The sequence below is a fragment of the Azolla caroliniana genome, unplaced genomic scaffold (genome assembly GCF_043228905.1).
Source record: "Azolla caroliniana isolate FFs.n. ecotype wild unplaced genomic scaffold, voAzoCaro1.0.p SCAF_4, whole genome shotgun sequence".
Taxonomy (NCBI): Eukaryota; Viridiplantae; Streptophyta; class Polypodiopsida; order Salviniales; family Salviniaceae; genus Azolla; species Azolla caroliniana.
In genome coordinates, this window is record NW_028230439.1 from 22,231,685 (window position 1) to 22,303,773 (window position 72,089).

Sequence of the window (72,089 nt, forward strand, 5' to 3'; positions counted from 1 at the left end):
TTTATGCTATTGACACCTACATTCCTTCAAAGCATTTTTGCTAACTGCTTTAAATTTTCAATTGATGCAGTCTTCGGCTTGTTCTATCATAGTTCCTTGGGGAGAGGAAGTGAATGCTCACCATCTACTTGATGAACTGAACTTAAAGTATGGCATATACAAGGAAAGTCAATATCAAACGTGGATCGATCGTCTTCGAATACGCAACATAGGTGGTGCCAATTGGCTCGTCAGATTCGATGTCTGGAAACGAACAAGTGAGTTCCGTATATTGTCAGCAATATGTAACGAAAAGTAACTGTTACTTTGCATGTTGCATGTGCATAGCTTAATTAAATGGATGGATGACCTTAATTAATGACATTGAATGCATATGCATGCATGTATAGATTCCTTGAAGGTCGTTAAATTCAATGTATGGATGGCTTCAAGGAAATTAACTATATGGATCGTTTGGTTTTTAAATATATGGACGAAGCTAATTATGGTATGAATATATTGTAAGTAACCCTAAAGGGTTGTTAAATGGATGTATGCATGCTGCCTTAAGCTGATTGAATATGCATGTATGGATGGGCCTAATAATGCACATGGATGTGCCTAACAATGTTAAGATGCATATGCAAGTATGGAGGATTGTAAGATGCATATGCATATCTGGATATGCCGTTAATGTGGTTAAATTGCATATGAATGCATGCATGTATGGCTTTAAAGATGTTATCATTGAATCAATTTTGATGACAAAGTTCATTTGTTTATGCAGCGAAGCAACTCACCTGCTGCATGACTACTGCATCGGTAGAATCAGAGGTGAAGAAAATATTCTTAATTATATATTTGTTGCAACTAATTCATGGGGTTACCTTTCTGTATGAAACTGAAACAACTTATCCTTCTCTTTTCCAGAAAGGTTCAAACCGTTTGTTATGGACCAACATACATGAAACATGGCTCAAAGGGTTTGGTTCGGGATTGAATTCATTACCTTGACATGAATTAGTTCTGTAAATTACCCAGTGTAAAGATACTTCAAAGAATAAAATGCGGAAAATGCCTCCTTTGTATTGATTCTGAACCTTTGGAAGGGAAAAACAAAAAAACTGGCATTCCATAGGACAGGATTCAATCCACAAATTCATAATATTTATTGGATGTATTTATTGTATTTTGAACATTTCCAGGATCACAGTTATGGAAGGGGTTTACTTATCTATTAAAGATAGCCACATTTTTAACATAGTAAAAAGTTTAACAGTATAGGATTTAGTACTTTCTACTAGGCAAAGAGTTTCAGTGTCCAAACTTCATTATCTCCACTTTGTGGTAAGACTGGCATCAATTAATCTTAAATGATTATCAATTAATTTTGATTCATTGATCCTGATTATGTATACTGAAAAATGTGCATATTAATGTTTCCATGCTTCAGAACATCACACACAGACACACAAGTTTTCGTTGCATATTAGGGTTTTTTGCTTGGTTTTAGGGGTGTTGCATTTTGAAGCTTCTTGCTGTGTTTTAGGATTCCATATTTAGGGTTGCCTCTGGATATGTTTTAGGATTTCTGTTGTGTTTTTAGGCTTTCGTTCATGTTTTGTTTTTTGAATGTATATTTTTCCTTGCATTTTAGTCAATTTAGGGTTTGTTGCCCCTTTTGGGTTGGTTCCTTTTCTCTTCTTTCTCTAATCCATACATAGGTAACCATATCTCTCCCTTCCAATGACCACCCATCTGGCCTCAACACATGCTATCAAACCCATGACAAACCTCAAGAAGATGAATGGAAGTTTAATGAAACCATAGCAACAAACACCTTCTGGTTGAATATGAGGTAGCGAAAGGAAGTTGCTAATGACAAAGAGGGTTAGGTTTACCCTACATTTGAGAACATCAAAGTCAAGTTTAAAAAGGGGGTGAGCAAAATTTGCTTAAGAGGAGATAAAAGCAGATATGTTAGATGATAGACAAAAGTCAACCCAAATTGTCAAGGAAGCAAAATGAAAATCTAGGCAAAGGATTCTATATAGATACAACAATAAGAAATTGACCTTGTGCAGTCTACAATTGAAAAACATGCGAGATGAATCAATTTGTGAGCCACAATTGTTCCTAATTCACCAAATGTCACCCCCAATCTAGGATGGCAAACCCCATTCACCAAATCCTAGTGTGCAAGAGAAGACAACAATAAAGCTTGAGCCTCACCAAAGCCAAGGTCTACCTTGAGTGAAGAACTTTCAATGTGAGTCTACACACATGCAAATCAGCAAAGAAAGTATATGATGAGAGTTGGATGAATTCACACTTCTCTTTCAACAAGCATTACATCTACACGTATTGGTAATCGAATGGGATGTGAAGGCTATATACATTTGGATTAAAACTCAAGCTCTCAAAGGTGGTAGTCTACATTGAAATTTGTTACTTCCCTCCTCAAGGATCATAATATGTCGAAGCAAAAGACGTCAATTGCTAACTAAGAGAGACTACGAAATTGTTCAACCAAGTAGTGTCCTATTGGAGAGCATTATGTGATACCCAAGTTTAGGGGAAGCTTGGAAGATTTCAATGATAAAATGCAAATTTTATAAACACCTTACTAGCACTCTTACATGTGAAGGCAAATTTGATTACTTACCTTATGTTGGGCCATGTAGATTCTCTAATCATTTTGCGACTTTTGTTGGGGATGGTACAAATTGGGTAGGCTCTAGTTGCCTCACCTCCTATCACATGAGGGGGTTTTGGTTTGTCCTCTCCACATGGCCTTCCCAAAGTTGATTGTGCTAAGGATTCCACACTAATTCTATAATTTTGCTTGTGTCTCAACACTCATCATGGTTTTAGAGTTGCTTGCTCCTCTAGCCTTGTGTTAGGTTCTATAGTAATTCTAAAGTGGTCCTTGTCAAGCCTCTAGGATGTTTCTTCATGCTCTATTTTAGGAAACAATTTTTTGATGTTGACAATTTCTGCTTTGCTCCCTCTTTGTGTGATTCTCCTTGTTCACTTACTAGTATTTGTTCCTCTAGACATCATTGTCCCTCTCTTAGTGTTAGTTTGTGTGGAGATTGCGACAACTATCAAGGAAACATCATTCAATTAGGAGAGGTCAGGAAATGTATCTTTGGTGCCTTAGTCTTGTGTGGCCTCTTGTACGGGGTCAAAGTGTGGGCACTAGGGTTTTACCATGTTTACATCTAGGTTGACAAATTGTTGGGCATACATAAGGGTTGAGTTGTGTTGAGAATCAAACCCACCATCCCCAATGCAATGCCTTTCACACTAGCAACAGACACTCTAGGTTCAAACTAGTTTTGTAAATAGTAAAAAGGGCAGTTGCCCTAAGTTAGTTCGTACTTAAACCAACCCTTTTGTAACTAAGTTACTGTTGGATGTATTTCTATCTTTTGCTAATATAGTTTTTTGTTCTCTGTCTCTCTAAGCTTTTTCTCTCTTTCTGTTTATATCTCACACACACACACACACAATTCCTTCCGTTGCACAAGATCACCTACTCTCCATTTCTTTATATGGTATTAGAGCGTGTGGTAGTGTGATTCGCTCAATTGTGTTGTATTGTTCGCTGATGATCAAACATGATCGGCTTAACAACAGAGGAGAAAAATGAGCACTCAGATGGGAAGCACTCTTCCCATTTCGAAACTCAACAGATCAAACTTTGCCTTTTGGGAATACAATATGCACCAATACCTTTGTCGCTCAAGGCTATTGGAGTTACGTCGAAGGGGCTCAAGTAAATCAATCCAACCCAACACATGTTGACTACACAACTTGGGAGCAAGACACGAGTCACGTGTTGTAGTGCCTAGCATCATGTGTTCATGATCACATGTTTGGCTACATTCGAGAGGCAAAAACGTCGAAAGAAGCCTGAGGCAATCTCAAGAAGATCTTCAACTCCCTCACCAGCTACACCTTGAAGATCAAGGAGTTGTGTGATGCCCTTGGATCAACAATGACGAAATGGTCTAGATATGCCTCAATGGTTTAGCACCACGATTCATCATGATTAGATCGGTACCACTTCATCCGAGAGTGCGTTCATGCTGGAGATGTCAACATGCAACATATCAACATGAACCTTCAGGTAGCCGACATCTTAACAAAAGCCTTAGGAATCGACAAGCTCGGGCAATTCATGTCAGACCTTGGCCTAACGATAGCCGCATTGCCGAGCTTGAGGGGGAGTACAACAACCAACGAGTACAACGATGCAGCTGATCAGTCGATCGGAGCCGACCAAAGGAGTAGTCGAAGTAGTAGCACAACCAACAAAGGGGAGTCGAAGCACGAAGCTGACAGTCTAATCAAACAGGGAGCACGAAGTAGCCAAACAAAGGAGAACATATACCAGTCGATCAGTCGAAGCCGATCTGACCGACCATCCAAACATAGAGTCGAGGAATCCAGAAAGCCGAAATGAACCAAATAGCAAGATGACTCTTTGGCGATTGGAAGTTCAGTTTGAAGGGGCATGTTGAGAATCAAACCCAACTTCCCCAATGCAATGGCTTTCACACTAGCAATGAACACTCTAGGTTCAAGCTAATTTTGTAAATAGTAGAAAAGGCAGTTACCCTAAGTTAGTTGGTACTTAAACCAACCCTTTTGTAACTAAGTTATTGTTCGTGATGTATTTCTATCTTTTGCTAGTATAGCTTCTTGTTCTCTGTCTCTCTGAGCTTTTTCTCTCTTTCTGTTTGTCTTACACACACACACACACACACACACACAATTCCTTCCGTTGCACAAGATCACCTACACTCTCCATTTCTTTACAAGTTGTTACCTCCTCAAGATGAAGAACCAAAAGAGAAATCAATTACTATTGCTTATGAGCATGAATTTGTATATTGGCATTATCAAGAGCATGAAAAATGTAGTTGAATGTGTCCTTGAATTGAAAGCATATGCTCCTTGTAAACTCCCTCAAAATAATGGCAAACAAGTTTGGGAATCTAAAGATCCCCCGTAAGAAAGCCGCAAACACAAGGTGGATGGTTGACATTTTTAAAACAAGACAAGAAATAGGATGAAATCACGTTCCTCAAAATGTATAAAAATACCTCATCATCATCGAAGATTTTAGGATATTGTTTCACATATTATAGGACTCGTATCACCTCAAAATACACAAGAAATACTATGGTTGGTGGCAAGGATCCATCTTTTAGATCATCTTGTTAAGGCACAATCTAATAACATTTGTAGCGATGTTCACTTGTGCTCAAATTATTCTGAAGACGTAGCCACACATTATGGTGTGCATAAAAGTGCATTTGGTTTGTACATGACCTAAGTTTCAAGGTTGAGAAGTCACCAACAAAACATTTATGACTTGCAAGCATAGGTACATGGGTTAAACAAGGTTGAACATATGGTTACTCACTAACCTGTACTAACATCCAATGATGTATCATGTCTCTATGTTCAACCATCCACAAAAGTTTATTGGATGGTTATGACTCCCTATTTTGTATTCTTTATGAGTAGTCTATACACAAAATGGGCTAAGACTTCTCCGATTCTTGGGAATTCAACGCTTTGATGAGCAATATTTACTAGTCAAGGTAAGGTTGAAATTATGTAAATAATTTAATTTGTTCCTTTCGAGAAGAGGAGAACCCCATAATTAGGTCGGCCAAATTCCCACATTTCCTTCTTTTCCACGATTTTGCCTTGATGAGCAATCTAGTTCCATATCAGTACAATGTGCAAATGTTTATCTATGTATTAGATCCATAATTTGATTCAAAATAGCCCTTACTTGCAATCGATGAACACAATATTCAAAAAGTATTTGATGTACATGCCTTTTCCTATGTACTTCTTATTGTGCATGTAATTCTTATAGATTTTAGAATGCCAAATGAGAAACTTAATACAATATGATTTACATATGCACTTGATGAGTAGTCTTGTTCAAAATAACTATGATATGCATCCATTTTCAAATGTATTGATGATGTTTATTGTATGTACACATTTTTTCATGTGTGGTTCTTGGTGTGAATGTAATTTTTGTAGGGTTTCAAAACAACAATAACATTATGTTGATGTGCATGATAAAATGCTTCGTGAAATAGTGTCCTCCTAATCACAAGGGTCTTCTCAATCAGGTAGAATTTTGATGTGTGTGTATATAGAGAGATGGATTAGTATGTTATTAACCGCATTCTTATTGCTTTGATGTAGGGTCACATAATTCAATCTGTACATAGTTTGAATTCTTCCATGTAGAGCATGAATATATTGTAACATTTTTAAAAACATATTACCTTCAAAGTTATGACATGTTTCTAGCATTTTGTTGTTGGGTGTGAGTTTCTCGAATAAAAAATTGGTGTGATTGAATACATGAATATGGATCGAACACCTGAAATCAATGGAGAGTTGGTAACATGAACTACTCATTTTGATCTATCAACAAATTGATGTGCATGTGTGTAGTGGTCATGTCATGTGAATGATGCACCTACATCATATGTTCCGACTATCAGGAAAATGAAATTGAACCACAAAATGCCCAACTACTTAGGAAGTTGGTCTCAATTTCATATTTGATGTCTAACTTACAAAGAATTTATATATCATGACATCCACCAAAACTCTCGCCACAATGAGAGCAATAATATCATACACGTGCTTATTAGTTACATTGGATAAATTAAAGACTATCGATAAATCTATCGCAATTTCATATTCTATGTCTAGCTTATAAAGAACATATAAATTAATGATCGTGACATGCAACCTCCACAGAAAATCTCTCCAAAATGAGACCCATAACATCCTACACATGTGTATTAATTAACTCGGATCAATTAAGGATTAGCAATAATTAGTATGCCCTATCTTTGATAACATATTGGAAAACCTTTGAAATGCCCTTGTGTTTCTCATTATTTCTACAAATGCCCATAGATTTCTATTATTCCACCAAACATGCTTGACCAACTCCCAAAAGGCACAAATGTGGATGGGTTGATTGTTCAAATAACAAACATAGTTGGTTTTATTTGCATTCACCAAGAGCGTTGTTTGAGGCAAACAACAAAAGCTTGAGGGCTTTTGGAGGGTTAAAGGAAACCTCAAGGGTATGAGTCGTAGTTTTCCCCTAAATTAAAAATGAATTCGCAATAAGGACACAAGGTTTGGTGTTGAACATGTCAGTACTAGATGTACCTATGAGGATAACGAGGGTGGTCATGAAGGTAGCGTAGTGACAACAATCAAGAACATCAATTACTTTTATGCATAATGTAAGTTTATTGTAAGGTCATATATTCATGCAATAGAATCATTACCTGCACAAGTAAACTTTGAGTTGTCCGAAATTTTATACTAAAATATAGTTTCCTTTTTTTATGCAAAAATATGGTTTCTCTTATGAATGAATGGAATTAAAGCAAGTTCTTGGTGTAGTTTTTGGAACACCTTTTCAGTAATCAACTCAATATTTCGTCAACTAGAAAAGAAGAAGATAGAAGTAACTATTTGTATTTCACTTGAATAACATTCATTATCTAGAGCAGTTAGCATCGGATCGTGCTCAAAAATCGTACATGGTGCTCAATTAAGCAAATATTTTCTCTCAATGAAGACTCGAGAATTTTAAGTTGTTGGTTGATTGCATATTTTATTTGTTAACTATAAGGGAACTGATGTCCCATTCCATGTTCCCTAGGAAAGGGTGACAGCTGCACATGTAAAATTTACCCGAGTACAACGTAAAATGCACACAAAACCTATTGATGATGCCAACATTTAACTTTTGATTTGGACGAGACAACCACAAGACCTTTGACTTTAGTACCTCATCCATCTCATCAATGCACCTAGTGGAACAAACACTAATATGTACAAATGGACATCTTAATGCACTCAAAACAATGTCCATGACGTTCACTTGGCCGATATCCAAACCACGTGTCTTCTTTCAAAAAGTTGTGCCTTTTAAAAAAAAGATGATGCACTCATGGCTGAATTATTGTGTGTTCCTTTACGAAGTCTCCACTACAACTCGGTTAAAAGGGTTAGTGAAGCAATGTTGCCACATGATTACCCCCTCTTGCACCCACTCACAAAAGTGTGAAATGCCGCTTGCACATGAGCATCCCAAGATTTGTAAGTGCTGAACAACGTAAAAGAAAGGTAAGAGCATCCCAATACATTGCAAGTGTAAAACAACGTAAAAGAAAGGTTTTGTTTCCTTCATTATGTGGATCATTTCAACAAATATAAGCTATAAAGTATAATTCACGTGTAGCTACACCTACAGAAAATGTGCACGTCATTGATAGTAATTGATCCAAAAGATTAAGATGTTTTATTATTATTATTTGAGGTCAATTTATGCTCTACAAGGAATCACCTTACTCAGTTAAACATTGATGACATCGATTAGTTTTGTATTTGTCTCATTAACATGTCAATTAATCAATAAGTTCCATCATTGTAATACAATCTGGCTATACATGCTACTTATTGGAATAAGAAATACCTGCGAGTCATTTGATCAATGAAATGAGTGGTCAATCGTTTATCAAATGCTCATTGATAATCATTCAAGCAAGCAGTCCACCACTGATGCATTTAATTGTTTATAATGCTTGGAGAATTTAGACAATATTCCCTCACTAAATATCCTTCCAACAAGTAGGGTTGGGATCAAAATTATCTAGACTAGAGAGTCGGGACTTTTGATCTTTAGTGCATAGCTATAATTAAGGCATTTATTTCTCTATCGAACAAAACATTTGAAACACATCTTCCATCCATTTAAATGCAACTAAACATGAGATTATGATTCATGGAATTTCATGTTATCAATCAAATAATAAATAACACTTTTGGTGCAGTATCATTTATAAAGTATTTTAAAACATTAGATTGTTTCAATATTCTAATATATAGAAAATGTATTTATCGAATGATTAGTTATTACTCGAGAGTCGACACACTCCTGATAGTCTATAAATTAAAAACACTCTCACCGCTAAATGTACACTGTATTGAAAGTGCACCTAATTGGAGGCTGACTATCTACACACCCTAGTCATAGCTTTTGTTTGGCAATTATAATGGTCTGTAACAACATACATATGTCACAATCATACATGAAGCTATATAACATGTGACCCACTAATCTACCTAAAAGTGTTGTAATTCCGGAAACAATGTCAAAGAAGAAGGCAAACAAACAATCCACGTGTGCACACAAACTTTCATGCACACACTAAGTATAATCCCGCGCATACACACACACACACACAATCTTATCTTCATATTTGTATCACATTTTATATATTCCCTCCACTTTGCTTAAAGAGGTATTTTGGTGTCACTAAAGTTCCTAACAATAAATTCCGACATACTTTCTAGATTGAATTGTTTGATAGCTATATTTTTTATTCTCTTGTCATTAACAATCAAGACCATGTCAAGGGTGTTATAATGCGGACATCCAATCATGAGCATTCGAGTGATGATGATGATGTAAGAAGAGAAAGCATGAGAAGTTGCAAGACACACAACTCAACAATGCTAACATCAGAAACAACGAGAACTGATGATAAGTATCATCCAATCACTTTCATCCCTTGCAATGTTTTGATGTCATGGTTTAGATGTTGAGTACATAAATTGTTATGTGGATGAGACATTTATGGTGGAAGAACATGACTCAATTGCAACATTACTGAAACTCTTTGCATGGTTGAGAATAATCTCCAAGACCATTTCAACTTTATTAAGCTTCGATAATTTGTTATGTCATTTTTGTTGTTTGAAAGGAAGAGGTATCTTCGAAACAATCCATTCTCTTGCCTAGGAGGTGGCGATGGGAAAGCTGTAAGGATGGAGACAAAATCCAATGCATTAGTATAGGAATCACAACACATGTGCAAGTATGCGATGAATGATTAGAGGGCGAGTCTGAGGACGTTCATCAAAGTTGGATGTGGGTCGAAGAGCTCTCGACTTTGGCCCAAATAGATATTCCATGTGAGCTATATATAGTATACGGGATGTGGTGTGGCCCAAGCAACTTGGCATAAAAGGACATTCCTGTAAACCTACCTAGAGTGAACCTATAGTGAAAGAGCACTATACATGAAACCACTTCAACCCTTGTATTCTCGAAAGCCTCCAGAAGGGAGAAGGCGGGTAGGTGGAAAGGCGAGAAGGGGGGGGGGGGGTGCTGGAACGAACAATGATCGGGGTGCAAATGCTGGAGCTAGTGATCGGGGGTGTAAAATCCTGGAATGAGAGATCGGGCCGGACAGCTCGAGATCGAATCGATGACGCGATCATGGTGATTCCTCGGCCAATTCCCCCACTACACAAACACACATTCATTGCCTGCCTTTTGATTCAAAAAACAAAAATATAACCCAACCCCAACACACACACACAAAAAAAACACAGAAGAAAGAAAGGCAGAAAGTTCCCTCCCAAATCCTTCCCTTTCCATACATATATGTATGTACATACATACATAAATAAATAAATAAATAAATAAATAAATAAAATTAGAAAAAGTTCATGCGATCTGCTTTTTTTGTCCCCCGCCATCGCCATCGCCATCGCCATCGCCATCATCTCTGCTTTCCTTCTGCACACATCAACAGTCTCTCTCTCTCTCTCTCTCTCTCTCTCTCTCTCTCTCTCTAAAACACACACACAGACAGAGACAGAGACAGAGACTGACAAGAGACAGAGACAGATGCAAACTCTCCATCGCACTCTTTCACTCCCTCGAGCTTTCCCATTCTCTCTCTCTCTCTCTCTCTCTCTCCCCCCGTCTGCTAATTTCTGTCTCCTGTTCCTTCTTTGCTTTAACGAGGATGCTTCTTCCTTCTCCTTCCTTCTCCTTCAAGCACGCCATGCCATGCCATGCTCTCTCTCTCTCTCTCTCTCTCTCTCTCTCTCTCTCTCTCTCTCTCTCTCAAGTGTTTGATCTGATGACCACGTCAAGTGAATCCTCCCATGGAAGTACTCGCATCATCTCTTGAAAAGAAGAACGGCTTGCTTTGCCCGTGTTTGGTTTTTCCTTTACCTAAGAATAAAGCTTCGATTTCCCATAGCTTCTGACGTCGCTTGTGAACCGGAAGGACCATGCAATTCCACGCTTTTATGGCGACAATGTGTCGATTGAAGAGAAACAGCCTTTCTGTGCCAAGATTTTGAACCTTACTATCCAGCCAAGTTTCGTTCATTCAGTTTTCTACGGAGGAAAGCATACATCCTCCGAACAATTAGAATCAATCGTCTGTGCTAGACACTGACGTTTTTGGCCCTAGAAGGTTAATTAAAAAGCTTCAATTTCAATGGAAACGAATGTTTCCAAAATGGATGATATACTCATGTTGATGTTGATATTGACCTGACCATTAAGCAGAACGATAACAACAAAGCATTCCATGGCTACTTCTCGCGCTTCCATCCTACACAAATGTATCTCCAACCCCCCATCTTCTTCGTCATACAACCGTACTCCTGCCAAACGTTCTGTCACCAAATCAGAGGACGGCACAGGTGAGAAGAGCATTCCATCATTTCTCTTTCTCTCTTTACTGCACGGTCACATGTTTTCATTAACCATTCCGAACTCAAATCCTTCAGGATGGATTTATGATGTTTGCACCAGAAATATTCTTCTGCCTCTGTATTATTTTAGTTTTTTTTTCTGTATCTCCAATTGGTCATTATGATTCTCTTACTATATACCAATTAAAAATCGCTGTCAAATTCTAGTTTCAGGAGATGCTGCAAATGTAGTGTCTTTGATCAGGATAATATGATGTTTTTATTTGTAATTCTGCACTTAAATATTTGAAGATTATTATAAAATTCGTTCTACCTATGTTTTTAAATCTATCATTGAGGAAGAAAGCTAGGCAAGATGTTTTCACTCGCCGTTTACTTAATTCTACATATTCTCCAAATCTGTCTTTAGAGTACTTCAAGATGTGGTGTTTTGGTCTAGATAATAAGATGTTATCGTTTATAATTCTGTGACTCGAATCCTCCAGTGCTCACAATTTTGTAACAAAAGCTATCATTGTGCATTTGGCTTCAATTGATTTCTGAGGAAGAATGGATGGTCTGATTTGGTCTTTCAGTCAATCATTGAAGAAGGAAGTATGTCCTGATTTTTTTAGCTATCTAACTACTCCCTTCTTCGTCTCACTACAAAATTCAGTGGTTAGTCTTTGTGGTTTCTTGTCCACTGTGGCTTAATCCTGCATGATGATCATGCAATACTTGCGTAAAAACATCTCTGAATTGCGGAAGCGCAGAAATATGATTCTCACATCGTATATGTCATGGTTCTAATGCCAGAAAATGTCTGGTGTGATATTCACAAAAATGCTTTTCAGTTTACAATGCCTGAAATGGCTACCCGTTCTGTATTTACCGTTCTTTAATAGTGGTTACCAGCGCCCCCTTGTATTCGATGACATGATCATGCCTCTCTTTTTTAAGTACATTGCATAGTGCTCAGCTGGGGGTTGGTTGAACATCTTAGAAACACTTCCAAGTTCTAACTGGTTGATTCTATGCACAAAATTTGTGTGGTTTATTGTAAATTATCTTTAAGAATGACACTGGATAAAGAATAGAGCCCTCAAGTTGATGCAACAACTATATATTAATTAAATCATGTGCCTAAACAGGCAGAATTATTGTTGCATTTTTGGCTCCAGTTTCGTAGCTGAGATATCTTCTTGATATTGCAAGTTATAAAGGTGAGTATGCCCAACAATTAGATCTAGGATTGATTGAGTTGCTCAGGTAGGTAGGTGGTTGTGTCTTGGAAATATTATTTGAACCTCAAACGTATTATTTTCAACATCTTGTGATCCATATTGTGCTTGTTCTAAGGCTAATGCATGTTTTCCATTTTAAGGTTATGAAGTGCGACAGGCTCATCAGCTTGTAGATCATTTACCTATGCATCTTATGATGACAATGCCTCGTACACATAATTATGGTCTCTATGATTTCTCTAAAATTTAAGAATGCTTTGAAATTCAACATTTTGGGGGCTATTTAGATGCTGTGAGAACTAACAGGAGGTATACAAGTATATTTGCTCCTCAGAGGACATACATTTGACTTGCACAATTGTTATCTCTGCAATTTGATAGTTGAAATATTTGAAACTCTCAGTCACTCTATACATAGTCTTATTTGAATATTGCATTCTTCAGTTCCACGAGGTCAGATGAAGAACTTTAACATGCGAAACCATTTGAAATAGCCTTGTTGGGCCTCATATTTCATGAATCCCATCCAACAAACAGCAGATATTTAGACTCTCCCATTGAAATTTCTTGGAAAAATGTGATTTTTTCTCCCCTTTCTCCTGTTCTGTTTATTAATTTCATATTCTTTCTAGTTTGATTTTGTTATCTGGTTACTGGTTGGGACAACTCTAAATCAAGTGTTTGACACAAAAATTATTTGAATATTGTGTCTCACTGTGTGTTTTCTTTGATCTCAGTATCTGGAAGGGTTCGGGTAGCAGTTAGGCTTCGTCCTAGGAATGCAGAAGAGTTGAAGACAGATCTCGATTTTGCAGATTGTGTGGAGCTTGAACCAGAGGTCATATCTAACTTTCATTTTGATTGCTTTGTGCGATCTTCATTATTGATATCAGTGCCTGCCAGTAAAATAATGGAAATCAGTTCTTTTGTTTGCGTGTTGGACGTCTCGAAAGTTAAGATTATATTTAATTGTGTGTTTTTCAGGCAAAGCTTATTACTATCGCTATTGATTTCATAAGAATTTGAATATAATTACTATTGAAGCTTGACTATGCTTAGTAACAAAGTCAGGTAGATACGATATCCATCATGTAGAGTTATTAATGTTTTTTAAATTGCTTTTGGCTTTGGCAGTTGCACCGATTGAAGCTTCGGAAGAATAATTGGGAGTCTGATACTTTCCAATTTGATCAAGTTTTTACAGAACATGCATCACAAAAGCGGGTGTACGAAGTTGTGGCAAAACCTGTTGTAGAGGTATTTTCAAACACTCTTAACCTGTTAATGATATGTCTACTCAATTCTTTGATCATATAACAAGGAGATTATAGATTATGCACATTTGTATGCTTCTCCAAACGGGATGAAATATAAGATCTGTAGATTCTTACAAGTCAAGAGGTGTGATGAGGGCAAACCATATAAATCTGGCTTATACTCTTGAATAACAACTCAAATATAAATACTGAATATGACAACTCCTAAAGCATACACCATGTTATGGGAAAAGAGAGAAGATACGTTATGGGACAACTTCTGCGTAGGAAAGCATTGCAGATGCTGGTGGCATCTTATGGGAAAAGAGAGAAGATACGTTATGTGTGCTTGTGTTTCTGTTTTGATATCCTCTTATATCTTTTCATCAAGTGATTTCATGAATAGGCACACATACACATGCACAAAAAACGGGGTAGTTACTAGTTCATGAACTCATAACAGAAGTTGAATGGCCAATGGGCATCCTGGCATCCATATCTTCATGATACCATAGGCTCTCTCAATATTGACATTATTATCTGCTGAGATTAGATTGTAGCCTACAAGATAGCTCATAGATACAAATTTACAATTGCTTTGCCCTTTCATGGGGTAGTGATACATATCTTGAGGATGTCTATTCCAGGTAGCAGGGATCCAGCTTTTAGTACAGCATCTGAATGGTAATATAATAATCCTTGAGAGTTATGAGCCCCAAAGCAAACTTCCATCTTGTTACCTAAACGAGGACTAAGAAAAAGAAGAAGTGCTCTTCATCCAGTAAAGCAAAAGAGTAGACAGAATCAATATTTTTGAATATGTAAGTCAGCTTATACCCCTGATGTAAACATAGATGGGGTTTGCCTACTTGTGGGAACTAGTAGTGTAATTAGAGATGGTATGGCATCTAGTCCACATAAGGCATAAAATGATTTGCAGCATCCATGCCCTCGGAAGTTTTCTTCTGCCAGATGCAATACATATTTCTAGCTATTAAAATAATATCCATTTCTAGCTTTATCTCACCAAGTTCTAATTAGAAGGGAAGTAATTACCATACATAAGGTCTCAATTGTTTACTCATGTTTCTATTTTGTTGCACTGAGTCCATAAGCTGTCAGACCCATTTCATGTTTTCTTCCTTGTAATCATCATGCGTTCTTATTTGATAATTTTCAGAGTGTGTTGGAGGGGTACAATGGGACTTTAATGGCGTATGGCCAAACAGGAACAGGTAAGACGTACACTTTGGGTCAGCTGGGTGATGAAGATGATTCAAGTCGAGGAATAATGGTCAGAGCAGTAGAGGACATTCTAGCAGCAGTTTCATCAAAAGAGGATTCTGTTACAGTTTCATACCTGCAGGTAAATTGCTTCTGTGCTGATTAATTTCAAAATGAAAAGTTTCTATTGTTTGCATGCATGCTGATCTATTTTTGGAATCTGCTAATAATCACAATATCATTTCAGCTATATATGGAGATGATCCAAGACCTCCTTGCTCCTGAGAAAGAAAATATTCCAATTGTTGAGGATCCAAAGATGAGAGATGTATGTGTCCCTGGGGCAACTGTTATTGATTTGAAAGACTATAAAAGCTTTATAGATTTGCTGAAAGTTGGAGAAGCGAACAGAGCTGTTGCAAATACAAAGCTCAATGCCGAATCGTCTCGGAGCCATGCTATTCTTGTTGTAAGAATGTTGTGGTGGTTTTGTACTATGTAGAGGTCTTTGTACTCATAAGAATGGATGCGCTAAAACTTTCCGGAGATATTAGCTGGACAATTGTTTCCTAACAAAACATCAGTTTATGATATGTATTAAGGGATGCAGTTTCCTAGAGAGTTTGAGGACAGATTAGACTTGTGCTATTGTTGCTTTTACTAGGTAGCTTAATTTTGAGAGGGATTTTATTTTTACTGTATGGATATTTTAATACTTTAGTATATGAAATGTTTTTAATTTTGGGCGGTTTACTACAGGTGACGGTGAAGAAGCTTGTTAAGGAGAGTTCAGAAGAGTTACTAGTATCAGACAGTGTTGATAATCTGTTTTGTGGAAGAGACTTTTCAGTCCCAACTGTTCGAAGAAGCAAATTAGTGGTTGTTGATCTAGCTGGTTCTGAGCGAATCGATAAGTCTGGTCTGTTTTAATTTAGTGTACTGCTCAATTGAAACCCCAAATGCCCATGTATCAACAAAATTGGGCCTTTTTTCAGGAGTTGGCGGATCTTCTCTAGATGAAGCTAAATCTATCAATCTGTCGCTGACGGCACTTGGAAAATGCATTAATGCACTTGCGGAAGGAAGTTCACATGTTCCAGTAAGAGACTCCAAGCTGACGAGACTACTTCGTGATTCATTTGGAGGTGGTTCTTTACTTTCTATTTTTATGCAAATTTAAAAGGTTGACATTCTTGTGTTCACTGCTTTTCTTGCTGTTATGATTGTTGTTTTCATTTGCTTACATTGCAGAACATCAGTGTCTAGAGTATATTCATATGAATGGTCTGCTGACTCTAGATACTTCAAAGTAATAGTAATATAGAGTCGTAAATGATGCAAAGCTTTATGAGGGGATTGGTTATTTTTTGCATCTGTTTTATATTCCAGGAGTTAGTTTCATGAATTATATTCTACTTTCTTTGTTTTTCCTTTTAAATATGCATATTTTTAATTGGCATTGTGTTATGAGCTATAAGACTTGAACTTATGGTGTTAGATAGATATATATTTGTGTAAGAGCACATAAACTCTGAACCATCAGCTTTTTCTTTAACATCTGCAATGGACATATTATGCTTGTATCTTTGAAGGGCATCTTAGAAGAAAACTTTTCATGTTTATAATTAATTGTGGAGAAGCAAGGTTTGATGTAATATTGTGGAGAGAGCAACCATAATAAGATATACTACACAATGTGTCATGGTATATTATCATGCATTTATGGAGATGTACACCCCTTTTGCAAGTGCATTAGGTAATAGCAATCTAACATTGTGTCCATTATGTTGCTTTGTTGATGGGATAAGCGTAATCAAATCCCCATCTCTGGGTAAAAGAAGTGTACTAGATCTGATTTTTTTGCTTGTGTACTTTTGGAATTTGATGTATATATTCATATTGGTTGTGCTGTGGATGAGAGGTTCAAGTGTTGTAGCATGTGAATGAGAACTTAAATATGTTGCTTTGATTTTCCATTGAAGCAAAATAAGTTCTGTGATTTGAGCAAATGAACTGTTCTTTACAAATGGAATTCATACACTTATCTTGATGTCGTCAGGAATTTGGCTATTCCAAACTACAAGACACTTAAACTGTTTTGTAATGTTGTGGTAGGGTCTGCTAGGACCTCGCTAGTCATCACTATTGGGCCATCTCCCCGCCATCGAGGCGAAACTCTGAGCACTATCATGTTTGGGCAAAGAGTAAGTTTATGAATTTTTCTTGAAGGATACAGGTCTTAATCATGCAATCACTCGCAAAATGTACTGTTCTTATGAGATATACTCATCTTCTTCTCATCACTCTCATATCTTGTAAAGGCAATGAAGGTTGAGAATATGGTGAAGCTGAAGGAGGAATATGATTACAAGAGCCTTAGCCGGAGGCTTGAGAAGGAGATCGACAGATTGGTTATAGAAAATGAAAGACAAACAAAGGCAATGCTAGGTGCAGAGGGCTTGGAAAAAGCATATGAAGAGGTAAATTATTTCTCCGTTGTCTTTCTTATGCAGAAGGTAATACAAACAAGTGTAGCAACATCTGCCAGCCATTACTGTTTATGTCCAAATGTTTGGTGTGGATTGTTTGTTTAATTGGAACTCTTTTCAGTTCTAGTATTTTAAATAATGCTAGAACCATAATTAAAAGAATAGAAATGGTCCAAACTTTGATAAAGTCATCTTGTTGCTTCTGTATAGTCTTGGAATATCCAGAGGTAACATTTCACCAGCTTGCATTTTAAGTGCTTGGATGAACTGTGTCTCTATGATGCCAGTATGCAGTGAGCTACGGTATCATACATAACAAATGTAGGGTTCCCTTGGAAGATTCCATTAGCATGGACATAAATAATTCTTGGGGAATGAAGATGCATCTGTCATCATATCCATTTTTCTGAGCTCTGATAATAACTGGAGATTATAAATATTTATGCCATCTACAAGAATACAGCAACTCAGAGAAAACTGTAAATCCATAAATGTTCCCAATGCATGTGACTAGTCAAGGATTCTTACAGAGATGCTGGCATGTGCAATATAATCCTAACAAAGTTTTTGAAAAAGGAGGCCAACAATTGCATGAAGGTTTTGAAAAGCCAGATTTATTGAAGAATAAGCTTTGACTTTAAGATGAGTTCATAAAATCCTTAATGCTAGAATACAGCTTATTATGAAGTTGAGACTTAGATTCTAGGATATCTGGGGGGGATAAATACTTTAAGTAAAAAATCTCTGTAGAAAATAACGTGTGCACATTGTAAATCGTCAGAACAATGTGCCGAACCTTCTAGGCAGTGCTTTGAGTATATCACAGCCACTTAGCAAATCGTCATAATTTTCACAAATCACATTATATGCTGAACATATGAGAAGTGAGAGTCGTGCACCACTAACTCTTCATTAAGCTATAAAGCTACCTCAACACCCAATTTGTGCACCTGAGTTAAAATAAGTGTAAGGGTTCTGTGTGAACTGAGGCTTATCGGGTTGGTGAGATGTGGCTGGAATGTCCTGGCATTCTTGCCTTGTACGGGTTGGGTTGCTATTTCCAATGGTATAGCATAATGTGATGGTGCTTTAAAGAAGCTTGCCAAACAGAGCACTTGTAGAACAAACATTTATTGAACTATCCCCAAATTGCATTTGATTGATCTCATACTGCAGCTTGAAAATGAACGATACATCTCTTGATTGGCATTCTCAATCTCTGTGGTGACCGTTACTCTGTGTAATGTGTAACGTCTTATTCCAAAGGCATCTACATAAAGGAATCTGGCAACCATTCCATACAAGGATAATTGACTCTCTAGGTGATATTGGAAATTGTCTTCTCTTTAGTGATGTCATTCTAATTTCTTTGCTGCCACCTTGTGCATGTAGTGTAGATTTGTAACTTTCTTTGTTTTAATTATTATAAAAATGTTTATAAGAACTTCTCTGGAGGATAATTTGGGTATTTAACAATGAAGACATATATTTTTATGCTAAAAGTTATGAATGAGCTGCCTATGCAGAGTTTTGTGCAAGTCCCCACGTTTATATTATGTTTTACATTGCTTTGATGCAATCTTGGAGGTACTAGTGATCTTCAGGTAGTTTGTACCAATACTTTCTGTTAGTTCTATGGTAGGAACGGTATGTGATGACATGGTGGTCTGCCTGCACATTGTGCTTGAAATACCTATAGTTGAAATGTACCTTAATATCCTGTCCTTCAGTAATTTAGTTAGGATTTGCTGAAGTATGGGTGGTTATTGTTCTTTATGTGAAAAGCATCTCATTTTAAGCATTCTACAGCATAATCTTTCTTCTTTCTAAATGTCTTACAAATCCAATAATGTAATCTTTATAGATGGCAACTGGTCTAAAACTGAAGCATGAAAAAGAACTCATTGAATTAACAGAGAATTTGCATTTAGCACAAGATCAAAGAATGAAGCTAGAAAGTGACCTCAAAGCATGTCAGGAAGAGCTTCAGCTACAGAAAGAGGTATGTGATCTGAATAAAATTACTTGTAGAGGTTTCTGTTTAAATGAACCAGATTAACATAGAGCTTTATCATCAACAAACATTTTTTACTCATAACAAGTTATCATGTAACAAACTCTTTTTACCAATAACAAACTGTTTTTTTGTAGAACTTAATGTAACAAGCTAGATAATCTTTACATCTCTTTTTGATGTAAAAGGTTTGGTCACTAGAAATGTAACAAGTTCTTGGAGTTATCTAAACATTGCTCTATGAAGGTATTTGTGATATGTCAAAAATTGGATGTTATCTATATAACTTATTGGTTAATTTTTCCAGAAATTAAATGAAGAGTTAACCAGGAGCCTAAATTTGGAACAAGAAAATAATTGTTTGAATGAGAAGTTGCACAAATTGCAGACTGAAATGGATGAGGTTGGGTTCTCAAAGTTTCATGGACTTCCGTATATGAGAGCCATTGGAATTTCAGACATCATTTCTAATTAATTATGTTTAATGTTTCATGTAGATGCAAAGAATAATAAAGCTAGTAAGAACAGGAAATTATATGAAACAAGATAGAACCCAGAGTGTACAAAAACTTAATCAAAATAGAGATGGAGTCCGAGGACAAAAGTCCACAATTGTGAAATTGTTTGAGCAAGGTAAGAACATATATTGGTAATATAGTAACAGTGGATAACTCAGAAGATCTTCAGCTTACATTAAATCTGTGTTTCAGTGGGCCTGGAAAATGTTTTGAGGCTTTTAGAGTCTCCAGATGATGATGTTCAAATTCAAGCTTTGAAAGTGGTTGCAAATCTAGCAGCAGATGGTATGTGGGTGCTTAGAAAACGTAGAAATTTGCGTAAAGAGGCTCAGGGCATTTCTAGAGGACTTAACCTGATTTTTCTTTCTCTTAAATATAGAAGCAAGCCAGGAAAAGATTGTTGAAGCTGGAGGACTATGCACATTGCTGCAAATTCTGCAACGCACAAAAGATGAAACCACCCGTCGAGTTACTGCTGGTGCAATTGCGAATCTGGCCATGAATGGTAATTGTGATGGAATGATTGTTCGCATAATGCTGTGTGAAAAATTGACAACTTCTCTAAACAATTAGATATTGCATGTGTTTACTGCTAGATTTTGTGTAGTAGTATGTTTATAACAGAGCCAAAATGCATTTGAATGGGCTATCAATGTGTGGCTTCAGGAAGGCCGATTCATTTACAGTCAATCCTCGTTTCTCAGAAGAAAAAGCAAATATGGCAGTTCATTATTTTTCCCTTTGTGCAGAGAGGAATCAGATTATAATTGCTGAGAATGGAGCAGTGAAACTACTAGCTAATACAGCTAAGGATGCAGTAGACCCACAAACACTGTGTATGGTGGCTGGAGCACTAGCAAATCTTTGTGGGAATGGTAAAATTGTGTCTTGAAAATAGTAAGCTTTCAATGTTTGGAATTCCTATTGCGAACTGACGCTCTTTGATATTATCATGCAGCTGAATTGCAATCGAAATTGAGACATGAAGGTACTATTAAAACACTCTTGGGGATGGCAAGGTTAGGACACTCAGATGTACAAGCTCAGGTTGCTCGTGGAATTGCAAATTTTGCTAAATGTGAATCGCAGCAAGCTGTACAAGGTGAGACTCATTTTATTTTTTCTAGAAACTAGCTCTCAAGGTTTGTTGAAATATGGCAGTTCATCCATTACTAAGTTTTCCATGAAAGGGGATGAATCATGTTCATTTGAATACAAAGGTAGCAACTTAGTTGCAAAGTGAGGAACTTATAAATAGATATTTTTGGAAAAAGTAATAAGGCTGGGGCTTCATTTCTGTGGTTTATTTATTCTGGAGTTTTCCATGAAAGAGAATTGAATTATGTTTATTTGAATAGGAACGTAGCAACTCATTTATCAAATGAGGAGCTTATAAATGTTTCGAGAAAAGTAACAAAGCTCGGGCTTCTGATTTCACCCACAATTGTGAACTAGTCGTGAAGAGAAAAATTAATTAATTTGATGTCTCTGTTTTATATATCAAGCAATCTGTTAAATATGTCATTCATAATGAATGGACAAAGAAGTTTTGATTGGATTCTAATAAAAACACTGGAGGAATATAAAATAAAAACCACTTTTATGCTTCAGAGGGCAAGCTAAGGTCATCGCTTATTGAAGATGGAGTCCTGCCATGGGTTGTTTACAATGCAAGCAATGAGCTGGCTGCTATCAGAAGACACATTGAATTTACACTTTGTCACTTGGCCCAAAATGGTAAATTGTGTTTTTAAACATCAATTCTACTTATTCTAATTTATAATATCATGTCCATGTCTGTAAGTTTATTATCTAATTGAAGGAAAAGGATATCATTTTCTTCTAAATTCTGTCTTTGAGATTCATTATGATCATCATTTCTGTTTATTGATTTGGTCATTTTTATAGAATCTAACACAGAAGACCTCATTAAGGCTGGGGCCTTCAAAGAGCTAGTCCGCATATCGACAGAGAGTGATCGTGAGGACATTCGTGATTGTACATATCGAGCTATTTGTGCCAGTCCAACACTACAAGCAGAGCTTACGAAATTGAGAACCCCATCTTAAACATATTTTTTTGTTCATAGGACATAAACGTAGATCTTATCATGTCAAAACTGTAGATAATGATCCAATGATCTTGTAATATTCAAAACTATATTCAAATTATATAAGCCCCCATTTTTATTCTGGATGTATGATCCCACATGCAAAGCTTTCAGTCATCTACAAGGTAGAAAGAAGAAAGAAAGAAAGAAATATTACTACATTGAGCTAGTATAACGGAGAACCTAAAAAAGCAAAATTCGTATGTACATTACTTTCAGTTATGAGATACATTTTTGCTCAAAAGAACGTTTTCCAATTTTTGTGTAAATGTTGGGGAAGTTTGTTTTAGGCCTTTGATTGAGTTTTGTACCATTCTTTACCTTGCAACAATTATATGGTTAACTACACCAGTCCACCATGTAATAAGCACACATTTACCTATTTATTTGGAACGGCATGATTAAAGACTTGCCCTTATATTGGGTCACACTATCTCAATATAATTGGGGATTTAGTCATCTTCTTTTGAAGGGAAGTTTGACGCCATAGATGGGAGACTTGTGAGTAAAGATAAATGAGACAAATTTTACTATTCATCTGGTGATTACTAGCTATTCCGGCTTCATGCAGGTAATGGAGAGAACTTGACACATTTAATATTCATGCTCTGCCTTGACGGATTTGGGATCATTGCTGAAATTGATGGGGGCTACACACATTCACAACCCATCTCTAGATAAAACCATGAACCTCAAGCCTCAGTTCACAAAAGTCCAATAAAGCATAAATCAAGAAGCAAAATTGCACAAGGTTGTGATTAAACTGTGTCTAGGTGCAATTAATGTTCCAGTAATGCTTGACATACACTTTTATGTCTACCAACATTCACTGTTAGGTTGAACTAGAGGCTCAAACTCATCAAATAGATACACCCTTTATATGTCACATGGTTTCATACTCCCATGCACCTCATACTGCTGACACTAAACAGTGGAATAAAATAGAAAAACACTGCATCTGAAACAATGGTTTCTATAATTGTTCGCACAATATTTCACATTGGCTGAAAAAGCAAAAACTCATGAAGTTTATTTAATAATATGAAGTGGATACTATCTTTCATGCAAACTTTTGCAAAATACCTTGACATTTGTTGTAACTCTTCATTGTCAACCACTATTTGTAGCAATGCCAAAAGGTCATGATAAATTATACCCTGATACTAAGCAGTTCTATAGCATAGCATCTTTGAGATCTCACTTTTGTGCTTCCAATTTATCAGACTACGCTTCATACTAGACTTCATTTCAAGCATGTGATGTCTCACAATTTTAGATTTGGTCCATAAAGGAAAACTCACAGATGAACTTGATCAACAATGAACCCCAAAATAAAAGAGTATTGAAAAGCTTTGCAAAAAAAACACAATAGAGACATTGAGAGTTATACCACATGACTGCTCCAATAAATTGTTTATGAAGCAGATAATTTACAGTGGAAGCAGAAGTAAAAAATCCTAGTTCAAAATCAGTGTGCTCGTGCTTCTTTACAACAAGAGCAACATCATCTAATAAAAATAAATAATAAACGAAAGAACAAAGCAACGAGGTGCTCATAATTGCATTCTAGAACACAAACTTGAAGTTACATAAATCAATTGTTAATATTTATTAGGTAAAAATACTTCAATGGTGCAGGACCGCAACCAAAGCATTGGTATTGCTCATAACCCACTTCCATGCTATAACATCATAGTTCAGATTTTGGTGGAAGGCTTTCCAAGCAGATCGTCTTTTGATCATGTCCTGGAAAATATTGAAATAAACACGGGTTTTTTGAGCTCCACCCACAAACACTCCCTATGTGAACACGCTCCTGTTCCACCAATTGTTACAAAATCACACAATTCTTGTGATGTGACTTCTTCTTTTTCCGCTTTGGCTTGGGTGGTTGTAGCACCACCTTTATTGCAGCATCAAAAACAGCTTTCACATTCTGCCCAAATAAAAGGAAGAGAGACAAAACAAAAGTTATGAGCCTTCCCATATGACTACCCTGTTAGAATACGTTCGTTCATTAGGAAAGAAACTTGTACAAATTTACGTCATCTTATTGAACAAGTGCATTTAGCTACTGAATAACTATTAGCTATTTATACTATCATGTTCTATCTGGATAAAATGTCAAGCCTTGATTTTGTGGAAGTATTTGGGTTTGAATCCTCATGTGGATGGTAGAGTTGCTTCTGGGGTACGTTTGCAAAACTTTCTATTCTCGGAGAACCCTTATTCTAACTTGGGTGGTTGATCTTGCTACCTTATGACAGGGCATATCACATGAAATGATAGTTCCTCAAATATAAGAAGAGTTCATTCTCTCATTTGGGAGGAGAGAATGATACTTATGAGAAATAGGCATGTATCTAGTTGATTACAGGATGTTTCCAGTTAGAGATGCTACAAGAAGCTTTTATTTTATTTATCATGTTTATTTGGTTAATCATGTAATTAACAAAAAATCATGCTAATGTTTTATAAGTTAAGACATTAAACATTTATCACCAGTAGAGCGAAAGGGTTGCCTCACTTGTTGTGTTTTAGAACTACACTCGATATATGCAGAAGCCCCAATATGCTTCTTTAACTGCTCACCCTGAAAATAACAGAAGTAAAAACAATTATCAATGATTTGTGAGCTACATGCATGCAATTTCCACAGTAAACTAATCCAATATTATGTGAACTTTACGAAGAGGTAGAAAAATTTCCCTGTTTTGTAAATGGTTGAAAAAAAGAGAAAATGTGGTAAAAAAGGTCAATTTGCCATCAGTTTCCCAGGTCCAGTATATGATAATAAAAAACGGGAAAGGTCTTTTGATTATTGACCAACAAATCCAACAAGCCTCCCGTGATTAGTGAATGATGAGAACATGAAACTTGAAAATTCAATTTATTTCCCTTCAAAGCACCTGTTATTTTCCCACATCTCATACAGGAAGTTCTATTTCCCATTGAACTAATAAAACCTTAAGCATTTGTATGTATGGGAAAAAAAAGCACACCATGTTGCACAATAATTCCATGTGAACAATAAGTAGTAAACAATAATCAAGGCAAATTACGCAAGTCTTCTTACTTGAGCATTTGATATAGGTGTGGCACCTGGATGATCTTGGAAAAATTGTTTATCATCTCGAAGGTCTAAAAAAACTCCAAATTTATCTATGGTTAATTTGACAACCAATAGTAAGAAGCATTGCAGTGGTGAAAAAAGAAATCTTCACCTAATTTTGTCCCAACAAGGATGATTGGCACACCAGGAGCATAATGCCTCAACTCAGGTATCCACTAGAATAAAGAAATGAACAATACAACAAATAAGTGTATATTCCTATGAAAGATGTATGTGAGACAAATTGCCAAACATGATAATGTGATTTGAGGGACTCTCCAAACCTAATCTGAATAACCGATTACATACCTTCTTCGCAATATTTTCATAGCTGGCTTTGCTGATAAGTGAAAAAGCAAGGAGGAAAACATCTGCACCCCGATAGCTAAGAGGGCGCAAGCGGTTGTAGTCCTCTTGGCCTGATAGAAAATAGAAAGGGAAACATAGTTAACAAATGATGTCTCTTGGCAATACCATAACAATGAGAAAGAGAGGTCAATTTGTTTATTTGCATACTTATATACAGACTAAAGAAACATATTGAACAAAAATGTGTCCCTTGGAAATGTATAGAAGAAAGATAAGATAGTTTTAACAGTATATGACCTGCAGTATCCCACAACCCAAGGTTGACCGTGTTACCATCAACCACAACATTGGCACTGAAGTTGTCGAATACAGTAGGTACATAATCCTGCATAAATAAAATATACCAAATAAGTTTCATGACTTGGCTTCGTCCATGTTAGGTACCTAGACATATGTGGCTAAGGATATTCAGAAAGCATGCACTTGGAGTATATATATACAGATTGCATTGTAAATGTTTGTTTGCATGTAAAAATAATTTAGGTATTGACATATTGATATATCCGAGGCTGTGCATTCCATATATGTGTGGATGCATATGGGTTCAATATATTGTATTAAAGCAACACAAAGTAGAGATGCTAAGTAGATATACATTCCAATTACATTGAAGAAATCGTGTATATTAGGATATGCATTAAAACATGTGCCGTATAATAAAGGCCGGCAATACAAGCACGCATGTTACAGGTTTATCAATTAGCAAGAATTGGATTGAACCTTAATTCCTATCCTTCACATGAAATGAATCCATAGTTTAAATTATTTTTTTGAACCGCATTCATTAACAAGAATGCAAAATATTTTTTTACCAAGAATTGAACTGAAATTTGTTAAACAAGAATGGAACGATCTCTCTCAAGTAGAGGAGCAGCTCATACTTTACAACCTCAATAATAGGGAAGACATAAGGGTTGTTTTACTTTGTCTGATTCAAGTTGGCAGTCAGAAAGAGTTCTTATTTATAAATGGTGGATCCGTCACGTAAGTTTTCTTTTGCTCCTCTAATAAATAAATAAATGAACAATTTGCCCAAGAAGAGGTCCAATATAATGACAATGTTCTAGCCTGATCCTCCCTAATTTGGGGCATCTCTTTCTTTCCACATGGAAAACAAAATGGCAACAGGAAGAGCTCTAAATTTTAACAGTAAACCCAATGTTTTTTTCATATACAACAGAAAGGAGATAGACAACACAAAAGAGTAAACAAAATCCAAAGGAGAAAGGTATATATTATGGATATAAGCATACACATTAAATGTATGGTATGTGCGTATGTAAAGAGAGTGACTTACAATTGGGAAGGTGTTGCAGGCGTTAGAGATGAGCATACATACACATGCATATACATGTAGGATATATGTGGGTGTATGTAGAGAGAGTGATTTACAGTTGGGAAGGTGCTGCTGGTGTTAGGGATGAGCATATATACACACATTCATACATATACATGTATAATATGTGGGCATGTATGTAGAGAGAATGACTTACAGTTGGGAAGGTGTTGCTGGTGTAAGAGATGAGCATACAGGTCTTTCCAACTGCCCCATCCCCAACTGTCACACACTTGATGAACCTGGAAGACCTACTCATGGAGGCTTTCTTATATCAGAGCATCACCAAATCCTACAAATCTAACACCACACACACACACACACACACACACACACACACACACACACACACTCCCTTCCTTTCTTCTTCTTTACCTCTCCTCTGTTCTTGGCTATGGCCTTCTAATGCTTCTCAAACACAACATACACTCTCTGATCGCTCTAACTTTCCCTTTCTGCCTTCAGGAAGACCCACTAATATGAGAGAATACAAAAAAAAAAAGGAAAGAAAGAAGGAAGAAGGGGAAAAGGGGAAAACTATATGTATATTCATTCTGCTGTATTTCTCTCTCTTCTCCTAAGTTTTTTTTTGTTTCCTACACTTTCTCCTTTACCCTGCTTTTCATTGCCCAACAAGAAGGACCCCATTTTCCCTTTTCTTCTCTTCCTTCCTTCACCTTACCTGGAATTGGAAGTTGAATTACAGGTGGAATTGGAATGCATATGCATCATAACATCATGAGAATGAGACAGAGAGAGAGAGAGAGGGGGGGGGGAAGAGGAAGCCTATAAGTAGTGTAAATGACTTACCACTCGGGTAAGCTAATTACAATAAAAGAAAGAGATAGAGAGAATATAGACCAGACTTTGCTTAGACCCCATCCCATATCCTTCCATCTATGCCTTCCTTAGTAAGTCCTTGTCACCTCTCTCTCTCTCTCTCTCTCTCTCTCTCTCTCTCTCTCAGGCCATGCACTATACTTTTGATTCAAGTGTCGGCTTTAACCATCAATCTCCGATAGAGCTCTCTCCGCCCCTTTGGTCCCCATGCACTATACTTTTGATTCGAGTGTCGGCTTTAACAATCAATCTCCGATAGAGAGCTCCCTCCGGCCATTTGGTCCCCTGATGACCTCGACAAGTCTCGTGAAAGTAGTGATGGGTCTCCCTTTTTTTTCCTTTTAAGTAATCATGAGTTCGCCCACTACTTCCGATGACTTTCTAAACATGTATGGTGGCTTGTCGCCCCCTACCCCATCAATATATTTCATCTCATGTTGCTTCGTTGTGTATGCTTGTCTATACGTGTGCACACAAGCGCGTTATTGTTATATGTTGCCAGTGATACCATGTAGATGTGGTCCACCACATGATGAATAAGTATTAAAATTCAGGCACTTTTATCACAAAACACACTCTATTGGAGATCTCGATACCTACTCTTTTTATACACAATTTGTGAGAATTTCACGTTAAGGCCAAGATGCAATAAATTCTAGAGTCCTCGAATTGCACCATCCCCCCCCACCCCCCACAAGAAAAAAAACAAACGTGGCAGTGTTTGATTATGTCTTAATGAGTGAACATTACGATAAAACCATGAATGTTTGGAGGCTTCGAAAACCAGAGGTTAGAAGAGAGAGGCATATCAATATATCTATTCCATATGTAAAGTAATTGCACGAAAGTTGAGATTATATTTCTATGTTGGATCAAGCACGGCTGATTGTGACCCAATACTAAGCTTGCAAGATTAAAGGTGTAGTATAAAAGTAGCCACATAAAAGTTAAATTTCAAAGATCAAGTTTACCTTATGCGCACATGTTAGTGAAGAGACTCGGCGACATCTATGTTTGTGGCACTTCACTGTGTGAAAAAATATGACATTTGATTGCATGGGCAAGAAACATGTTGATACGTTCTCTCACTGAATCAACATCCATACACTTCAAATGGACCTTGATGGGTGTGCATAGCATATTGTTGCATCCATATCTATGGATAAACCATGCCATAAAATGGTTGACATTTTTTCAAGAAACAAACATTAACAAAAAGCAAATGCACTCTTGCATCATAAATTGATTACAAATTACATTAAGCAAAAGGGTTGCAATGTTTCGTTGAAAAGTGAAAGCGTATTCTTCTCAAATCTTAATATATATAGATTCGTTGGATGGAGATAACTTGTGAGTGATTGCTGCATCTTCACGTTTTGAAAGTTGAATAGAACCACCTGTCAAAGCACATGGTATGTATGCTCTCCTCAATGGTCAATTTATAGTGCGTTTAACTTTTGTCATGGGTTTTTAGCTTTATTCCTAACTTTTTAAGAGTACATTTACTTGGGCTTTCAATGCCACGTTGTGAAGGAAACTTCTGCAACCTTAGAAAGATCAATCACATTTTCGTAAAGCTTTCAAGAATGGTGGACTTCCATAAAAGACTCACCTTGTGCACTTTTACTCAAGGTGATAAAATGTCTACATGTTTTATCCACGGTCTTTATGTTTTGAAGGTGGGGAAAATAACGACTTTTTATTGATATAAGCTATTATTGTAAACCATGTATAATATGCTTGAATTATATTACATATGGCCTTGTGTGAAAATATCTTGAATAATTGTTGAAAGAGATTTCTAGAACTTTTATTTTGTCTTAAAGGTTACAACCTATATAAAAGTTTATAATATTCATGTTTGTAGTTTACCTATTTTCGGTAGTAGACAAAACTCATTGTGTTATTCTATGCATACAAATGATGGAAGGATGTTTCACATATAAATCACTTAGTAAGAAGCCTTTCATTTTAAGATAGGTATCGGTGTCCCTATCATAAGTTTCAACTCTTCAATTTTATGTCAACTAACAAAGAAGGAAGGAAACGATGTAGACGTAGGCACGGGCCTAAAAACTAAAATGTACAAATTTGGATATCAATATTTAAAACCATGAGTATTTTGAAAACGATTTAAATCTAGAAAAAATGAATTTGGCATGTTTAAAGAGAGTAGAAATCATTGCACAATTGCCTACCCCTACCTACAGGGCGAATGTATGCCTTGTATGAAAAGTGACAATAAAGGCCATTCCCTAGTTGATCTGGTAATAACAAGCATGTTTACAAATTACGATAAATCGGCGAGGGTTTTAAGCATTTGTTGCACACTTTTTGGTAAATTTAGGTAGTACTTCCATACAAAATATTCGGATGGTTAACTTCATTTATATTATTAAAAACGATAGGACCCTTTTCAATAACTGCAACAATTGTTTTGCTCGACAACTTTTAAAAGATGTATACATATTAGTGGATGATATAAGACTCATGATGTCATAGTAGGGAAATACACCAATTGTTTTCTCTCAAACCCAAGTCGTACTTGAACAACCTTCACACATGAAGGGATGAAAGTGGTAGCGAGTATTGACAACTACTATAGCTACTCGCATGTGACTACGAACAAAATATTAAAAGACATGGGTAGTGTGAGACCACGCAATACAAGATATGAACACACATTGAAGTAGTGCATGTTGTCATCACAAACTTAGTGTCAAGCTTAAGTAATTTTGTATGACAAAGACCATTCATTAGGTGGCCAACAAATAGCTTATCAAAGCAGAATGATGGGATAATGATCGACCATGTAACATAAGGACACATCTGTAATAGAGATACTTGAACAAATAAAGATACAATGTAGTGTAATGATTTGTTGTAATATAATTTTCTCTTTCCTTGAATATCTTAATCTTAATCTTTCTCGTGTAATTAGTGTATCACCATCTAGCATGTGTTACCACAATAACCCATGTCATTCACTTAGTCATCCCTTCATGATGGTGTTCTCATTAGGTGCAATGCATGCACAACTAGGTCGTAGGTAAGAGGTTTGAATGAGGTTGTTCGAGATAGATGATCACTCAAGGTACCTTTACCTCCTCCTTGATGAGGTGGAGAGTAGGATGACCTTTGAATAATATCAACTCAACTAGACATCGAATTTTTTATGAGTTGTTTATGTTAGTAGCTATTTTGTACAACACACAAATTAGGAGATTCCTTGTTAAGGAAAGTCATTATTCATAGCTAAACTCACAACTCTGCCAAAGACGGTTGCTTAAAAATAGCAACAAAAGGTGGTGTATGCTTGACGACTATAGCGAGGCGTCCTCCACCAACTAACTAGTTGTACAAGAGTTTTTTCAACAACATATTTGTGACAATACGTTGGCCTAATCCCAAGTCATCAACATGCCTTTGTGACAATTATCCAATGTGTTTGAGCCCTCACCAAATTCCATTTGGTGCCTACCCACTTGCATGACTCGGATCACTATGATGAATATGGCCTACGAAGTTTGTCAAGTTTTGACGAGAAGAGCAGTTCTAATGTTGGTTCACCACTTAACAATACTATAATTCTAGTTGACTTGGATAATTTAATTGCTTGTTAAGTGGCCACCAATGGCGCCGTGTCACATTTTCTCTACCCTCCATTCCTTCAAATTCCTCAAATTTTCAAAGGATGGGACGTTTTACCACTATCACAAGTTTTGTAAAGGAACTAGTGTGAAAGAGAATGTCATCACTTTCCTCTTTGTATGGAACACCAATGACTTGGCTCAACGACCAAATCAAATTGTTTAAGAATTATCAAGCAATTTAAACCATATTGTTTATTAAGTAAAAGGTGAAATTGAACCATCTAATCGCGAACCTAAACAAAACCATTTAAGTCAAATTGATTAAACCATTAAAACAAAACAAAAAAACATTTAAGATAAATCAGTTACACCATTAAACAAAAAATTAATAAACGATTATACTAAGCCACTTTAAGTGAAAACCAATCAATAGTTAAACAAATAAACCCTAGTTTTAGAACCAAACTAAAATGAAACCAAATCGTTTAATGATGTTTGAAACCAAATCAAACAAATTAATTATATTCGAACACAATAAAGTTTAGACTATTAAAACATGGCTTAATGGTTTGCTTCAACTCGAGCCAAACTAGGGCCAATAGCTAATAATTGAACTGCTTTGCATCAATGTGGACCTAATGGACTTCACCTCAAGCACCCTAGACACCATGATGGAAAGGATCTTGACCGCAACCAATGGGTAAGCCCCTTCACTATGATATGGCTTGTCCAAAGTCTTCCGACGATTGAAGAGCTATGGTTCCATAATACATTACAATATGCAATGCACCATATGCTTCAGTGTCATGTTGTATAGGAGGAAATAAGTTAAACTAGGAATATCAAAAAGGTTGAATGATAGAGCAAGGGATTTTGTACGGTAAGAAGCATGTATAAAAAGTTGCTTAGTTCAATTGGTAAAAGCTTGTGCTATGAGTGGGAGTTCAAGGATTCAAGGTATAAGAGATTAAGTGGACTAATGAATCCAATAACATTAGGTGTTAGAGGGAAAATAGAGAATGTAAGTGGGGAAAAAGCGTGGTGCCCGCTAAAATAAAAAGCACCCACTATTTTTATTTGCAAGAGAGCCTCTTGGATCTTATAAAAGGGCGAAGAGAGCTCATTGTTAGGGGGACGTTAGCTTTATGAGCACCCCATGTAATGGATCCAAGTTTTTGTTGTTGCATTCACATACCCTCATGAGCTTATTTTTAATTACAAAATTTTAAAATAATTTATATTTCAATTAGCTTTTGCAAATCCTCATTTAAGTTTCTTGTGATCAAACATGGAGCGCATCATAATTTTTGGCGTGGCATTCTTAGTTTGGGTGACAAAGTTACAAAAATTTGATAAAATTGGCAGAAAACGAATCACTGAAACCAGGAAACTTGTCATGTCGATAAGAAAGCTTCATGAAGAGGGCCACAAAGGATTTTTGGGATCTCGAATCCGACTGTGAACGAGAAATTGTATCTACTCGTAAATGTTTGGGTGGTTAGAGTCGAACCTGCTACGCCGATCGAAATTGGTGTCCTGTCCACCGACAAGGGTGGGACACAATTTCTGTAACATTACACCCCTCCACAAGGGAGGGGTATATTTTCCCCTAAAGGAAAATAAAAAATAAAGTAGACGAAAAAAAATTAAAAAAATAAAACATTGATCATAAACAATAATAGATAAGTAAAAACAACAACAATAATAATTATTGGTCGAGTTCTGTACTTGTACACTCTTTGTTTGAGTAGACTACTAGAACGCTTTACTACCGCTAGCAATGGGCCTGATTCGGTTTAGTTTCTTTGACTTGAAACAAAACCGAACCATTTATATAAAACAAAAACTAAACCAAACCGGTTAGGAACTCTCAAGCGATTTAAACCAAAACCGTTTATGGAAAAGTTGAAACCAAACTGAACCATTGAATAAAATATTTAAACCTAAAGTCAAACTAATTAAAAAACCAAATAAACAAAAATACATTAAATTAAATAAACATTTAAGTTAAATTTATTAAATCAATAAAAAAACATTAGTTAAAAACCATTAAATAAAATAATCATTTATGTTAAATTAATTAAATCAATAAAAAAACACTAATTAAACCATTAAATTAATGAACTGTTATTGGGGGAAAAAAAGTTCACCAAAAACCTATAAACCTTTAAACCAAAACTATAAACCGATAACTTGAGTTTTAGAACCAAACCAAACTAAAACTGAACCATTTATTTATAACCCAAACCAAATCATTAAACTTTTTCGGAACCGATAAACCGTTAAACCATGGCTTAACGGTTTGCTTTGGTTTGAGCTGAAATCGGGCCCATTCCTAACTACCATTGCCAATTGTAGTCTGCGGGTTGTCATACCTCCTACCACTGCCTCCACCACTATTGTTGTCGTGCCTGTTGCTAGCTAACGTCATTGGGATCCTTGAGAGTGGCATTGGAATGTGTGAGTTCAAGCTCAGATAAAACATGTGCCCTTTTTAAGGATTATGTGAAGATTGGTAGGAAGATATTAGGTGCTAAATCATGGAAAGAAACCCACCACAAATGTTTTTTGGAGACAAAATGGACTTTCTCCATAACATCTCAAGCAAATTTGGAAATGGTTGTGGTGCATAAAAATGAGTAGGAAAATGATACGTTCACACTCGTTGAAATATACCAATTAATGGTTGGCACAAAGGGGTGAATGCAAACAATATGTCCCCTTTTGTGGGCGGTGGTACAAGATAAACCAATGATATATGAACAAGAGGATGTTGAAGATGCTCTTGCTATGAGACATGATCGATCTAATGCAAAAAATATTTATACCTTTGGATCCATAAATAGAGGTTGATAAAACTGAAATATAGCCATTGATAAGTAGTATAACAAGAGGATGTTGAAGATGCTCTTGCTATGAGACATGGTCTAATGCAAAAAATATTTATACCTTTAGATCCATAAATAGAGGTTGATAAACCTGAAATATAGCCATTGATAAGTAGTATAACACAATTTGGTATATTTGGAAGGCTAGATGTTTGAAGGCATTCCAAAATGTGACTAAAAGACATGCTTAGATAATTTTTGGATTTTGGACAGAGATTGTGCATAAGCTCAGAGGTTCGTTAGATATTATAAACGGTAATACGCTATAAGAAGATCTAAAATGATTGGAGTTTCATGCCACATGGGACAAAGCAATACTTTATAAATAGATTTTTGATAAGGTGGAGTGGTTCCACCTTACACTGAAGTATTTATTTAAGCCGACAATCAGAACTTAGAAAGGGGCTCATTACCTAAATGTACATATCTTATGTATAGCCTTAGGGGCTAGGGCGTTTCTTAATACTAATGTGGTATCTTTTTGGGGAATAATTAAGTACATAAATAAAACAAAACAAAACAAAGTAACCATAATAATATTAAATAATAATAATGGTAAGAACAAGAAGAAGATGAATAGTACATAATAGGATAAAATAGAAATAATAATAATAATAATAATAAATATTTAAAATAAATTAGAAACAATAATTAAATACCTACCTCACTTAATAAAATATACCTATACACACTTAACTCAACATACATGTAGAACACTCATGGAGTTTATACAATCGCATATGTAAAATTTGAAGTAAAATTCAACTTCGGAAAAGAAGAAGAAGAAGCTAGTGTAGACATCAACATTCTTGAACATTGAACTTAGAAGACTCAAGTCAAACCATCATCTCCGGTTCAAGTCCTTGATAATCCCACTCTAACACACACACACACACACACACACACACACACACACACACACACACACACACACACACACACACACACACACGTAACTTCACGACATCGACCTTGGACATTCGTTTGTGGATTTCCCCTGACAAATGTCTATAGTGTTGGATGTCTAGAGGCTGTGTACACCACTGGAAGAAATTGCTTCTTCCAAAATATACAAATTCCACCCTATTGTGAAATTTCACCTTTTCATGAAATATAATCATTCTACTCTTGTTACCGTATTCAATAAAATGAGATCATTGATTGCATTATCATGACATGTTCTGGTGTTCATAATTCATTACAACCTTTGGTACTAAAGCTGAAATATTGACATTCAAATCAAATTAAATTTTCTTTTCCTAATAATCAAGTTTGATGGCTATGGTGGCCTATGTGTTTGATGATGGTTTAGCTTACAACAATGACAGGTGATGAAAGCTAGATTTCTTCAAGAAAATGCCATATATCCTGCCTGTATCACTACTAAGTTTGAACACAACTGTCGACTCTTGATAATGTCAATGCTGAATAATGTGTTGCATTCCTTCAACATTGTTTTCGTAGTTCCTCTTTTATATAAAGAACCTCACCGTGTAATGTCTCTAATTTTTAACTTACTATTAACGATAAGCAGGTGAATGTTCCCCAAAAAACATATAAAGCTTACCTGAAAGAAACACTTAAACGATATCAATAAGCTGCAAGCCTCTACAAACCTCTCTATTTAAAGTATTCTTGATCAACTTTGAGAAATTTCAAGGGAAAACCAAACTATATACACATGAGATCCATGTCCACTCTTCAAATTTTAATACAGAGGAAACATGAAAATTGTACAAAACTAGCACATACGGTCAGGGACTGGCATTTCATACCAGTTACATCAATAAGACACATTTGATTCATTCCAATCTCTTTTCATAAATACAGGTTCATACAAAGCATCAGATAGAAGGTCAATCAGCAACCTCCAAAAGAACCTGGTAAAAAGCTTGTCTTCTACATCTGTCTCCAAGATTTTGATTGAATCATCTCTCAAAATAAACGCTTCTGAATTGCTTGGTAAGTCGCACAGATGAAGTGCATAAATGTAGGAGGTTTTTGGAACAAATCTTTCGAGACATGTATCTATATTCCACAGCAATGGAAACTGATTCATTCCTCTTGCCTGTAAATAAAATAACATTCACACTAATTCCACAAATTTGTGGTCAACCAGTGATGGTTTCACCATGAACCCCTTCTCCCTTCAGTAATCTCTTCTTCCAGCCACGTCTCCCTCTTGTTTTTCGCTTAACCACAACAACAAGAGAGCCAGCAACACACACAATTCTTGTAGCTAATCTTGTAGCTGCAAATAAATATTGCCCACATAACTTTTCATTCATAAAATGTATGAGCAAAAAAAGACCCGATAATATGCATGTTTTAGCTTACCAAGAGAAAGTATCAAGGTTTCTTTACACCCTTCTTCATGTCCCAATGGTGTCGAAGCTTCTTGCTCAGAACCCACACTGCCCACGAATCCTCCTTTCATTGCCGTCCGCCAAGTGTGAACTCGACCTGTTTCTGATATTCCAGCACATACCCCTGCACCTATGGCCACCTGTTTGAGCTTATCTCCACTTGTAATGCTTGGTCCTTGGCCATCAACTGGGGTTGCAGGGACATTGTAAACCCCTGAAGCAGGATTTGGCCGAGCATGCGTCCATTGATGAACCTCTCCGTCGTTTGTCAATGCAATGAAGTCTTCACCATAGCAACCAACATCAATCACCTAAAGATAGACACTGACAAATATCAACAAAAATCTCCAAGTTACAGTGTATATATAGAGGACGCAAGTGAACCAAATACCTTCCGTCCAACTAAAGTACCTACAGCAGGTTCGCAAAGAGAGAAAGGTGATGACCATTTGTTTGTAGATCCAGCTGACATTACATTTGATCCAGGATAATAGCCTTGTCCCCATGTCCAAGCACGCCCATCATCTGTCATGATGATAGCATGATATACCCTTCCACACTAAAAACATTAAAGAAGAATTATTATTTCATTGTGACTCACAACTATTAAGACTAACACAAATGTTTCGATGATGTGCTTACTACCTGAATCTTTATAGGTTTTCCTGTATATCCTGTCACAAGGTTAACTTCTTCCATATAATCCCTTGTTGCAGATCGTATATATACAGAATCTGTATCAGTGATGTACCTGTCAAAATAGATAAAATACACATGATTCGACGGAAAGAATTTCCAAAAAACTAGATTCAAAGGACATTGCCTTTTACCCAATAAATGGAGATTCATCTGCCGCTTCTACTGTTCCAACACTAACTTGGACAATGTTACCAACATACTCTGAAGAATCTGGGTTAGAATCAAAATAAGCTTCTCTGAGACTTTTTGGATACTCAACTTCAGATTCATCTTGACATGTATGTACCTAACCCAAAAAAATCCAGATAATGATTAATATCAACGCTTTCATTTTCCAGGAATTGACAATATCAAAAGTATGTATAATTACATATTCACGAGGTTGTGAGCCTTGAAGAATGATATCTTCTCCAGTGCTACAGACTGCCGCCAAGTAAAAGGGATCAGGAACCTGCTCATTTATGTATGCTCCAAATAAGTGAGTATTCCTTTGATAGCATATAATACACTTGTATGTAACTTGTACAAATGCTAGTAACAGAATATATATAGCATGATACAGAAGCAATGGACTGGAGTCCAGCGAATCCAAAAACAAATTCAAATGTCATGTGGAAACCATTGGAAATAGCTGTATCTTTCCAATAGGGGTCAAAACTGTTTCCCAGTATCTAGAATGCATTACAGTACCCTATCTCCTTCCCACATAAGAGGGTTCATAAATAATAAAGTTCCATTATTTAAGAATACCTGATCTTCCTGTTCAGCTTCATAGCCAGCAGAAGCCCTATCTACATCAGGTCCTGAGATATCAACTAAAATTATGCTTTTGTCATCTAATATGGAGACGTGTTCCCATTTATTACATCGGCTGTGAATATTTCCATGTTTAAATCTCCAAATCCATACTTGCCCAGCAGCTGTTAGTGCTGCCAGATGGTGACGACTTGCCTGGCCAAAGACATCGAGACCCAATTTAAGTTAAGAACATACACATGAAAAGCATAGATATAAAAGTAGACAGTGTTCCATGCATGAATATATACTCCATAGACAGATAACATCCTCATAATTAATATGGAAGCTTTTAACTTGGAGAAATTTACATTAATTCCAAACTGCCAGCCTTCTCAGAGGTAGAAATGAAGACTTCAAAACTTTCATCAAGAGAGGAGCCATTTAGATATATTCAGGTATTCCCAAAATGAACATGAAAACTCTATTATTTACTGTCTGTGACTTGACATTTTAAATGATGTCTATCCAGTCCAGTTCTTGGGCCTAGATCAGCTAATGCCTAGCTCCTGTCTATGTTGTTTTTCCATCTGCAGAGATCCTTAAACACCATAACCCTTGGGAAATGACCAAAAGGGTAGTACAAAATCCTGAATGCAAATTTGTTTTCTATACTTGAATATCATGACAAATCCATATTCTTACTGCCAAATGAACTATTGGTGATGATGTAGGAAGTAACCGTGTCGCTTGTAGTTCTGGACATTTGGATCTTTCAAAATTCACAATTTCACCCCAACCAAAATACTCAAAGGCATCAGCATCACTTGCAGACGCAAAACGAGCGACAGTCAAGGGCCTAGGAGGAGGATAAGAATCTGAAGTTGGAGAAGAAGCATCCCGATTGTATACACCTCCCTTCATCACATCACTGCACCAGCAATTGTTGCGACTCAATGACAGTTTTTCGGTATTATGTTACTAAAATATGACATCAAAAGTATACATGGGCTTCAGCAACCTGAAAGATGCCATCCGGATTTTTCTCCGCCACCTCCTGTAATGGGGAAAGAAAATATATAAGTCCCTATAAAAAAACATAGAAATCTCAAACCAACCCAAATATGCATAACTCTAGTGTTAAAAAAACACATTGAAAGTGTGAAAACCTTGCAGAAGTTGGAAAATCTCCATTGGTACCATAAAGAACAATAGTCCCTTGCTTGTTTTTAAAGGTTGCTGTCCTTCTATAATGATCTTTGGATCGCCCACTCAGCTGCTCTGTTTCTGGTTGCAGTGAACCCTCCAAACCCTGATTTTGTTGATGCTCTTCTTCAGGTAATAATGTTGCCTTTAGTTCAACCCAATCCAGTTCTTCCTCATCCCCATCTTCATAGCGAACCTGCATTATTATTGTAACCCAAAGTTAGTCTATTTTTCTTAAGGAAAGTCAATAAGCATACAAACTACAGTTAGAATCCAACTTGCCTTGTAATATTTTGCCCTGTTATCATAATCGATTATCTCTCCAATGTAGAATTCACCACCAAACTCTTTTTGTGTATTCCTTCCAATCAACTTCATACCACCCCCAGGAGGAGATGGCAACTCGGAGATATGGCCATCTTGTCTACGTGAATCCTTCAACTTTGGGGATGTATTGACGTCAGGGGTGATCATATGTACATTTGCTGACTTTCTCGTTGGAATCCGGTGCTCATAAGGAGTTTCTTCAATTATTGATTCTGGATCCTCTTTATATCTACTGCTAAGCCTGGTATGAATACCACTTAATTCTTTTTCACTGTCAGACATATCATCTGTTTTTGTTTTCTTACCACGGCTCCTCCGTCTTGGTTTTCGAGAAGAACTAGTCCGTCTCAGTGTTCTGCGTTCTTTGTTATCGTTTGATGTTCGATCTGAGCTAGCCGAAGGCTGAACATCACTATCATCATTTGATGTATCTATCACAAGACTTTTCCTCAAACCCCTCAATTTCCTTTCCTGAAAATGCTCCTCGGAAGCGTCATGGTCAGTATCTCTTTTACCAAGCTTTGTGCTCCTGCCATCAAAACCACATTTCAACCGTCTACCCTGAACTTTTGTATTCCTAAGTAGCTGAGCAAAAAGATCCTACATCCAACATTTTATTCAAAAACGATCATGTTGTGTAACTAACAAGCATGAGCAGAGAATGACCTTTTGACATTGTTTGAAACACTACCATGACGCCTGTGCCTCTTGGTCTCGTATGGTTGATCTTCCAATCCATCATTTTCGTCATCACTAACAATCAATAACCGTTTCACTTCCTTCTCATCTATCTCTTCTTCATCGCCATCCTCATAAACAACCTTCATTACCCACCTCTAAATGTATTAGCCCAGAATCCAATCAAAAATAACGTATTTCTCCTCTTCTTATCCACAATCGCAAGAAAAGAGAAAGTGGCAAATTAAAGCATCCCATTAAACAATCTCTTGAGTATGTTGCAAAGAATAATTGATTAAGGTAAAATGCTCTTTGCAAAAAGAGAATTACTTCAAAATGAAATCAGAATAAAATTGAATGAAAAATACCTTAAACAAATGCTTGTTAGAATCATATTCTACAACATCGCCATCAAAAAACTTTCTGCCGAATTTCTTTCTGATCTTTTTTCCTACCATACCACTCCAATCTGTATAAGCCTGGATATAGATAGATAGGTAGGTAGGTAGATAGATATTTTAATCAGCACAATATTTTCATCATGTTGCAAAGCTTCAAGATGACAAAAAATCCTTACATCTATATCTGTTTCCATATGTGGTTCTGTAGATTTTGACTTCCCAAGCATATCTTTGCAGCACAAAACGATGTATAAGATTTACATATTGAATATTGGATTTCCTATATTAAATTTGACATAAAATGTAATCAAGTATATACCAGGAAATTTCTCATCGTCTTTCTTTTGAGACATAGATGTGAGATTCAAGTTCTCAACGATCAACACGGTCTCCCCTTCTACTGAGGATACTACATTGTTGTCGAAAGAACTCGAACATGGTGTTCCATTCAACCAATCAGACCTCTTTACCACACCATTGGAGAGAAAAGGGTTTATGATCTGTCTTGGAAAGTTTGTATTGGGATCAATTCCAAATGGATTTGATCGGAATGTAGAATGATCAAATATCTCTGTCACAATGGAAGTTGAAGCTTCCACAGTTTCTGAGACATTGGCAATAACTTTGTCATCAGACTCTTCTCTTAATGATAGTGTCATTTCTTGCGATACATGACATTCTGATTCAGTTACTGCATCACAAGATGTTCCTGTTACTGCATTACCTATTGCTTGTATTCCCTCATTTCTTGCTAACTCAGTTACTTCATTACTCTTTAAACTTTGTTTCTTTGAGAGGTTATTTCCCAATTTCTGCGCTTCTGGTGAACTGCTTTTTGATGATGATGATGGTAATGTAATTTCAGCATTATCGTTTCCTGATTCCCTTGACATGTAGAGCTTTCAAGTTTAGGACAATTATGTGCACTGATCTGAAGCTCTTCCAGATGCTTCTTGGAAAGATTATGAATGATGCCTCAATACATAAATACAAAACAAGATTCCAACAAAGGAGAAAGCAGGGACCTTTGCAAGCTAATTGCTAAATTTCAGATCTTTTGCCCAAAATCTTTTCTATTTGATTTCTAACATTGATTCTACTGCCTTCTTTCTCAAAACGCTGCGATGTCTTTTCTGTGCTGAGTTGCTGACAAGAAATGGCGCATATTTAGGCTGTAATTTGTTAATTTCGTGGAAACTTGAGGTACAAAGAAAAGAATTTTAAGGAAAAAATAGAAGAACGCAATGAAAATCAACGAAATCAAAAGAAAGGAAAGCAGTAAAAAGAAAACACAACGAAAGCAAATGAAATTAAAGAAAGAAAAACTGGTGGAAGGTAGATATAAGGTGGATGTACAGCTCCTTTGAGCTTCTATGGAGATATTCTGCTATTTTTCCTTCAGTTTTATGACCTAATCTGTGCGAACAGAGGGAGGAAAGGAAACCCTGAGAGAGAGAGCTGTTAACAAAGCGAGAGCAAGTTAATTATCAGGGAAAATTGTAGAGGAAGGAATGGTGGAGACATTACCTGTCGACATGGAGCAGCAGCTGAGCCAACAATTTTGCGTGTTTTCTACTGAGTGAGTGTGCAGAGACCGATGGAGATGGAGATGGAGGCCATACACATACATACACATACATACATACATACATACATACATAACATACATATGTACATACATACATACATACATACATACATACATACATGCATGCATGCATGCATGCATAACACATACATAGGTATTTGTTTATTCGGCAAATACCCTCCTCCGAGTCTTCTATCGTTTTTTCCCTTTACTATACCCCTTGTGTTTTTGTTATTTCCCAAACTACCCCTACCTTCTCGTTCATCCCAGGACCCAGGTACCCCGAGTCAACCCCAAAATTTTATTACGATAGTTGTGGCCATGTTAAATCTCTCACCGATGGGACATTCGTATTCGTAATCAAAATCTTGTAATTAGCATAAATGTTGATCTCCTAGTCATTGTACTGTAAACTAGCCATTTGTAGGCTCATGTTAAGAAATTAAGTTCCCGCTATGCCTAGCCTTAGAGTCAATGTGATTAGTGTTGAGAAGTCAAGTTCAACCATGCTCTTTGTGTATGAACACACTCAATAGAGAATGTGTGTCAAAGCCTAAAGGCCAAGCTTGTCATAAGTGTACGGGAATATATTCTTTGTATTGAATAGAATGGATATTATATCCCACTCATTCTATGAAATTGCATGTAGAATGTGGTGTATAAATAAATCCTTTCCCACATAATTGTTTTGTAATCTTAATTTACTCGTTTGTTGTTTGTTCAAACCTCATTTTGTATGTTCTCTCATACACATACACATCACATCTATCATTTTTGTTACCCTACTTAACTATCATGTATAAAATTTCATACTTCTTTACATGATATCAATCCATGAGAGGCTTGTCCTGGACATAAACCAAGCTTGTAGCTTATTTGTGTGTTCTCGTCAAAGTCGTTTGTGCCAACTGGGTCATTTTGCATCAACATGGTCAACTAATTACCATTGTATAGCTTTTGCATGGAATAATTCCACCAACATCTAATGTATCATGAAAGAATATCATAATGAGTCATTAAAGAGGAACAAAATCATTACCAACATGACTATTCAAAGAGGTAATTTTCACTTCAATTTAAAACTAGATCAAAACAACTTTGCATCTTGGAAGTACAAGATGAACCAATTCCTTGTCAAACAAGGGTATTGGGGATTCATCATTGAAGGCTTGGTGCATAAGTGTGGATTCATCGAATACCAAGACATGGGCAAGAATTAAGGAACCAACCATGTCATGTATTGCCTAACAACATGTATGTAAGACTACACATGTTACATGCATAACCATAAGTTATCTTATCGTGGTTTTTACCAAAGCTTTCTACACACGATGATAAGAGTGTGAGGGTTAATTAAGAGTTTTAATCCTAGGGATTGCAACAACCCCTTAAGTCCAAATGTGAACTTGTTGGGGCCTTGGGTTTAACTATGAATATGAGGCCTAGCCAACCTCGTAAGGGGATCCTTTGACTATCAATATTGTGATCTTGGGGTGACCAAACTCTTGTTGTGAGCATGTGAAAATGCTAGGATGCCAAACATCGAAGGATACTTGAGACCACTTGGTAAGATGTTTGTTGCTTGCATGCATGCCTTTAGCTTAGACATTGATAGAACAATATGCACATGAATATGGGCCCCAATGAACCTCATAAAGGGATCATTTGACTATCGAGAGTGTGACCTTGTGGTGAACATACTCTTTTCGTGAGTGTGTGCCAAGGCCATGACGCCAAAACATTGAAGGATGCTTGAGACCACTTGGTAAGATGTCTGTCGCCATCATGCATGCCTTTCGCTTAGACATTAGTAGAACAATAGGCATGAAAAGCTTACATTTGAGGGTGACTACACCTTGTCTATATAGGATTGATTTATACAATGCACTCCCTTTTATCAACGTGCGAGTCAATGAGGAAACAAGAGTACTAATCTACTTGAGAAAACTATCACAATAATTCAATCATGATAGAAGTCATATAATTGCAAGACACATCACCATGATATTTTTGACCTATAATTGATTTGTCAAGGAACATCGTGTTGGCATAAAAAATACATAGTTGTGGACAAAGTAGATGTAGAAGATCCATTGTTTAGCATATCAAAGACTCAGATTATCATGAAATTCTCTTGAGTATAATATCTTCTTTGCTAAAATGCATGAATATATCTTAGACATGTTTTGAACATTAAGCAACCAAATCTTATGTTTATGAGTAACTACACCTTATATATGAGAACTCTATAAAATGCACACCCTCCGATTGATATTCAAGTCAATGAGGAAACGATAATATAAATCTACTTGAAGAAACTATCACAACAATTCAATCCTCATAGAATTCACATAACTACAAGGGGTCATATCATGGAAAGAAAATTACTTAGTCACCCATACTTAAAGCACATACAAACACAAACATACTTAAAGCACACATTTGCAAATGAACATACACACGGATATATGTATAAGGTACATATATATACGTATAAGATACACAAATCATCTACACATGCATACAATCAACCACTTCATCACGCACAAGGAAGGCGCCTAGATAGTTCTATAAAACAAAAGATGTACTAATGGACTCCTCACCAAGTGCATATTTGCACATAAATACCCAAAAAGGGCCATATTCACATGCACATGTCAACATCTACGTTATTCAAAGGAAATTCTAAGTGTTCCCACACATTTTGAGTGAGACATTGTTCGCACACATATGCATCATATCAAACAAACATCATTGGCAAACTTCAAAAAGGGTTCAAGCCCGTAATTGTCCCACTTGAATCTCACGTGTGTGAATGAATTTATATGATACTCTTTCATAGATGAGATCAGAGTATGCATTCTCACTCGCATAGTGAATCAAGTTTTATTGAAGGAAACAATAAGGCCCATACCTTGGAGGGTTGCACTTCCAAGCATCAATACCAAGTCCCCGTGGGTTTCCTTCGAACTGATGGACTAATCGAGGGATTGAGGAACATCACTCCCCACTGGCAAAGACCACTTTGTACATCAACACATAAAAGCACTTAGCTCTCCACTTCATGCAACTAAGAAAGTCGTTTTAAGTTAGTATAAAATTAACACACACCCAATCACTAAACTAATTAAGAATTGCATTACCTTTAGTTAAATATATCATTACAAAGTAAGAAGATGTGACATGTCTCAATTAAATAGATAGTCACATGTACATCTTAATTAATTAGTGTGGAAAAGCTACATGGAGGAAAGTGGCTCTTAGTGGATGCAAGGGGGAGAGAATGAAGACCAACAAGTAGGCCCAATGTTGGGGCACCCAACAACACCTTTTACATGAGAGCTCTTGCATTTGTATGCAACGTCAAACCCGAAAGGGTCCATTTTACATTACATGCCTACAGGCCATTGTGGCCTAATGAAGGTAGTTCCACACGAATTACAATTTACAATATGCCCATGTTTCTTGCATACATTTGTCTTATGATCAATTTTTTGGATTGGAAATACTAAGCTTTATATGGTTGTTAAAACTAGGAATATGACATTATTTTCCTTAATGTGTATCACTCTCTTAACATAGACCAACCACTCGTATCATGATATTTTCATGAATTGGTTATGAACATCATTCCTATATCTAAAGTAAAGGTTTGTAATTGTTTAGTAGATAAGGCTTTTGATTATCAATATTGTACCGAATTGCTGGAGTCCACTTACATCTTGGCGTTGTAGTTGAGCGAGTTGTGATTTGTTTGCGTTTTACAACCTCACCTAAGAAATTTGAACAAGGTTAAGATGTAGTGGCATTGAGACGACAACATTTTTCGAGGTGTGTTGATGATCTCGTAATGAAGCTTGTTCATATCGTTCGTTTCAAACTTGGCGATGAGTAGAGACTTCACTTTCTTTGTTTCAACCAAATGTTCTCCTCCTATTACAAGGCCATCGACATATAGGAGAATGAACGTGGTACCAATATAAGATTTGGCCCACATGTAGAGGTGTTGTTTGACTTTGACATGTGAAAGTTGATGTACTACACGATCTTTGAGTGCCACGCCTTTGGTGCTTGTTTGAGACTAGTATAGTGGCTTCTTGAGCTAACATATCATGAGCTAGTGGGATTCTAACTCGAATCTAAGTGTTTGTATAAATTGCATTTATTCCTACATTCTCCTTGGAGCAAGGCATTTTCACATTGTCGTAATGTGGTGTGGCCGATTGGGAATCAAATGCAACTTCCCTAGTGTGGAAACACACCCTGGTGTGTGAACACCCCACCACCTACTATAAGAACTAGTGTGTCATAGAATCTTATGACACATATTTAGTGTAGTTAAGTCGCCACCACTCTTTAGTAAGCGGTGGTTGTATAGAGAGAAGGTGACTACATAAGCACCTCTCCCCTCCTCTTTATAATGTTGTATTCTATAGGAATGATGTTTCCGGAGTCGCAATATTACACCAAGCTCATGAACTTTACTGATAAATATGACAACAAATACATGATGGTGAAAGAACATCTATCGAACAAAGAAAACACATGATGTAATATTCTTTATTCACAACAACAACATTAGGTTATACATATGGATCCCCCTTATTTCTGAATTTCATCAAGTGCACCTATTTACTTATTTTTCAGTACCTAAGTAATCAGAATAAGTGCTTAATACATTGTAGAATAAACATACTTAATACGCACTAGCATAAACATCAACCGGTTTTCAGATAAACTCTAAATAATAAAGCCTAAATAAGTGCCATAAACCATAACTCTAAATAAGTGCTTAATACATCATAGAATAAACATACTTAATACGCCATAACATAAACATCAACCGATTTCCAAATAAACTCTAAATAATAAAGCCTAAATAAGTGTTCTGAAATAACCTACGCCATAAACCATAGCTCTAAATAAGTGCTTAATACATCGTAGAATAAACATACTTAATACGCCATAACATAAACACCAACCGGTTTTTGGATAAACTCTAAATAATAAAGCCTAAATAAGTGTTTTGAAATAACTTGCGCCATAAACCATATCTCTGATCAACACTAAAGCCATTGTACAAAAAGTGAAGAGACATACTAAGGGAAGGAGAAGATGGGGAAACTAGTGCTTCAACATAGATGGGGAAGACGAGTGAGGCAGAGAACCTCAAAACGATGGGGACATTGGCATGCAGTGAATATCTTAAACGCGAAGTTTTCGAATATTAGACAGGCCCGGTTGGAAGGAGGAAGAGGAGACGTGATGAGGAAGAAGGGCCAAAATCATTCAATGGTGTGAGGGGGAAATAGCCCCCAAAACACTCCAGAACATGTAGCAACCGTCTCCCCCCCCATTCCCCGACTTTAATGCAACGTGTACTACCCCCACCCCACTCCCTAAAAATATTTTAATTTTTTTCCGATTTAAAAAAATAATTCTACAGTTACTTAGTACTAACAATACTCATGTTTTTTCTTGACAAAAACAATACTTTTTTGGTACACCATAGCGTGTTTCAACCCTATACTAGTTTCATTCAACATTGACGATGTCACGTACATGTGTCATTGGAATATTTCTCTTCGACATAACAATAACTCTTACTTGAAAATCTTCACATTTTCCTTTAAGATGTATTAAAATATGTAAATATAAGTAAAAGATAAGTACAAGACAATTATTAGATGGGATATCATTTCTATATTGTGCACAATGATGTGCGATTTGATTATACTTGCACGAACGTTATACCTTACCTAAGATTTGAATAAAATACATGACCCATAAAAGTGTAGGACTATTGATTTTTTTTTCATGATATTATTTAGTTCTAAATTTTGGGTCTTTTTAAAAACCTTGTACGCATGCGTTGTACCTATTAGAAAGTTTGCTAAAATATGGCATTTTTTAACATCTCCCTAAGATATGAAAAAGAGGATGCGACATATTAAACCTGTTTCAAATGACCCGATGTTTTATATTAACAATTGAATAAAACACACAAGCACACATATCTCATCACGAAAATATATTGGTGCTATTAAGTATCCATCATACATCTCCCTTTTGATGTTCGAGTTCGAGAATACACTAAAGACTCCTTATAGGATTATAGAAGTAGAGAGAGAGAGAGAGAGAGAGAGAGAGAGAGAGAGAGAGAGAGAGAGAGAGAGAGAGAAGAGGAAAGTTGATTTGGTAGTTTTCACAGTTATGTTGTATGGGAACTTTGTCCCTAGATGAGTTACATTTGTATCGTTTTGTATTGTGGCACCTTACAAGGTTGCCCTTGCCACATCGTGACTTTTGATAGCAAGTTTTTTTTGTATTGTCGTGTTGTTTTAATATTGTGAAATGCTCTCAAGAATAGCCCCTTTTCATTATGTCTCAAGTTACATTTTATAGACTCTCTCTTAGCGTGGAGGGTGTTCTCCCGCTCCAATTAGCTCTACTAATTATGGGGCTTGGTGGGGGCCTAGTTTGGGTGTGGTGCATGAGGCTTGGTAGGGGCCTAATTTGGGTGTGGTCTATGTGTGGTGCATGGGGCTTGGTAGGGGCCTAATCTAGGTGTGGTCCATGTGACCACCACAATTCCCCCTTGTAAAAAAAAAAGTTACTGTGCAGTTGAAGCGCGACGAGGCGTGGACGACGGTTCCAGACGGGGGGATGACACGGGCGTGGGCGTAGGCATGAGTGTGGGCGGGGGCGGTGGTAGTTGATGGAAGGGCTTCATGCGAGACTGGTGAGCAAAGGTAGAGCGGTTGTTGGAGGCGCGGCGGAGCAGGTATGTAGTGTCGCGTATCTGCTTTTGAACTTCGAAGGGACCGATCCATCGGTGCATGAGCGATTCGCTGAGACCGCGACGACGGATGGGGAAGTAGACGAGGACTTTGTCACCGACGTGGTATTGATGGTCGACACGGCCTATATCGTGTTGTCGTTTTTGGCGTAGTTGTGCCTGGTGCAGGTTGCTCGTGATGGCTTTGCGGAGGAGGGGCTGGAGTTGTTGTAGGTGGGACCACCAAGACACTGCGTCAGCGTGGAGTCGTGTGGTTGGTTGCGGGACTGCGACTTCTGGGGGTAAGCGCGGGTCCCTTCCGTAAAGGGCCCGAAATGGGCTAATGCGGGTAGAGGCTTGCACCGTTGTGTTGTAGGCATGCGTAACGAAGGGCAAGATTCGGTCCCAGGTTGAGTGCAGCGGATCGATGTAGGCTGAGATTTGTTGTTTTAAGGTTCGATTGAGGCGCTCCGTCAACCCATTCGTTTGCGGATGGTAGGGTGACGTGAATAACTGTTGGATTCCTAGTTGTGTTGAAACGAGGTGTAGGAGCTCACCGTTGAACTGGGGTCCTCGATCGGACAAGATTTGGAGTGGGCAACCGTGGGGGAAGATGATTTTCTCCAATAGTTTGGAGGCGATGGTCATAGCCTTTGCATCTGGGATAGCGGCCGTCTCAGCCCAACGCGTCAAGTACTCGGTGATGACGAGGATGAATTTGTTCCCTCCTTGTGACTCGGGAAAGGGGCCCATAATGTCCCATCCGACGATTTCAAATGGAGCTTGAACTTGTATCGGATGTAAGAGGCCTTGAGCCACTTGAGGTGATTTGATGGCCTGACATAAGTTGCATGCTTTGATGTAGGAGGCGACCTCGTGGCGTAGCCCAGGCCAATAGAATTTGCGACGAATTTTGTCGAGCACCTTATAAAAACCCAAGTGGCCGGACAATGGGTGATCGTGGAAGAAACGAAGGTAAGACTGGCGTAGTTGCTCAGGCACGTAGACTCGGGGTTCTTTGCCTACTTGACAAAAAAGTAGGACATTATCCTAGATCATGAATTGCTTGGTGAGGGATGATGTCGGTTCAGCTCGTAGGCGGTGGCAGATATCTTGGATTTGTTTGTTGTCGGATTGGAGCAGGACCGCACCAAGGCCGACATTGGAGGCATCCGTCTGCAGATGGAAAGGCTTCGTGAAATCAGGGTGGGCCAGGAGGTCAGAGGCTTGGAGTGTTCTCTTGAGCTGCAGGAAGTTGGATTCGCAGGCTTCGGTCCACAGGAAGGGTGCGTCTTTTTGTAGGAGCGCGCGTAGTGGGGCTGACAGGTCGGCTAGCCGTGGGATGAAACGAAGAGAGAACGTGAGGAGGCCGAGGAAGCGTTGAAGCTGCTTGACTGTGGTGGGGCGTGGGAATTTTTGGACTGCTTCTGTCTTCTCCGGGTCCATTTGTATTCCGTCGGAGGAGATGACGTACCCAAGGAAGCGGAGGCACGTACTACCCCATCGGCACTTCTTCCATTGCAGCTGCAATCGATAGCGTTGAACACAAGTTAGGACCTCCCGAAGGACTTGAAGGTGTTCTGCCCAAGTGCTTGTATGTACCAGAATATCGTCTAGATAGACGATGACGACACGACGGGTGATGAGATCATCGAAGATGGCATTAGCCATTCGCTGGAATGTGCTCCCCGCATCAGATAGGCCAAAGGGCATCCGTGTGAACTGAAAAATGCCTTTCCTAGTGCGGAATGCAGTTTTGTGGGCATCATGAGGATTCATCGGGATCTGCCAATATCCCGAGGCTAGATCGAGGGAGGTGAAGTACTTTGATTTGCCAAGCTGGTCGAGGAGGTCATCGATACGAGGGAGAGGGTATCGGTCATGGGTGGTGACATGGTTCAGTTGTCGGAAGTCGACACAAAAGCGGTAAGAACCATCCCCTTTCTTTACCATGTGTGGCTTCGAGATCCACTCGCTCTTGGAAGGTGTGATAATCCCTTGTTGGAGCATAGTTTTGACGGCGTTGTCGATGCGCTCGTGGTCGAGAGGCGAGCGACGTCGGGTAGCTGCGTTGATGGGGCGGGCGTTGCCTGTAGGAATCGTGTGGTGAATCGGAAAACGGACCGAGGGAGGTTTTACAGGTGGTGTAGACAACGAGGGAAAGGTGGCGAGGAGCCGTCTGATGTCGTTGATGCGCTCCGCCGGTGATATCAGGTACTGTGTGTTGCTGATGTGGGTGGTATCCCGCGGAGTAGTGAAGAGCGCGATCGGAATGTGATTTGGGAGGATGAGCTGTTGTGCGGAGAAATCGAGACAGGCTCGACTATGGAGGAACCAATCACATCCCAAGGTGATTGGGAACAACTGGCACGGGAGGACGTAGAAATGATGGTGGATCTGGGCGGAACTAATGGTGAGCATGCACCTGACTTGCGTATGTGAGTGGTACACCCGTTGTTGGTCGCCGAAGAGGATTTTAATGGGCGGTGCGTGGCTCGTGGGAAGTTGTAATTGGGTGACTAAATCTGCGTTGATGGAAGAGATGTTGTTGCCGGAGTCGAGGAGAACTTCTTGGGTCGTGTGCTGGAGGCGGGCGATTGTGGTACAAACGGGCGAAGTTGATGAAGTGGAGGCGTGGATGTGCGGGGGCGGCTCGATCGTGGGAGAAACGGGAGAAGTTGAGGACGTGGAGACGTGGAGACGTGGACGTGCGGGGGCGGCTCTCCCTGCGGCACCCCGCGCATTAGTTTTCCGGGAGCTCAGAGAGGGAGGCAGCGTCAGCTAATTGGACGTTCTGCTTCTGTTGGTGATTCTGCCACTTTCGGCAGTGACGCCGAATGTGGCCATAGTTGTTGCAGTAGAAACATTTGGGGCGTCCCTGGCTGTCTCGTTCGGGCAATGCACGCTTGGCACGTAATTGCGCGTTCTCGATGTCGATGTCCATGGGAGTGACGGCTGGTATAGTGTTTGTATGATCATGACTGAGATTACCTGGTGTGTGCATGTCGTGCGCGTCTGCAGCTTCGATGCGTTGGGCAGTGAGGATGGCTTCGTGTAGTGTCGTCGGGCCTTGATTGCGTACACGGCAGCGGAGGTCATGTCGTATACGCGGCCAGAAAAAAAACAACTTCATGTCCTTAGACATGTTGGCGTCAGCCCGGCGTAGGATCTGCACAAAACGAACCGCGAACTGGGTGATGGGTTCGCGTGGTTGTTGGGTAGTTGACTCAAGTTGTTGTAGGGCCGTCTGGCGGGAGTCTTGATGAGCAAAATTCCGAATCATGGCTGCCCGTAATAGATCCCAGTCGTTGCGTGTCTCTTCGGGTTGTTGTACAAGCCATGTTGCCGTGATATTCTCGAGGAGTGTCTTCATCTCCATTGCCTTCCGAGGGTGTGGCCACTGGTGGTAACTGGCCACCATTTCGAAATGATCCAGCCAAGAGAGGACGTCTTCCGATGGTAGGCCGGAGAACGGTTTTGGGCGAACTCGAGAGTCCGGGAGATTTTGTTGTGGCTCGGATCGTGCTGAAAGAAAGGACAACATGGCTTGGTTAGTATGGTTAACTTGTAAAATGATGTTGGACAGAGCTTGAACCAGTTGGTCGATTGGCGATGTGGGCTGGTGTCCTTGATTGTGTTGTAGGAATTCCGGATTCATCGAGTTTGCGTTGCCGTCGTTGTTGTCGTGTTGCATCGTGGCGGGCGTTGTTGGGGTCGTGAGTTGGGGTGGCTTGGCCCGTCTTCTCCACCAAGATGTGAAATGCTCAAGATGTGAAATGCTCTCAAGAATAGCCCCTTTTCATTATGTCTCAAGTTACATTTTATAGACTCTCTCTTAGCGTGGAGGGTGTTCTCCCGCTCCAATTAGCTCTACTAATTATGGGGCTTGGTGGGGGCCTAGTTTGGGTGTGGTGCATGAGGCTTGGTAGGGGCCTAATTTGGGTGTGGTCTATGTGTGGTGCATGGGGCTTGGTAGGGGCCTAATCTAGGTGTGGTCCATGTGACCACCACAATATAAACATACATTTACGAAGAGAGAGAGAGAGAGAGAGAGAGAGAGAGAGAGAGAGAGAGAGAGAACTCTGCAAGGTCACATATCATCATACTTGCCATTTGAATTGGTGTGTAGGGTGGCATTGAGTTTGGTGTTGTATTCTTTAGATCCCTAGATAGAAGGGTTCTATACTTTGTAGTAACTTAGTCATGGTGGTGTTTTTTCCTTTCGTAATGAAAGCCATTATTTACAAAGAGAGAGAGAGAGAGAGAGAGAGAGGCTCTCTATCGGTAACAGAATCGAGCATAAAGACATGCATTGGAAAGCCCTCAATTAGAGCTTCGTAACGAGATATAGCAAGTTAAATATGGTGGTCTGTGCGAGAAGCAACGATTAAAATAAGGAATCTTGTGTTGTTGGCATCCACATACTCAACACACATTGCGGGTCTTCGATTGTATTCATCATCTTCGACCTCTTCAATCGGGTGAGTTCCGGTTGTCTTTCTTGTTCATGGAAAATTGTTTTTATCCCGGATCACTATCACATCAAGAATAATGGATATAAACATGAATTCCTCTCAAATTGTGGGGGACATCGATATGGAAACAATTGATCCAAAAAAGAGTAATGTGATGGTTGAATGTAATCAGGAAAGGGAACACATTGGAAGCTTAAGAGGTTTAAGGGCATTGAGGAAATTAATGAGAAAAAAGCGACATATGCCGAAGTAATACATGTAGATAAGGTTGACAACGATAATTGTAATTGGGATACTTTACGATATGGAAACAATTGATCCAAAAAAGAGTAATGTGATGGTTGAATGTAATCAGGAAAGGGAACACATTGGAAGCTCTAAGAGGTTTAAGGGCATTGAGGAAATTAATGAGAAAAAAGCGACATATGCCGAAGTAATACATGTAGATGAGGTTGACAACGATAATTGTAATTGGGATACTTTATGGGGAATTGCCAATACCTTATTGTCTAATATTGTGGAAGAAATTGAAAATGCAGTGAAAGAATACAATGATGAGGATGTGCATGATGTGGATGTTGATGCTAAGGTAGTGTTGCAATCTTTTGATGTATTCTATGATCGTGCAGTTATATTGTTTTTTACTGGGAAACTCACATACATTAATTTGATTAAACAATGGTTGAACACAATCGTGTCACCAAATTGTGTTGAAAATATATATGTAGGACCACGAGGGTTTTATGATGTAGTGTTTCATTCACCGGAACATCGAAGTGCACTGTTGACTAAAGTTCTTGTGTTTTTTGATAAACGATTGGTGCATGTAATGCAATGGTCCCCTGTTGTGGACTATCATGCTTTGTTGAAACAAGAATGCCCTATTTGGGTAACAGTGGATTGTAAGCATGCTTTTTTATGGCCACTTTACCATAGGTGATGAGTCAAATGGGTAAAGTGTTGGTATCTCCACATGCAAATGCTACAAATAAGTGTAGATTTTGTGTTATGGGATACAAGTCGTAAGAGGCTAGGATGGGTGCGTATGAACACATCTGGAATGAAAAGAATTTGTTTTAAATTGAAGTGGGAGACATTTGCAGGTCACTGTTTTGGATGTGGTGAATGGGGTCACCTTATGGCGGAATGCCATCGTCATTGTCCTTCAACTATAGAGGTTCCTAATGAAGGGAATGGTAAGGAAGGAGTTGGGAGAGATGTTGGTGTGAGAGATATGGTGGTTGTTATGGATGAAGAAACATCATCTAGAGCAGGTTATTAAGAGGTTTCACTTTAAGGTTTGGGCCCTAAGAATAAGGGAACACAATCTATGGATATGGAAAAACAAAGTTTAGTGGTTATAGATAAAGGGAAAAAACCGTTGGATAGAGCTAGTAGTGATGTTGTTGTGGACAAAGATTGGCATCAGGTTAAGGGCAAGTCGAAGGGGAAATCAATGAATATGCAACGTAATAGTTTGCCCACTACTCATGAGACTACTTGGCAAGGTAATTTGAGAACTAGGGAAGGTTCTCGAAAAGTTCCTTGGCAACGACAATTTACCCCTTCACCTTCAATTTGATTCATTGGGACAGGTTATAAATTCATCGAATTCTCGAGGTTTTCGTCAAGCGGGAAGACGTAAACAAAAGATTTCAATAGACAACCCTAAGGATGTGGTGCATGAGAATCCATATGCAGCATTGGAACTTGCTTTGACTAGTTTTATGGCATTGATTGCTCTAAAGGAGCAAGTGCACCCATAACTTTGTTGATTGAATGAAAGTGGTTACATGGAATGTAAGAGGGGCATGTTCTCCTTATAAGTATATTTATGGGAAACTTTGTTAAGAAAAGAATGGGATGTATTATGTGTAGTTGAGCATAAGTGTCATGAGTTAGCAAGATGCATAGTTCATTTGCATGGATATTCATCATTCTATGCATGACATCTTAATAAACATTATTCAAGTGTGGTATTAATCGTGCGGGATAAATATTATCCTCAACTGGTGCATAATGATCCTTATGGTCGGTTTTTTGTTTTAGAAATCACGTTTTTTGGCGAGGTTGTGTGGTGGTTGGCATTTATGCCCCTAACCAAGCCACTCAACGTATTGCATTATGGGGCTCACTCCTTCAAACCTATGTGTGGGTCATCCAGGATTACTTATGGGTGAGTTTAACATGTGTGTTGATGCATCTCAATCTATGTCTGAACATTCAATCATAGATGATCTTGAGCAAATTGCTTGGGATTCATTGGATATGGAGGTTATGGAATTGGATGTTTGGGTATGGTTTCATGGGAAGGATCCAAGTTTTACTTTCCAATGTGCTCAACATAGACAAACATGGAGCTGGTTAGATAGAATGTATGTGATGCATGATGATTCTTTTTTACCGACATCACTTCGTATGACAGTTCTACAAGATGTAGGAACTTCAGATCACTTTCCTATTTGTTTGGAGGTTTGTAGTCATGCAATTGACATGTATAAATCCTTACTTGGAAAGCCTCCATTACGCTTGAATTCTTCTCTTTTGCTTCAACCTCACTTTGATTCTCTCATGGAGCAAATTTTGGTAAATTTTTCACAATAAGTGAATATTAAAGGAGTTAAAAGTGTGGGATATCACGTTACAAAACATTAAGATCATTCTTCGTATGTATGGAGTAACTAATGCTCAACAAAGAAGAGGTCTTCTTTGATAATTCTTACAAGTTCTCTCTGGGTGTAATGCATTATTGATACATGCACCATTAGATGATGAGCTTTTGGATATGCAAAGTCAATTCCAGGTTATTATTTCTCAGTTGCAATGTCAAAGTTATCGTTATGCCAAGATGCGTCAACTGAGGGATGGGCTCATAGATAATCAATGTCAATCTCATTTGTTTTTCCAAGCGTTACATCCTACTTATGCTTGATCAAATGTGGTACATGTGCAGCAAGGGGATGAATTGATAATGGATCCTACTACAATAATTGACATATGTGTTCATTACTTTAAGGAGTTGATTGGCCCACAATTGTTAATGACAAATGAGGTGAGTAGAGCACGTCATGAGTTTTATGATGTGGTTGAAGGTATTGTGCATGATCTCATTAGCCATGAATTGGATGCGGAGTTCACTGGGGATGAGGTGGACACAGTTTTAAGGCATCTTCCTAATGGTAAGAGCCCTGGTTGGGATGACTTGACCAATGAAGTTTTTAAGCGATATTCAAACATTTTAAAGGGGTTGTTAACTTTGATGTTTCAACATTCTTGGGATTTTGGTTGTATGCCTCAAGCTTGGAAGGTTGGTGTAATTAAATTAGTTCCAAAGGTGGCATCTCCCGAGTCATTTCATCGATGGAGACCTATTTCTTTGATGGGGGGTTGTATAAGATATTTACAAAGGTCTTGGCAAATAGATTACAAAAATATTTGCCAAAGTTGATACATCCTGGTTTTATTGCAGGTAGGAATATGTTGCATAATGTGTTGAATGGTTCAATGGTCATTGGTTATGGATTATGCTCGAAACACTAATCAAGAATTGATTATGGTGCAATTAGGTTTGGAGAAAGCTTATGATCACCTTTGTTTCTAGATTAATGCATAAAATGGGCTTTGGACCTCATATTTTTATTAAGACAAGATATAGTGTCTTGAGTGATGCTTAATGGGGGAGTTACATTAGATATTGCCCTCACAAGATCCATTCGTCAAGGATTCCCTCTTAGCCCATTGTTCATTGCTATTGTTACTCATCCCTTGTTAGTGATGCTATCAAGGCTTGCAACAAATGGTGACATTGTGGGTCTACACCTTTCGTCTAGAGGGCAACTAGTAGCACAAGCTTTGGTTGATGATTCTTTCATGTTTCTACAAGCCTCACAAGAGAATCTTGAGAAGGGGAGGCTTGTATGGAACCAATTTGCATTGGCTTATGGATTACATATTAATTGGAGGAAGTCTAGTCTCATATCATGTGTTGAAAGGGATTTGGAATGTTTAGGATGGCACGGATCCGTGGTGAAGAAAAGCTCTATTTTTCGACACTTGGGCTATCCATTAGGAATGAATGTTACAAATGGTCAATTGATTGAATGGATGTCTTGTAAGTTGAGGGATAAGTTCATGTATTGGAAGTCACAATCTTGGCCATTTCATGTATGCTTAAAGGTTGTACAATGTATTATGGAACCCATGATATTATATTACTTGCCATTGTTGCCATGGACAAAGATGGCTTTGGATTCTATTTTGCAACCTCTTCGATATTTGTTGTGGAAGAAGAGGTATAAGATGGGAATCATTTGGGTTGCATGGAATCATCTAGCAACCCCTAAGCACTTGGGGGGAGCTGGAATATTGAACTTATCTATGCATATGATGGCTCATAGATTTTCATTATTACAAGACATGTGTTCAAACTCACAACCATGGATATCTATTGTTCAATATTTCATTGAGAACAAGGGCCAGTTTAACACATGGGAGGACAACAATTAAGGTTTCATGGTGGCAATTACGAAATGGATGTATTTCACTTAGGATTCTGGGCTCTCCATGTGTTCAACACTTGGTTATCTCATGGCAAGAAGCACTCTTGTTATGTGTATGGAAACCATCATCTAGTAGAGAGCATTGTAATTCTTTGCAAAAAGAGTTACTTGTGTCTTCTCGGTTATTATGTTGGCCAGGAAAGGAGAGATTGCACTCTCAATTTAATCGTTTGTTTTGTTTGGGGGTCAAAGAGGTGGTAGATATAGTTGAGGCTCCATCAATTTGGGAGTTTGTTGAAGCGCGACAATGATTACCCATCCCATCCCGCCTAATTATGGGTTTATTTGGTAACAACTACAAAATATTGCATTGATGCAAGGTCCCTTACCTCTACAAACAAGAGAACAACCGTTGATTGATTGGTGTTTATGGGGTCAAACGTCGTCCTTAAAAGTGGCTACTAATATTTTGTATCATTGCTCTGTTGAGTCTCTTCGAAGGTTATCATCGAAGGTTGAAGAAGAATGTGATCGGAAATAACAGTTTGTGCGGAAATAACGCTCGGCCACAACCGAGTCTTCAACAAGGAATAGAAGAGAACAAACTAAAACAGAGATGACATAGGATGCTTACGTGGAAACCCTAAATGGGAAAAACCACGGGAGCCCACAGACTCCAACTATCACTATGAGGGGAGGAATACAATGTGAGACTCAGAGCCAACGACCTTGTGCTCTATGTCTTCTCCAACCGGCGATTACAATAGAAAACTTGTTCTGTGTCTCTCTCTATCTCGCACTCTCTGTGTACACTCTATCAACAACTCTCTGTGTACACTCTAGATCAACAACTCTCTGTGTACACTCTAGATCAACAACTCTCTGTGTACACTCTAGATCAACAACTCTCATGTGTACACTCTATCAACAACTCTCATCACTAAAGTGATTGCCCTAAGTCATATTTATACTTATATGACTTTAGGGCTATTTACAAATATAGCCTCGATGGGCTCACTATAAAACATATTTACACATATGTTCTTGGATCCGGTTTGCACCAGATCCATCCGGATTCACTCGATTCGGTTTCCGGGTCTCATCTGAAACCATTCTGGATCCAGTTCCTTCATCTGGATCGTCCGATCTGGCCCGTCCGATTCTCATCCGAAGGGACCGAATTCCCAATAGAATGGAAAATACATAAATCTGATCATGGGTGGTGGTAGATCTTACAACGTAGTTGACATTCTAAATTGCCACTTGTAGCAAAGGTCTTCATTTGGAGAGTTTTGATTGGAGGATTGCCTTTGGGATTAGCTCTAAAGTGTCATGGACTAGCAACGAGTGATTGCTTTTTTTGCACTGTACTCATCGATACAATGTTTGATTGCTTGTCAGATTTAGAGCTACATTTCTCAAATTTGGCAAGTTTTATCATGGTGTTATTTGACACCTAGACAATGGGTGTTTGCACAATTTACACAAGTTGACCCAAAATCAAAGATGGAGATTTTATTTTTGAGATATTGGGGATTGCGTCATAATTGCAACATGCGCAACGCTCTTGTATTCGATGGTAAACATGGAGTGAAAACATATCTACGAAAGTTGAAGGGAGTATTAATGTGGTAATTTTCTTGCTTGGAGCAAGTGGAAATTCTTTCCTCGGTGGAGTGTTTGTCTTGCCTATTGGCATTTCAACATGTTCCACTACCCATGTAGTGTATTGTAGTGCAGTGTAGTTAGTGGGTTACCATACTCCATTGTCACACCCATTGTAAGTAGTGTTTTTTACACCCATTTATTAATATAATTGTGTGTTTTCTCCAATAGAGAGAGAGAGAGAGAGAGAGAGAGAGAGAGAGAGAAGTATATTATATGAGAAGGAGTACAAGGGTAGGAATAACTTAGAGGCTTAAGACTGACATTGAACCGAATTGGTTGTGAATAGTACAATATGCCTCTATTTATAGTTCAGGAGTATTCTTGAAGTTTCTAGAATATTCCAAAGTATTCTAGAATATTCATGCATTTTCTAGGTTATTCCATAATGAAATAGTATTCAAAATAATATTTTATGTCTCATAATATTTATCCTAATGGTAAGGCCTTGACCCGTGCACTACAAAGTCTTGAGTTTATTTCTTATTTCCGGCCATATCATGACATAAGTGAAAGATAGAGACAACAAAGGAATGAGCAACATAATAAATAAGGTAATCAAACTCCTCTCATATGCACATATTATGATAAAATAGGTTGCCATGTTTGAGAAACGAAATTTTACACAAAAGAAATTCACATCAAAACAATGAAATGAATGTGATGATACATATAATGATGATGAGAATGTCTCAATGACAACTACATTAAAAAAAATCAACAATATATGGTACATTAATTCAGGGTGCTCAAACCACATGTTTGGAAATATTGTATTGTTTAATCAAGCAACTAACATTGGTGTGCCTAAGTGAAAAATCATGAGAGTTGACATGTGTTATATTGTTAAGTGCAGTGGTGATTTTAATTGAAATGATGTCACCAAAACTTTACATCATTGCTAAAACATATCCTTAATGTGTTATCAAAATTAAATTTTTTTCCAAAAAAAAAACTACTTCCATTAGTTAAGCAATGTACAAAGGATAATTTACAACTCATATCTTACACGACATCTTGCATGTGTTATCAAAATTTATGGTGTGTTGGCTCAAGGTATGCTCATTGAGCACGTGTCTTTTTATTAGTGGAGTTATGTCTCTATCCTAATATCATTTGCCAAGAAGTTTAGGTCGTCATACTCCCTATTGATGGCAAGTTGGTGTGTGTGGTTGTCAAGTACTCTAGAGCCATTAACTTTGCTTACCCTAATATTGCAAACTCTCACATACCTCTCACGAAAGCACTAACCTCAATAAGAAACTCACTAGTGCTTGATAAGCTTAAGTGTTAGATACATACACAAGTTAATCGGCTTGAGAGGAAGAACTAAACACACTTGATTTAATAGGAGCACACACAACACAAATAAAAAGAGTGTGGTTGGTGTTTGGCTAAAAACACTTAACACTAATCACTTAATTCAATAAAAATGTGTCAAAGTGACTTATAGTACTTTGACAAAAGAATTGTCCCTTTTGACATTGAGTTGGCCATTTGTCCTAGAGCTCTAGAGACAACTTTGTTTTCTTCCCCCCTTTTCTTGGTCCCACACTTGGTCTTTAGTCGCAATGTCATTATCATCATAGTCATACATGATACTACACACAACGAGTACTTAACATCCCCCCCCAACCGAATGAGTGCACTCTTGGTGTACCATGTCAAGCCTCAATCTGTGGGTGCAAAGGTGGTAGTAGAAAATGAGAGAGTCAAAGGTATCAAGGTTGGGACGGAAGGACGGAAAATGTTGAACTCAAGTTCAATTGGAGGTGAATGAGGAGAGTGGTTGATGTGGGGGAGGACGTGAGGAAGGTGTAGGGAGGATGGACAACATGTTGGCGAGCAATCAACGGTGGACACTAGAGGCATTGTCTATTGAGGGGCAATGTTAAACATCTTGCATGAGTGTGGTGATCAATCGGAAAAACTCTTTCAAGTTTCTTGTGACCATTAATGAGTAGTGTAGTAGGTGAACATCAAAGGCGAGTTTCCTCCATAGCTTGCAGACGTCTTCGAGTGTCGGCATTAGCATTCCTTGACAGTGCCCAAAAGATGTGCTTGCTCAAGGTGTACTCATTGAAGCATGTCTTTGTATTAGCTTATTTTGTGTCTCTATCCCAATATCATTTGCCCAGGGATCCATGCCATTGTATCCCCTATTGACGACAAGTTAGACGACAATTGTTGTAAAGCATTGTCAAGCCACTAACCTTGCGTACACTAAACTTGAGAACTCTTACTCGCCTTTCTCGAAAGCACTAACCTTGCTAAGAAGCTCACTAGTGTTAATATGTGAGTTCTGTAGTAAAGCAAACTCATAAGAACAACAAAGTTGTTAAGAGACATTATCTAAGTATCCTCTTGAGCTCATGCATATAAATGTTTGGGGCCCATCACAAGCATTGTCGGATCCAAACATTTTGCTCCCTTTATTTTTTATTTTTCTTTTATGATTTGGGTATATGTCTTGAAAAATAAAAGTGATATTTTTAAAAATTTCCTCAAGCTCAAATTCATAACTAAGAATTAACATTATAATAAAAAAAATCATGGTCCTCACTATTTATTGTTGAATGACCATGGGTAGTGCATAGTGAATCAAGTTTTGAAGGTAGTTTATGGTCACTAGATGATGGCAATGGACAATATATAGTTGGCAAATGGTGGCCAAACACATGTATATTGGACTTTGTCACAAAATGAAGTATCGAGTTTATTGTGACAAGGCACACTTAGTACACAAAATTAATAACATAAGTTAAAGCGAAACAAGGGTAAAGAAAGAGTAAATTAATTGTAACTACTACGCATGTTGGCAACATTTATAGGTTACAATCTCATAACAGTGAATAATTTTGTCAAACTTTCTTCCTTTTGAATGTTTGGTTTCCAAAGAGAACTATCTTATTGCACAAAACACATGGAACTTTCATTCCATTATGTAAATAGGGATAACCATTATCAATCTATCACATTAAAATACTCTTTGATGTCAGATATGATGGAGATTTTTGTCCATGGAAAGAATGCACAATATGTGATATAAAAAAATGTCTTATAATATCTTATTCATGCATAATATAAACATAGTAATGAATGAAAAGGTTAAACCACACAATGATCATTGATGTATATATGGATCAATGGACATCCATCTTGAAGTCCAAGACCCTTAGTCGAAGTCTTCTTCATGCTAAATAACAAGAGTGTATCACATGTAACAAAGTGGTAATGAATTTTAAAGATGTTGGTCAAAGAATTTGATATGAATGAGAAATTTATGGTTATTTTTTATTGTCAATGTTTTTGAAATGTTCTAAGAATAAGATATCATTCATTATATGCAAAAAATACACCTTGCCAAGAAAACTTAACTAATCTAATTATAATATTGAGCTTATCAATCAACTTTATTGATGTAGTTATTTCTAGTAGTCCAATTGCTTTTTGGTACATACTTCCTTCACCATGCTCCCTAGGCAAATATAATGTATTTGTATTATGACATGGGGATCAATAATAAGGTAACATGATACCAAAACAAGCACGCTACATGTTTGTGATTTACTATGGTTCAAGAGAACATGACATCAATAAGAAACCGCCAAAACTCTTCATATTGCTCGGTTACTCTTGAGAGTTTTTGCTTTTCACCCTTTTTTATATAATCAATGTCACCCTTTTTGAGTGATTGCATACATTATCTCCATTTGTTGGCACATGTCTATGTGAACATGTTGAACTTGCAATGGTTCACAATATTGCCATCTTTCGGAAAAAAAAACCATGATTCACCCTTTTTTATGTAGTCAATGTCACCCTTTTTGAGTGATTGCATACATTATCTCCATTTGTTGGCACATGTTGAACTTGCAATGGTTCACAATATTGCCATCTTTCGGAAAAAAAAAACCATGAAAATACAACATCTTGTAGAAAGACCACTATTCCATTCCTTTGCAAAGCACATTTTTATTGTCTTCACATTGTATCACAATATTCATGCACGATTTAGGGTTATCTTTTGTGAGATATTAGGAGAATGCTAAGAGGGTTCGACTTAAATTTCATTGAGCCGTATTGTACAATCTTCAACAACAAAATTCCTAGAGATTTGTTGATGTTGAACCATAGTCTGTTCAATGAGAATGATAATTGTGTGTGTGATTGCATATCTAGTAATGGTTTGGATCATTGTATGCAAAATAAGCAAAATGCAAGACATCAACCCAATCATCTAGTTGGTGGTTGATGAAGCAACGAAGATATTTCTTTAACCCACTCATTCTCCTATCATTTTTAGATTTATCCTAATTTTGTGTGTACTTCCATAGAAGTTCTATGTAAACCAAATCCTCTCTTTTGTTTAAGGTTTTGATTAGCATTTGAAGTAGTTGTCAATGTCATCTTCCCATTTTTTAATACAAGCTCATAATCTTTGGTATATGCTCTCATGGTCACATTGTGCACCCCCGATTGCAACATTCATTGGTAGAGTTCTTGAACATCGAGAGTCGCTACTCATTGTCACATATATTACGTGAAATGTATATTTTTGGTCTAATAGGTCATATTTGACCCCCGAAGTTGATAATAAAATCTATTTATTTCTCTATCCATCTTTGTAAATAGTAATATAATAATTACAAATGTCAAATTACACTCCATCGAATATGATATCCAATCAGCTTACCACAAACTCAATGAGGGTTCCCATGACATCCCGTCGTCTCTAGATGTCATTATGGACTCTCTCTCTCTCTCTCTCTCTCTCTCTCTCTACCACGCATACACAAACACATAACATGACATGACATACTCAAACACACACAACATAACATAACATACACATATTATTTTAATCGTGTTTGCTACATATAATTATATCCTTTAGTTCTTCACAACATCAACCACAAATGCTTAATACCCAAGATCACTTGCTTGTTATAGCCAAAATCAAATGTTCTTAGACAAGGTGCCTTATAGGAGTGTCTAGATAGGGTATTTGCTTCTCCTTCTTACATATTGGGTAATACATGATCAAGAACTCGAGATGTATAAAAAATTGTGCCAAATGAGCTTGTCGTCAACTAGAGAATTCTAGAAATATGTGAGGTTCTTGTGACAATATGATCATTGTAATCAATTATTTGGTAGGGAGTATCTCCAAAAGGTGATGTTGTTGCTCAAAAGAATCCATAATGGATTTTGTTAATGAATTTAGACTGTACTCATTCCAATTATTAGTTTTTAAAAGTTTGATAATGTTACTTATTGACAAAAAACCTCACTACTTCAATCTTTTACCTTCATTGACATGGTAGAAGTTTCACAGGGTCTCTCTCTAGAGACTAGAATCAAATTCAAATTCTCCAATCACATGCAACATGGTAGACCTCTATCCTACCATCAAAAGTTGATAGGACAAACTTAATGAAGCATTACCAATGCAAAGGCCATGTGATTTAGGAGGTTTTCATGATCATTTCTTAGGCTCTCTATGGAATCAAATGTCATCACCATGTTAGGGCACTATCCTATCATCAAAGTTGATAAGTAAAAATTGAATGAAGCATGGCCGATGCAACAACCATGTGATTTGAGAAGTTATCATCATTTAGTGTAATACCAGGGCAAACCCTCATCAAGCTCTTATTTAACATTCCTTTTCCTTATTTCCCTTTCTCAATCTAATATTATGTGTCTTGAGAATTTAAAACAAATGATAATGTAATCTAAAAGCTTGTGCTAGCATTGGAGCAATAGAAAAGGACAAAGAAATGCATGTAAAGATTTAGCAGATGGGCATCTTGAAGAGAAACTAGGATATGGTCAAGTTGGAGAAATTGAAAATGTTTTCTCTGTATTTCACCAAATGAGAACAAATGGAGTTTTACCAAATCTGGTCACTTTTATTGTTGTGCAATTACTCTTAAGTAATGGAAACGTTGTTAGAATAGATTCAATAGCTTCAAATTGCAAAGCATAATGGAAATGTTGGAAAGGCTTGTAGTCATACAACCATGGTGATGAGCATTTATTACATATGCCAATGAGCATGCAGGAACGGAATAATAATGATGTAGTAGCTATCCACATATGAACAACTACATGGATGAACAATGAGAAACTAAAGTTGAGTGTTTAAGCCAATGATCACATGAGATGGAAAGAAGATTCCTGTATATTTTCACTGTTCTTTGTAGTTTTCTACTGTGAGTCTTTTAGATTTCATGTTGGCCTATCATGGCTACAACCTTTTATAATGTTGTCAAACTAATCATTTTGTCATGTATGTAGAATTTCTACTAATGAAGAATATTTTTTTTGAAAAAAAAAACAAATGATAATGTAATTGTTAAAGCATTGGGTGTGCACAAATGAGGTTATGGCTTCAAGTCACCTAAAACCTATTATATTTTGGATGCTCATGGAAACCTCTTGACATTCTTATAGTGCATCTTAAAGAACTTCCCAATGATGTTTTTAAACGATTTGGGGGCTTCTAAATACCATGAATAACAATGTCCTTCAATTGTCATTCTCGTTCTTTCAATTCATGTACATTTATATTTTCTACATTCTTTGCTTGTGCCATATAACTTGCATATTAGGGGGGGATTAGAAACGACATCACTACCATTGCATATATCAACCCATGACTTTATCGTGCATACATTCTTCATTTCGCTTGCATATATCAACCCATGACTTTCTCATGGTGTCTATTTTCTCATTTTTTGTTGTACATTCCCGTTGAATCCTTAAATAAGCATTCATTTAACTTCACATGACCTTATCGCCATTGTTTCACTTCATCCTCAAGTTTTTTGCGAGTTATGTTGATAACATCTAAAACCATTTGTTAAGATGCTCATCCTTAAGAACGATAACCTTTAATATTCCATTCTCCGTCCCGAGTGCATGCAACTCTCCACCTTCGTTTGTTGATGGTGTGTCATAAAAAGGAACCAAGTGGCTTATAATTATTGTTGCATCGAGGCCAAGAATCATTGGTAGCTTAGGTTCATTTTCCATTGTAACATCAAGCGTGGTGGCCACGTCAACTAGTGTGAGGGCTAAGCCAAAGCCATAATATATTGATGGGGGGAGGGGAGTTATGAAACACCTTTCGTAAGCCAGATGTGGGGGGCGGTGACTCTGTAGGACATTTCGATGGCCGACAATGCAACCTCCCCATGGCACCTGGGCAGACACATTTCCTATGTATGGATGTATAATGTATAATGTATGTATGTATGTATAATGTATGTATAATGTATAATGTATAATGTATAATGTATAATGTATAATGTATAATGTATAATGTATAATGTATGTATGTATAATGTATAATGTATAATGTATGTATATAATAATAACGAGAATATTTCTTCTCTCTCGATCTTTCTCTGATACCAATTACAAAATAATGGCTCTGCTGCACTTGTCACTGCCGCCTCCGCCTGCTTCTGCTTCTGCTTCTGCGTCTGCTTCTGCTTCTGCTTCTGCGTGGCTGCGATCCCTCCCTCCTTCTTCTTCTTCTTATCATCATACGGTTCCTGAAATCCTCTCCGTAAACTCGGCTTATAAGCTCTCAGGACCGGATCACGATCCACAACAGCCCCAGAAGAAATCCTCCGTAGATGACAATGCTATCCACTACGGCGTCCCTGCCCCAGCCCCTCAAGACAGTCCTTTCATCACGTTACCTAGTAAGTGATTCTCGATGCCGCTTCCTGTCTTTCTTTTTCTCTTTTTCCCTTTCTCCTTTTGTGTCGTTTTAAATTCTTTTTGATCGTTTTCATTCATACTAGAGGTTGCCATGAATTGGATATAATATCTAATGGACTTATGCTGCCATTGAAACCTAACATAACATTATGCCTGTGATCGTCAATGCTGCTTCCTGTTTTTCTTTTGTGTTGTTTTAATTTCTCTTGATCGTTTTCATTCAAACTAGAGGATTCCATGAGCTGCATATAATATATAATGGACTTATGCGGCCATTGAAACCTAACATAATACAATGTCCCTTGCCGCTTATGTTTTATTAGACAGAAAGGTAGAGACTGAGATAGAAATATCATAATAGGCGCTGCAAACATCAATTCAAGCAAGCATGACCAAATTCGGAACACAGATATGTTGATACTTCTACACATACTAGGACAACAGTGATATGAATGATTGGGTCTGGATAATAGAATCAATGATAAATATGATAATTTCTCATGCATGTGGCCTTGCTTCTCATGCAATATACATTAATTTAGAAAGATCATTTCTAGTAACCTATATTTCAACATACCTGCATCCCAATGTTAGGGCATCTCCGTCCTTCAAAATTAAATTTTCAGTCTTGAATCATTAGCTAGTATGAATTTCATGACACCTACTGAAAATAGACACAAGCAGACGCACAAGAGACATGCTAAATATCATTCCTTGGTACCTGAGTTTATATCAGAAAGAGTTGGGATATAGCTTACTTTTTGTTATAGGTTTAGAATGGTGGTTGCAGATTTTTAATCCTTTATCCCATACCCTGTTAAACTCGTAGTGGTTTGGCTGTGTAGCTTGGTTGTACTGAATGGAAGGTCCAGTTGGAATGACACTTTATTATCCTGATTGCATAAGAGGTTTCTGACACACATGTTCTTAGGGTTTGCACCTTGTATGTCACTTCCCTCTCCTCTTTAGTTTTTCCTTAAGATTAAAGTGAAATGTTGCAGAAATACATCATAATAGACCTACATCATCTTGACTTGATCTTGCTTCTCTTTCAGGGCTGCTTTGCATATCTTCAGTTTTCAACTGACCTACGGATTCTTTATATCATCTTTTTGTTTGTACTTCTCGTTGTTCTTGCATTCAGTTTCTAAATTGGATGTTATGGTACTCTTAAAAATTTCAGGCATGCCTCCAGATGCTAGATAAATATATATGCTTGTGCATGGAACATTATGTGTAGTTTCTTGGAATCATCTATGTGTTTCCAATGAACTTGTTAATCAAAATTAAATTCTTCCAAATTTCAGGACCTCTGTCAATAACAGATTTGGCACCACAACCTACACATGGATCACGGTTGCGAGTAGCATATCAGGTATATTGGAGCTTTTATTGTAGGATGTTATCTCTGGTAAAGATATAACAGCAATTGATTCACAGGGTATGCCGGGTGCATACAGCGAGGCAGCTGCAAGTAGTGCATATCCAAACTGTGAAGCTGTTCCATGTGAACAATTTGAAGCTGCATTTCAGGTGAAGCTAAACTATTATCCAATGAAACTTCATAGTTAAGCTCGCTTTCAGACACAAATAAAAGTACTGCATTACATTCTAAAGGCAATATGAATTGTGAAGCCATTGCCTTCGTACATGCATTGGACGTTTTTACTTTAAGAAAGAAAATTGTATATGGTGTAGGAGTAAATGTCGTTGTCTTATGAGCACAAATCATGGGTCCAAGTATTACATAATGAGTCAAATGTTACAGGAAATGTATAAAACAGTTCCACATTTTTTTTATTGGAGAAAAATGAGTATACAGCTCTTCAGTTTCACAATCCAAGGCTTGAAAACATTAAAGAAATGGTAACAAATTGAAGTAAAACACTAAATATAATGTTGAGAACATACAAAATATTCTAGTAAGCATGTTCCGTGAATCATGTATTGAATCAGCTAATGAAGCTCGTTTTGGTGGGTTTGGCAAGCTGTCACAGGCTGTGGAACTGTGGCTTGTAGACAGGGCTGTCTTACCAATAGAGAATTCTCTTGGAGGAAGCATTCACAGGAATTATGACTTGTTATTAAGACATAGACTACATATTGTAGGGGAGGTCCAGCTGTCTGTACATCACTGCCTCCTCGGACTACCAGGAATTAAAATGGAACAACTTCGAAGGGTTCTAAGCCATTCACAGGTAATGATTATTTCATATGTAACGACAGGGGAAAAGACAAACTTCCCATTAACATTAACCGTTGTAAGACATTCATGTATAGGTTTTGAGATGTTGGAAATGGAGATTGCAGATGTACTGAATGCATGTTTGAAGACTCCTAAAAGGGAAAAATGTAAAAATTGACAGGGGCTATATTGCATAACGTTTTTATAACTAATATAGTAATTAGAAGCCGTTGTGGAATGTTCTTATGAATGAAACATTACCTAATTGGAAATGTTCTCATTTTCTTACAATTTCACGAACTATGTCAGTAATTATTTTTCGGCAAGTTATGTACAATGGTGCTTATTAATGTGACTTTTAGGCGCTAGCTCAGTGTGAGGCTACGCTTTCGAAATTGAATTTGATCAGGGAAGCTGTTGAGGATACAGCTGGTGCTGCACAGGTGATTGAGACTTTGGATCTTGATTTGAATTCATTGGGAAGAAACTGAACATTGTATGATGAAATCTTTTTCATCTTATGCTTTCAGTATATAGCTGCTCATAAGTTGTGGGATACAGGAGCAGTAGCAAGTGCAAGAGCAGCTGAGATCTATGGCTTGAATATCCTTGCAGATGGCATTCAGGTAAGGTTATTTTAGAGTCCATTAGAAATCTGGGGATAAATTTACATTTTTAAGAGGGAAAGTTTGATTGGCTTCCATGATAGGATGATCAGGACAATGTCACTAGATTTCTGATGCTGGCAAGAGAACCAATTATCCCACGTGTTGATAGGCCTTTTAAGGTGAATATTTAACTTTCTAGACAAATCTATAGTCACTTATAGGTCTTTGGCTAAACATGTGACACTTTGTTCTTCTGGTCTTATGTGTAGACCAGCATAACCTTTACTTTGGAAGAGGGTCCTGGTGTTCTTTTCAAGGCCCTTGGGGTGTTCGCTTTGCGGGAAATCAATCTCACAAAGGTAATTCTACTCTTTGTCCAGAGTCTATGACTGTAGGACTTCCATCAACATTAACTTACTATTAGTGGGCATGTCTCCACCACGAGCAAGAACACATTGTATAGCTAATCTGAAATGATCGAGAGCCAATAGTCCAATAGTCTGTAGACCACAGCCAGCAGGGCCTTGGATCAGCATGTGATCTATCCAGTTAGAATTGAATTCTGATGTGTAAGCGTCCAATTATAAAGTTGTGCCATGTAAGCCATGCACAACATCAATCCACTTAGAAGTTATAAGTGAGCGAATAAGTGAGAGGGCTAAGTTTTGAAGAAGTAACACTTGGCAACATGAAAAGATAGTAGACTTGTATTTATTCAAACAAACCGCTCTTTTGATAAAAAAATTGAAATTAATTTTTAGAGATAGGGAAGTAATGTTAGAGAGTGTAGATATGCAGGGATCATAGTTGATTTTCTCCCTCTTCTACTATGCTCAGTAAATAATAAGTTGGAACCTATATAAGTGGGTTTTAATGTGGAAAAATTTGATAAAAAAAGCTGCTGGTTGTGTATCTACAGTTCGGGCTCTGTCTTATTGTATTATCTTCTATTAATTATGGAAAAAAGAAATACCAAAATGGCACCTGCCCTTGCGGCCAATAAGGTGTCAAACTCGTTTAGTAGCAGTCTAGCTTCATAGTGAGTACACAATCTTAAGTAGATATTTCCTTGTTTATATGGAACTTTGACTCCAGTGGTGAAATTAAGTACAATTGGCTGCTTTGATTGGGGTTTTACCAGCCCCTGGAAGGGTCCTTAGTCCAGTTTCAAGATTCATGTTATTACTTAACCGCATCATAAGATTTTGTACTGAGTCTGAGCCATGAGAGTTTAACACGTGACATCTGTGTTGCGAGCTAACTAAGAAAGAAGATAATTGTTGTGATAACAAGAACTTGAAGCTGCAACGAAATATACAGGTGGCAGTGGTAAGCTATAGTGGAGGTGTTATGGTATGTATGCGTACATTTTGCCTTGTTATTGTACATTTCTGTATCCTCCTTCTATAGCAGTGTAGAACTGACTGGTAGGAAGCCAAGGATGCTGGGTAAATTTAGTCTGGTGGAATATATTACTTGCAGGCTAATGTATTCCAGTTTTTTCATTACATATGTCCACTTTTGCATTTTGGATTTAGATTGAAAGTAGACCCCTCCGAAAACGTCCTTTACGTGTTGTGGATGATACCAACA

General features: G+C 37.5%; 5 protein-coding genes across 11 annotated transcripts in view; 3 read left to right on the forward strand and 2 right to left on the reverse strand.

Annotated features, from left to right (window-relative positions):
• LOC147865436 (putative sucrose-phosphatase 2) overlaps positions 1-1,249 on the forward strand; it is a 3,973-nt gene extending 2,724 nt beyond the window's left edge. The window contains exons 6-8 of the mRNA XM_087318238.1: positions 71-257; positions 767-813; positions 910-1,249. Coding sequence (XP_087174364.1) covers positions 71-257; positions 767-813; positions 910-993 — 318 coding nt within the window. The 3' untranslated portion in view covers positions 994-1,249. The remainder of the gene's footprint in view (positions 1-70; positions 258-766; positions 814-909) is intronic.
• A 9,834-nt stretch (positions 1,250-11,083) lies between these two features.
• On the forward strand, positions 11,084-22,493 carry LOC147865437 (kinesin-like protein KIN-UB). The gene is made up of 18 exons (XM_087318240.1): positions 11,084-11,565; positions 13,538-13,638; positions 13,935-14,057; positions 15,237-15,422; positions 15,528-15,749; positions 16,040-16,199; positions 16,276-16,425; positions 17,396-17,484; positions 17,602-17,760; positions 19,634-19,771; positions 20,091-20,186; positions 20,281-20,416; positions 20,494-20,586; positions 20,681-20,806; positions 21,051-21,176; positions 21,260-21,403; positions 21,913-22,038; positions 22,210-22,493. The coding sequence occupies exons 1-18, from the start codon at positions 11,451-11,453 to the stop codon at positions 22,368-22,370; spliced, it is 2,451 nt and encodes an 816-aa protein (XP_087174366.1). The 5' UTR covers positions 11,084-11,450; the 3' UTR covers positions 22,371-22,493.
• Positions 22,494-23,772: 1,279 nt separating this feature from the next.
• LOC147865438 (rac-like GTP-binding protein 5) lies at positions 23,773-27,717 on the reverse strand. Of its 2 annotated transcripts, none has more exons than XM_087318241.1 (7): positions 27,386-27,717; positions 26,130-26,217; positions 25,833-25,942; positions 25,636-25,699; positions 25,488-25,552; positions 24,939-25,004; positions 23,773-24,347 (listed from the first exon to the last, which is right to left on the reverse strand). In XM_087318241.1, the coding sequence occupies exons 1-7, from the start codon at positions 27,485-27,487 to the stop codon at positions 24,243-24,245; spliced, it is 600 nt and encodes a 199-aa protein (XP_087174367.1). In that variant the 5' UTR covers positions 27,488-27,717; the 3' UTR covers positions 23,773-24,242. The 2 variants fall into 2 exon arrangements, with proteins under 2 accessions (XP_087174367.1, XP_087174368.1); XM_087318242.1 differs by lacking the exon at positions 27,386-27,717 and adding an exon at positions 27,285-27,370.
• An 8,615-nt stretch (positions 27,718-36,332) lies between these two features.
• Positions 36,333-42,610, reverse strand: LOC147865439 (uncharacterized). Of its 3 annotated transcripts, none has more exons than XM_087318245.1 (16): positions 42,489-42,610; positions 41,281-42,107; positions 41,138-41,190; positions 40,929-41,039; positions 40,549-40,703; positions 39,838-40,411; positions 39,519-39,751; positions 39,371-39,406; positions 39,055-39,280; positions 38,365-38,565; positions 37,985-38,065; positions 37,746-37,900; positions 37,561-37,666; positions 37,307-37,474; positions 36,887-37,226; positions 36,333-36,800 (listed from the first exon to the last, which is right to left on the reverse strand). In XM_087318245.1, the coding sequence occupies exons 2-16, from the start codon at positions 41,852-41,854 to the stop codon at positions 36,661-36,663; spliced, it is 3,153 nt and encodes a 1,050-aa protein (XP_087174371.1). In that variant the 5' UTR covers positions 41,855-42,107; positions 42,489-42,610; the 3' UTR covers positions 36,333-36,660. The 3 variants fall into 3 exon arrangements, 2 of the variants coding, with proteins under 2 accessions (XP_087174371.1, XP_087174370.1); XM_087318244.1 differs by having other exon boundaries at positions 39,371-39,436; XR_015529654.1 differs by lacking the exon at positions 36,333-36,800 and having other exon boundaries at positions 37,087-37,226; positions 37,307-37,440; positions 39,371-39,436.
• A 24,752-nt stretch (positions 42,611-67,362) lies between these two features.
• LOC147865440 (arogenate dehydratase 2-like) overlaps positions 67,363-72,089 on the forward strand; it is a 5,904-nt gene continuing 1,177 nt past the window's right edge. For 2 of the 4 annotated variants that reach the window (XR_015529655.1, XM_087318248.1), the window contains exons 1-9: positions 67,364-67,684; positions 69,011-69,078; positions 69,144-69,236; positions 69,701-69,901; positions 70,251-70,331; positions 70,419-70,514; positions 70,598-70,675; positions 70,766-70,855; positions 72,035-72,089. The exon at positions 72,035-72,089 is cut by the window's right edge and continues 19 nt beyond it. Coding sequence is in view for 3 of the 4 variants with exons in the window: in XM_087318248.1 (XP_087174374.1) it covers positions 67,402-67,684; positions 69,011-69,078; positions 69,144-69,236; positions 69,701-69,901; positions 70,251-70,331; positions 70,419-70,514; positions 70,598-70,675; positions 70,766-70,855; positions 72,035-72,089 (1,045 nt within the window). In the remaining variant the exon portion in view is untranslated. Of the gene's footprint in view, positions 67,685-69,010; positions 69,079-69,143; positions 69,237-69,700; positions 69,902-70,250; positions 70,332-70,418; positions 70,515-70,597; positions 70,676-70,765; positions 70,856-72,034 lie in introns of all 4 variants that reach the window. The other 2 variants (XM_087318249.1, XM_087318247.1) reach the window with 2 other exon arrangements.

What these genes read in the sequence shown, in the direction of transcription:
- LOC147865437 (XM_087318240.1), top strand. Translation starts at nt 11,451, where the DNA reads ATGGCTACTTCTCGCGCTTCCATCCTACACAAATGTATCTCCAACCCC. An exon ending in TGGCAAAACCTGTTGTAGAG is followed by an intron (nt 14,058 to 15,236) that starts GTATTTTCAAAC and finishes GATAATTTTCAG; the next exon opens with AGTGTGTTGGAGGGGTACAA. An exon ending in TGCAAATCTAGCAGCAGATG is followed by an intron (nt 20,587 to 20,680) that starts GTATGTGGGTGC and finishes TCTTAAATATAG; the next exon opens with AAGCAAGCCAGGAAAAGATT.
- LOC147865438 (XM_087318241.1), bottom strand. Translation starts at nt 27,487, where the DNA reads ATGAGTAGGTCTTCCAGGTTCATCAAGTGTGTGACAGTTGGGGATGGG. An exon ending in CCAGCAACACCTTCCCAACT is followed by an intron (nt 26,218 to 27,385) that starts GTAAGTCATTCT and finishes TTATTTATGCAG; the next exon opens with GATTATGTACCTACTGTATT. An exon ending in ATGAAAATATTGCGAAGAAG is followed by an intron (nt 25,700 to 25,832) that starts GTATGTAATCGG and finishes TCTTTATTCTAG; the next exon opens with TGGATACCTGAGTTGAGGCA.
- LOC147865439 (XM_087318244.1), bottom strand. Translation starts at nt 41,854, where the DNA reads ATGTCAAGGGAATCAGGAAACGATAATGCTGAAATTACATTACCATCA. An exon ending in CTAACAAGCATTTGTTTAAG is followed by an intron (nt 40,704 to 40,928) that starts GTATTTTTCATT and finishes TGGGTAATGAAG; the next exon opens with GTTGTTTATGAGGATGGCGA. An exon ending in GTACTTTAGTTGGACGGAAG is followed by an intron (nt 37,227 to 37,306) that starts GTATTTGGTTCA and finishes GTCTATCTTTAG; the next exon opens with GTGATTGATGTTGGTTGCTA.